Below are 72,089 nucleotides of genomic sequence, written 5' to 3' on the forward strand. Positions count from 1 at the left end.
AATTATATTACTAGCACTTAGGCTTGCACAAATGGTCATAAGGACTCATAGTGAAGTTGGAGGTCTCGAGTTTGATCCTTGATACCGTAAAAGGTCCAAGGCATTCTCTTGAATCTAATTAGGGATCTGCAGTAGAAAGGGGTTTTACTCGGCATTGGGGTGATGCCTGGATTCTCTATGTCTGAGGTTTACTTGCTATTGCGAACCAATGTGCTCGTTCATAGTTGGGTTTCTTGTGAGAAGAAAGAGATTTATATTCAACTACATTAATCACACATTATTGCATAGTTCATACGATTGTACACTTATACATGTCCAGATTTTGCACCTTTAGGGTTATGCGGTTTTGTTTGGATCCAGGTTGTGGCGTATGCTTTGGTGGGGTAGGAGACTAGGAGTTGCATTTAGGTCTAGGGTAGTGGACGGCTTGGCTTGTTATGAATTGTTGCATATGTGTTAATCTTTTTGTTTCATTGTTAGTGGTTAGTTATGAGATTGTTCAATATATTTGCCAGGTGGTTCTATGTTTTAATATGTTGGTTTTTGGTGGTTCTATGTTTTAATATGTTGGTTTTTACGGAGATAAGATATTTGTTAGAACTCCATTCTTTGTTTAGTTCTACAAGCTAATGCAAATTCGTGGTTGTTGTTAAAAATGGATTTTAGGATCTTTTTATTTATGGATATATGTATTTTCAAAAAAAAAAAAAAATTGAAAATGAAAGTTATACATGTCGATGAACTTCTTATCCAAATTTACATGGTAAGGAATATTGAAAGTCTTCAAACCACAAAAGTCGTTATTCTTGACAAACACCTAATGAATAAAATGATATTGCATTATGTATGTCCACTAACTTTTTTCATATAATTTTAAGCAGGGCCGTCCCGTTAAAAATTTAATTGGACTTGCGTTGAATCACTAAATATAATATATGTTGGGTTTTTTTGGGCCCTTCGAATTATGGGCCATGTGCTATGGCACACTTAGCACATGATCAAATCCGCCCCTGATTTTAAGAAATCACACTAACTTCATTTTCCACTAATCAGAATTTTTTTCTCTCCAAGAATAACATCTTCTGATTGATTGAAATACAAGGTAAACACCTAATAAAACCGTTCAAAATACTAATGTTGACACTTGGGTGTGATAAACAATCAACAACCAATCAATTGCACAATTACGTAGACCCCTGATTGTATGGCTGTTTCCACGAAGCATCCTTTTGATTCTCATTCCTATTTTCCTGGAAGTTTCCTTGTGTTTGTCCTCCATCTATATTTGCTCACATGCTATTTCATCTGAAGGCTTTTCGGCTAGTATACTAGTAATAAAAATCAGTGACACTCAATACTCCGTATAATAATATTACTCATAATAGACTATAGACTATTTCATATAATTGTATTTTTGAGAATTTAATTGCACATAATCACTGTAATATTTTAGGTCTTATGCGAATCAGTGGAAAAATATCCGTCAATTTATCCAGATAAAATATTAAATTTGCCACTATAGTTAGATGCTTTTTATGGAACAGCTTGTTTGCCACGAAACAAGCGCTACCATAGCATGAATAGTCTACAATGGCACTTTTTTGGATAAACGAGTTGCTCGGTAAATTTTATAAAAGACCAAGAATGGATACAATAAATTTACGGACTCAAAAAAGCACAAGCGACCCAAAGAGCCCAAAAAACCATAACAGACCAAAGCCGAAAACCATTGTTGCAAAAGACCCCGTCTCAAGCCGTTGCCACGCCCGTTGCGACGGTTTGGTGACTAGATCTCGAAGAAAACCGTCTAATATGAAATTCAACGGTCAAAATTCGAGTCAAAGTTGAAAATAATAAGTTCAAAGTCTGTCAAAATTCGAAAAAGCCAGAAAGTCAGTAAAATCGGTCAATTTGTCGTATATTAGCTTGAATTTTCTGTATTAAATTAACGGTGATACCGATTATGGGCATAAATTAGTCAATTAAAGTTTTTAGCTTCAAAATATGTAGACATATATACATTTATAAACTTATATATTTAAAAGTCAACTCTGGTCAACGTCCGTCTCGATCCCGTCTCAAACGTCTCAACCTTTTTGAGACCCGACCGTCTCGACCCCGTCTCACGTCTTTTGCAACCTTGCCGAAAACAGAGGCATTTACAATGGCACTACAGAAATACGAAACTAACGGCATAACAGTATGCAGCACAACTACTAAAAATAACACAATAGTAGCCGCAATTTGTAGTTGCACTATAAAAAGTGCCACTAGAGTCTCAAACTCTATAGTCACCTCAAGAAAAAGTGCCATAAAGTTTCAGGTATATGTGCAGCGGCACAACCAAAAAGTGTCACTACATGTCATTAGTGGTCGTGCATCTGTTAACACTTATTTGGCTTTTATATGGCAAATTTTGTGTGCCACTAAATATCATTTTAATTTTAAGTGTACTAGATTATGTCCATTTGACTATATGTGTAGTAGTAACTGATATCTTAAATTTTAAAGATACAGATACAGAATATAGAGTTTACCCCTCATGTTATACGGAGTAAGATTTTTCGTGGTGTGTGTGTGTGTTTCGTTTTTTTTGTTTTAACGGAAAACTCATACACCACACGATTTACATTGCCTTCAATGTTTGGTTGAATTTCATCATGTGCACATACGATTGTACGATTTTAGATGATGTTAAATTAAACTTTAGTTCTACACTATACATAATTGACTTTGTGTCCTTGTAGATAGCACGGGCTGTGGGCTTGTGTGTATATTAGATGGACTTTGATAATGGGCTTTTTGTATGTTTGTGTAGGTAACTAATGTTGTCTAACTTGAAAATTTGGGGGGTCAAATCAGCATTAAGTTGAGAAACTTTAACAGTTAGGGCTGGGCCTGTCTAACATTACGCCACCCCTGTGATTGGTTTCTTGGCACTTCTTACTTAGCTCGAGTCCAATTAAAAACAGAATATATAATGGTATTAGTATTTACTTAGTATATTAGTATTTAGCATTATGTATCTAGTATATCCATATGTATAGTATTAACTAGAAAAAAATTCGCCCGCTCGTTGCTGCGGTTGTATTCAACGCGCGGTCGAATTTAGATATACGTTATTTGGTACCTAATATAACTAATAGGTTGAGTTGTTTGTTGTACGTATATGTATATGTATATGTATGAAATATAGCCCGAAATATTTAGTGTTTTTTAACGATGTCCGTTTCGCGCGTAGTTAGTCCCGTTGTGTTCGTTAGATTTTTTCGAGTTGAACGGTGATCTCGAAAAAATTTAACTCGCACCGAGCGAGAAGATAGGGCCCATTAAAAATTCGGGTGAAATTATTTTCTTTTATATTTTATTAAAATTATATATTTATACTTTCTACCCCAGAAATAGTATAAAGTTGAGGGGTCGTTGTGTAAATTGAGCCGAATTTGAGGGGTCGTTTGTAGTGTGAACGTAAAATGAAAACAACAATCCAAAGCAACTGAAACGACGAATTTCGGCACGTGTTTTAGTGTATAGGATAATATTAAATTATTATAAAGACCTAAACCAAAAACAAAACAATATTAATCAAGCATACACAATAAACACAAATCATCCATTTGCATTATGTGTACTTTATAATCATCTACCTAGACCACTCTAAATCACAAAGCTTCTTTCTAATTAATACACTGTCACATCAGCATCTCTTCTTTCAAAAAAATAAAAAAATAAAAAAAAATCAACACCTCCTCTACAATTCCTTCTATCATACACTCAAGCAAGGTTGCAAAATTCGCTATTCGGGGATTAATCGGTCGGGACTTTAAAATGATTAATCGGTAATTCGGGGATTAATCGGGGATTAATCGGATTGTACTTTATACATTTAAATATTAAATTTAAAAAATTATATGTGTAAGTATAGGAAAAAACCATAAATATAAAAATAAACTTTAACATAATTTTCTAAAATTATTCATTTTGCTCAAAAACTATAAAGTTCTAGTTTAAATTAATGTTAAAATGATAACCATTTTTTACTTTGACCGACTTTGATTAGCAAATTCGATTTTGACCCATCAATAGACGTTGACCGTTTAATTAAATGGATTGCTCTTAAAAATGATTAATCGGAGATTAATCGGCAAGTAATCGGGTTTTTTATAACACTGCACTCAAGACATTTCATTTTCAACTTTAACATACCCATTAATGGACCCGCCTATTTTTGTTTCTTAATATTAAACTTTTTATTATTATTATTATTATTATTATTATTATTATTATTATTATTATTATTATTATTATTATTATTATTTAAGATACATAAATTAATTATAAACTACAAAATAGAAACTATTTAAAATAAAATATTTCATTAATGAAAAACGGATTAGATAAACTACAACATAATTAAACACTAATACGTTAAAAAGACATTATTAAAAACTACAAATTAAAAAGGATAGAGTTATTCTTCGTCATCGGAGTCAAACGCATTCGCGTACTTCTTGTGAAACTTGTTTCGAGATTTCATGACCAATTCATATTGTTCGGGATGAATATCATGAGAAACCGGTTGAAATAGAAGTCTTAAACCTTCAATACCTATGCATCTTTGCTTCCTTTCTTAACTCCTCCTTAATAAGTTTTGTAGCAAGCGCAAAATAGACAACCAGATCTTGGATTTCTTCCGAAGAATATCGAGAAACCGCATCCGAAGTGGTAGAATTCCTTTGACTCTTGGCACGACCCGACGGACGACGGACTGGGTCACCCCGAAATAGAAACCCAAATTAGTTCGGGTCGGGGTTGGGGCTCAGGATGTCTTGTGTCGGGTTAGGTTTGTCATTCGTCAAATTGACCAGATCAGCTTGTCTTATTTTTGTGCCCACGACTGGTTCAAAGCGAAAAATTCCGGACAATCTTTCAAAACGCGCCTCGCGTCTTCGAGCATGAATACCCTCTCGGTTGTATCATGAAGTATTTTCCCGCGTACTTGAGAATATACGCGTCCGAAACTCCAATTTGTCAATGAGTAGAAAATTTGGTGTAACATCCAATGAATATCTTCACGTCTTTTTGAATCTTTGACCATTTCCCAATTATTTGATCTGCTCGGCGTTGCTCGACGTATCACTGTGATTTGTACAGTATTCGGATGGTTCCCCCAAAAGAGTCAATTGTATGATTGGTTCAAAGGTCCATTTCTTGAGAAACACAGGACTAACATTTGACCAAGATACATGTTTCTTCGTTGATCCACACAACTTTAGCTATTTTTGGATTATACCCTTTCGGGTAGAATGCCTTGGGTTCTGTAACAATCTGAATCCGGGTGTAGTGGTAATTGACTAATTTGCCCTTAAGTAACTTTATATTTAATTAAATGTGGATAATTAATTAATCGCTTACTTGGATTAGTTTTGAGACAATGGTCACATAACATATTTGTTTATCTGAAACAGGCCTCGTGTGAGCCGCTAAACGAGGTGCGTTGTGTTCTGAAACTTATAAATACCAGTGTGAAATGGGGAATAGGTTTCCTCACTTTGAAGAAACCTATTGTATGCATATATACTCTATACGCTCCATTTCTTTCTATTTTTTAGAAATTGAAAACCATAACCATACCTTGTTTCTTTAAATCTTGAAATTGAATCTGGAATTTTAAAGGCAACGAATTCGTGAATTTGTGTTTTTCAATATCAAAATAAGGTAACAACCTCTGATTTTGGTTGAATCAAATGAGTCTTTTGGGTTTGATAAAAAGTGATGGTTTATGGTTTGATTCTTGTATATATGTGTTTGTAATGTTTGTATGATGATTGTTAAAGTATGTATGCTTGTTGTGTGATATTCTTTTGCCTAGAAATTGACCAAAACTAGCAGTTAAGGGTTTTGGGTTGAAAACCCGTAAAGTAATTGTTGCTACTGTTCTTGGAGGTTTGCACGAACAACTTCCCATTCGTGCGGACGACCCTGTTGGTCCGTACATGTAACATCCCAGGTAACACGTTCCCCGTAGCATGATATTGTCCGCTTTGCCCGTAGGCGCACGGATTTTTCTTGGCGATCAAAGACGACGAACACTTTCCCAGGAGGTCACCCATCCTGGTAGTGCACTCATCCGAGCACGCTTAACTGCAGAGTTCTCATGGGATCTGCTGCGCTTGTGGTCCCAAAACGCGTCATGCTAGGAAAGGTCTCCACATCCTTATAAGGGATGCTTCGTTCCCCTCTCCAACCGATGTGGGACGGATGTAACACGGATGTTACAATCATCCCCCCTAATGGAACACAACGTCCTCGCTGTGCACGTTTGGTCCGGGGCCTGGCTCTGATACCAATCTTTCACACCCCCAGTTAGGGCCTGGGCGAAATGTGATTCAATATCATAATACATACCAACATATTATAAAATGAGAACAAATACTATATGAATAAAACCAAATTTGCAGCGGAAGGATTAATAATGTCGTTACAAGAATTATAAATGGTTCAAATGCAGAAAAGTAAATATGCGATAAGTCTTGATCCTAGCCAAGTAAGTCATCACATAAGCAGTAGATATAGAGGTCCTGATCATTCAGTACCTGAGACAAACATGCTAAAAGTGTCAACCAAAAAGGTTGAGTGAAATTCATAGGTTTAACAAATATGATTGACCGTTTGTTCTTAGACCACAAGATTTGTTATAAAAGTAGATCACACAGATCCAAAAGTAGTACTGATTCGTGATATTTTAGACTAAACGTTTGTTTTGTTGCCCCGATGATAAGTTGGCAGTACCTTATCACCATGTTTAAATCATTATTAAGTAATACAAAGACATCGCGGTCAAATGTATCGGGGACGTTACTCCCGATAGGCCTACCCCCAATAATTAAGAATGCCTTATCCTGAAAGCAGTTAAAAAATATCACTGTGGGGTTTTAGTAGCATAAGCTAGTCATAGTACAGTTTAGGTTCGTACTTGTGTCTAAGTTGTTTAAAGTATAAAAGCAGCATGTGTCTCACCCCAGTAAGTATAAAAAGTGTTATAGCAATAAGAGTGGGGCTATGAAAGTCACCTTAGTAATTCGGTGAGTGAAAGTATTCCTTAAAGAAAAAGTATGGATGATCGAAGCACAGAGAAGTCAACCTAAGAATAAGTTGAGAATAGTTTAGATGTTTTGCCCGTATTATGATAAGTGTAAGTATTTTCTTTTATAGTAAGTTTAAAGAAAGCTTATCGTTTTGGAAAGGCTTTTCATACTAGACAAGCTTCCAATCTAACACTTTCAATTTAAAATGGCCTTTTCAGGTCATAGGTTTCTGAGCCACAGGATCCTTTAACTCGGTAATCCAAACTCTCCGCCTAGACTTTCGAGCGTCCATCCACTCGAGAAAGATCAAGATCTATACCCATCTAATATACCGTTCCAATACGTTTTTAGGTGCGTATAGAAATACAACACTTTATATACTTTACTTATAAGTGTTTAATATATATATATTATATATATGTAAGGATATATATATATATATATATATATATATATATATATAGTTTAAATTATGTTTTAGATCAATATAAGCACCAATAATTATCTAATGATGCTAACAAGTGTTTTATTGATTTCATAACAGTAAGTAACTTGTATAAAACATAATAAAAATTTTCTATACATTAATATTAAGTTTTGTGTATTAAATATTACTTTTTATAATTGTTTTAATAGTTAAAATGCAAATAAATAGGTAAACAAGTTTAACACCACATCTTATATTTTTCTTAGGTTCTACTGATCAAAATAAACTTAGGAAAATTTTATAAATTTTTGTTATGGTGTAAAAGTATTTATTGCTAATTTATTTTTCGGTTTGCAATAAATCAAAGTTTATAAAGTAATAATTATTAAATCAACTAAATTAATTCAACCAATAATTTTCGTGAGCTTATATTAGTATATTAAGCTTAGAAAAATTATTTGTATAATTATATTAATAGTTTAACTATTTAATTCAACTTTTGTATTGTTATTAGTTTAAATTCGAAATTAACTAGAAATATATATTCATTAATTCAAAAAAATAATTTCTATAACTTTCTTAATAGTTCCAAAGTAGTTTCTATTAATTATTGTAGTCATAAAAATATTATACCATTTAGTTCTCTTTTTATTTAAAAAACACTGTTTTCGGCTACTGTAGCAAAACTAAAGAAAATACAAATTAATTATTTAAAATGACAATTAAATCAAACATTAATTTTTATAATTACTTGTATAACATATGTGATAAGTGAAAATTATAAAAACATATATATATAATCGTTTACTATTTATTTATTATATATCTATATATACCAAATATAAAAAAATCAGTTTTTGATTTTTAATAAATATAAATTCGAATGTATAATTCATAAAAATAATTTTTATAGTCATTAGGATACTTAATACTAATTATCATGTATTTACATTATTTATTATAATTAATTTCCTATTTATTTGGTATTTAACATAAAACTAGCACAAAAATATGATAAAAACTAAATAAAAACTATAAAAATAATATAGAGAACTTACAAAAATAATTTTTGCAGAGGTTTGAGAGAGAATTCTTCAAGTTTTTGGTGTACAAAATTTGTGAACTAGGCTATGGTATTTATAGTTACAATTTTTGGTAAAGAGAAAATAAAAAAATACAAAAGTTTATATAAAAAAATAACTAGTGTCTTGTAAAAAAATTAAAAGTATTTATGGCCAGTCATGCCACCATTTCAAAATATAAATAAATAAAAGTAAAGTTAAAAGTAGGAATAAAATAAATAAAAGTGGATCTAGATCTAGTTTATATATAAAAAAATACTACTTTTTAAATATATATATATATATATATATATATATATATATATATATATATATATATATATATATATATTTCATAGTTCTAAAAATGTTAACTAACTAAATTTCTATTTTTATTTAATTATTAAATACGAATTTTGATAAATATAAATATATATTCGGTATTTATAAAATTATAATTACTAAATGTGGTTTTTATTTAATTAAATTATTACTTTATAATTTTATTAGTTTTATATATGTTACTACATTTATATATACTTGTATTTATTAATTGTATAATATATTAACTAAATACAAAATTAATATAAGTATTTTATATGATTGTGAACTAAAGTATCATCCGGGAAAGGCAAATGTAGTTGCCGATGCTCTAAGTCGAAAGGACGAAGTTAGGCGTGTTCGTGCCTTGAATCTTAAGATCAAATCGAATCTCATCTCTCGAATCTGCGAAGTTCAAGTTGAAGCTATCAAACCTACACTTATCGAAGGAGAAGGACCTATAAATTTCGAAAACCAACTGCAAGTTAAGTGTGACGATCGCTCCAAATCCATATGGACGGACACGTCATTAATTGATTTCATTGCGAGGTATTTGACCTCTATATGATACGTTTTGTAAACATTGCATTCTTTTGAAAAGGCGCACCATAAATGAATATTTAAATCAAAGGTTTTTGACATATGATGATTTTTACATATAGACAATCACCATAAATAATAGTTTACAACAGTATTTCCGGTGACAATGCAGTCAAAATAAGATACATGGTGATGATTTGGTGAATGCAACGTTTCCTTGAAAATATGTCATGTAAGACTCCATGCACATAGCTTGTCTAACATCTAAGCAAACAGCGGAAGACTTCTAGAAACCTGAGAATAAACATGCTTCAAGTGTCAACACAAAGGTTGGTGAGTTCATAGTTTTAATATTACACATAATCCGTATATCAATGTGGATTACAAAAGTTCAGTTGTTTTATTCAAAACGTTTATCAATAGGTTTTACATAAAAGGTGGATCACAAGATTTCAGTTGTTTCATCTGAAACGTTTATCAATCGGTTCTACAAAATTGAGCACCCTGGTAACTAAACTTTAACGTTTATATAATTTGTACCCTTGGTATAATCATCTTAATAATACACGCAAACCAACGTGTACGCTTCTCAAATAGCATACGTCCGTTAAAAGGCTAGTGCTCTAGCTCGGACGGGGATATCAAGCCCTATGGATCCATATACTACTACTCGCGCCCACCAGTTCTTATAACTGGCAGTTACTAGTTACCAAAGCTAAGGGATTTTCGGTTCAAACTCAGTGTAGAATTTAGTATGTACTTGTATCCATTGTGTTTAAAATAAAGTGCATGTATTCTCAGCCCAAAAATATAGATTGCAAAAGCAATTAAAAAGGGAGCAAATGAAACTCACGCATATAAATATTGTATATCGGTTAATAAAGCATTTGCATGTATTCTCAGCCCAAAAATGTAGAGAGTAAAAGGGATCTTATGAAACTCACGCATATAAATCTAGTATTTTTAGTATTTATAAACAGTCGCATGTATTCTCAGCCCAAAAATATAATTTGAAAAAGGGATCATATGAAACTCACAGTTAAATATTGATATACAATATTGTAGGAAAGCACGTAGACGCATTGGAGATAATAAGTACGAGGTTTGATTCACAAAAATACCCCCGAATATTACCCATAACCTCCTTGGCAATAACCCATATTTTCCTTAGCTCTAGCTTTCTCGGAAACTCGTTTTGAAAAATTACTTGGACAGCACTCCGTCGTAATATTTTATGTACATTATTATTTTTGTATCGCAAAAATAATAACACTAATAATAAAAATAATAAGATTAATAATAATCTTATTATTAATAATAATAATAATAATAATAATAATAATAATAATAATAATAATAAAATAAATAAATACGGAGTAAAAATAATATATATGTGTGTGTGATTTATCTGGCCAAAACTCGAGAATTTATAGCACTTGGCCTGAAATTTGGAGTCATGCGACTCGCATGGAAATGGCCTTCTGGCCATGCGACTCGCATGAGGACCAGGGACAGCTCACATATGCTTTGTAATTTAGCTCGTCGACATAATTAAATATTAATATAATATATATAATTTAAATAATTAATTATATATTATATTAAATTCACGTGCATAGTTGACTTGTAATTTTTGTTCCGATAAGTCGTACGTCATCACTCGACTTATGTCCCGGTTCTGGTTTTTCGAATGTCCTTTCGTACGCTGAGAAAACTTGCATTTTACGTTTCGTGACACGTACCTTTGTCAAGATATAGCCTTAAGTTATCCATAAACTATACCACTCATAGTATATCTTAAACTTTCGAGTATTTTGGTCATTTACTTCTATAAATCATCGTCTCGTTATTTGCTAAAAATACATTTTAAAATAGTGTTTTACTGTAGCAAAGTTACTGTAGCAAAGTCAAATTTTACTGTAGCAATTCACTGTAGCAAAGTCAATTTCACTGTAGCAAATAGTGATTTTCGAAAACACTGTAGCATTTTGAGTAATGTGGCAATTTGAAAACACTGTGACAAATTAGTGTTTAACTGGTTCATCTTAAACGCTTTAGTTAACTTAACTAAATATCAATTGAATCAATAAACGAATGTTACTATCGTTTATTATATATATGTATATATCTTTTTAATATACATAAATCAGTTTTTAAATACACATTGGAAGTTATTTATAAATAAATTTTAATAATAAATATTTCAACTTATCATATACATTCGAATAGATATTTAAACCAATAAGTTTAATGTACGGTATCAAACAATTAATACATTGTTACCTTTTCATGTTATAGTATATATGTATCTATTTACATATAATTGTTCGCGAATCGTCGAAAACAACCGAAGGTATTTAAATATATAAAAGTAATTCAAAAATTTTGAGATTCAGTTTTACAGACTTTGCTTATCGTGTCGGAAATGTTTATCATACAAAGATTAAGTTTAAATTTAGTCGAAATTTCTGGGTCATCACAGTACCTACCCGTTAAAGAAATTTCGTCCCGAAATTTGAGTGAGGTCGTCATGGCTAACAATAAAAATGTTTTCATGACGAATATGAGTTGATAAATAGAATTTTATTACCGTTGAGTAATATGGATAAAACAATCCAATTACTCAGAGCTTATAAGAGAAGTTATCGTAATTGAGTGAAATGGAGAATAGAGATGCGTCTTATCTCTTGATGTAGTAACGATTGATTTCCGGAATTTAAGGAATAGAAAATCTTCATTATCTAAATAAGATTTGATTCTTCGAGAATTAAGGAAATTATGATTTCCTTTGATTAAATGCGTAATCTATCTCGATTGCTATGTCTGATATTTCGCTATAAATTGACCTCTTCCGTTTCATTATTTTCACTACTCCTACATCTTCTTCCTCATTTCATACTTTCAAAAGATTGTGAAATGCTTCATCCAGTTCTGATTCTTGATATTTTCCTGGCTATCGTATCCTTCATTCTTCTTTTTCATCTGCCACCAGAGGAAGTTATTTTCTTCTACTATTACCTTGGGGTTATAGTATTTTTCATTCTCCCGTGTCTCTATATTGCTATACGCATTGATATACACGGTTTGTAATTTCGGGGTTGTTATCGGGCTTTATATTCTCCATTATATTTCGGAGCTTCATACTTTTGTTTTCTCTTCCCGACCTTAAGTCAAACGGATAATGGTCCAGAATTCGTAGGTATGAAGTTTCAGATGAACATAAATAATGTTCTAAGAAAGAAATGGTAATAGTACAATCTGACTTGTCAAATTACCAGAATACCTCGAAAAAGACCGAATCATCAAGAAATATATTTTCTTGTTATATTTAGAGATTATATAGAATGAATGAGTTATGTAACATGGTTCATGATGAGGGTATGATCTGTGAACCTTTATCACGTTCCATTAGAAACTCAGCATGACTTACTGTAATATAATCACGTTGATCAAGTGTCATTATATTATACTAATTCATGCTTCAGTTCCCAACACTACTTCAAAACATTCAAATTTTAAGGTTTCAGAATTTAGAAACTAAAATAGTTTCTTTTATGATGTAATACAGATAGCGCGAAGAGATGAATGATTTCAGATAAGAATGCTTATGAAAATATCTTTAGAAATATCGAGGATATTTAAAAGATACGATGATATCTTAGAATTTCTAATATCGAAGAATGATGAAGAAGATTTGTTCGTAACGGATTTTGAGTTAGTAGCAAGGTATTCGTTAATGACTTCAGCAGATACTGAATCATTTGTATTCTTTGAAGGCAGGTTTAGTCTTTGTGATTTATCCACAGCCCTCCTTCATACTTTGCTCAATCCGTTTTCCAGTTTCAAACCTTCTTTTTTTTTTCTCAGCTTTACCATCATACTATTCTTTATCATCAAACTTTTGACATTTAAGGTCGTTTACAGTTTTTGCTGCTTCATCAACATTTTTCCAAAATTCGGAGAACTAGTTTCGTAGTTTGGGGTGTTTTTCAAAAACTTCACATTCGAAGTATGTAATTCGAGGAGGTAGACGTTATATGTACACATATAACTGTTGGCGTAGACGTGCTGCAAGATTTCAAAATACTGATTGCAAATTCCCGATTGTTGGAATGGCAACTATTGTTACAAGATGTGGATGAGTACATGATAGGGTTTCAATGTATATATAGTGATTTCCGGAGAGTTTCAAATAGCAGAGTGACGGAGTCGCTGGTACATTTACTGCTAATATGGTGGAACATAAAAGGTTCCCCAGTAACAAAAACGTATATGCCAAAGTTATAAGTCTGAAAGGTCGTCGTTGACTAGTTGAATGGGTGATAATACTGGATACTTTTAAAAAGGAATTGCAAGGTTACTTTCAGTAATAATAATGCTGAAGGATTTATCACAGATACGTGTTAAAGTTTTACTTAGGTTTCGAGAGCTTTCCAGATATATGATTATAAGTACAAATCTTTCTTCTCGTAGATATCGTGTAGTTGGTTTGTCTTCTCGTTTGTTCATTAGTTGAAGTGTTTCCAAGAATTTCGATGGGTTTGAACGCAAAATGTAATCATATGATGTTCTAGTACAGTTCTGAATTCAAAGCATGGGTTTCGAAGCATGGTTTTGAAAGATGTAGGAATCTAAGAGTGATGTTTTTCGTTTAATCTTGACTTGGATTCTGATCTATCGAAATTAGAATATGAAATTGAATGAAAATGGTTATTCTGCAATGAACAGATACGTATATCTATAGATTTGAGCAGTATAGTTAATGATTGCTGAATCAGAATTGAAGAATGTATAGTGTAACATATTAATGTGAAATTTATATATTTCTAGGGTATTACCTACCCATTAAAATATTCTCATCATTAACAGTTTGTACAAAAGGATTTTCAATTACAATCTTTATGAAAATATATGTATGTATATTTCCTTCAGATGTAATATAGATTTAATGAGTTATTAAACTCATTTGATTTTCGGTTGGAACTAGAAACGAATAATCTCTTCTATATTAAAGATTACATAATCGTCGCAGGATATTTCTCCAATGAAGTTATGAATTAATACTTCATCGTTTATGGTTATTAGTATTCTTCGGTGCCTACGGTGCGTATGAGGTTGATACTCGTGGGACAGATTGTGAGGTTAAGGTTTACGGTGCGGATGTTGTTGTTGGTGGTGCTGGTACTGTTATTGGTTGTGCTGCTGGTTCTGGTGGTGCTACCGGTGCTGCCTGTGATGCCTGCAAATTGTGCATCATATTCTCCAAAGCCACAACTCGAGCGCGAAGCTCGTTAACTTCTTCTATTATTCCGGGATGATTGGCGGTTGGTACGAGAGGATGAATAAAGTTTAAAATTCTAGTTATCATATAATCGTTGCGAAATATCCTGGAAATTAGGGTAAAGATAGTGTTTCGAACGGGTTCGCCGGTAAGTGCCTCAGGTTCCTCACCAAGAGGTGAATTCGGTTGGTGGAAAGGATCGCCTTCCTCTTGTCTCCATTGATTAAGTTGATTACGAACCCATCCCCAATTCATCCAGAATTGGTGATGACTGATTGGTTGATTCATTCCGGTTACACTGCTTTCGGAACTCAGGTGGAAATTCATATCGGAATCCGAAGAACTCGAATTACTTGCAGAATTCATCTTACACGGTTAGATAAATAATTTTCGATGTGAAATGATTTTCGGATATCGGATGATATTTTAATTACATAGAATACCTTTATATAGTACAAAGGTTCCGCAAATTACGGAGAAACTTTCGGAAACTGTCAAGTAAAGGTAACAGTAACAGATATGCTAAGATATTCATTTTGTCTATACACTAGTCATGCAATCCATACAATAAGGTGTGTCTAGACTACAAATGATAAGTAAGTAATTTTCCACACAAGGAATGATAAGCAGGTAATTTCTAACAAAAAAAATTATAAGCAACAACTTTTATCATGCAGACATGGTCGAAGTCCAGACTCACTAATGTATCCTAACAATAACCGGTTAGACACACTAATGCAAATTCTGGTTCGCTAAGACCAACGCTCTGATACCAACTGTGACGATCGCTCCAAATCCATATGGACGGACACGTCATTAATTGATTTCATTGCGAGGTATTTGACCTCTATATGATACGTTTTGTAAACATTGCATTCTTTTGAAAAGGCGCACCATAAATGAATATTTAAATCAAAGGTTTTTGACATATGATGATTTTTACATATAGACAATCACCATAAATAATAGTTTACAACAGTATTTCCGGTGACAATGCAGTCAAAATAAGATACATGGTGATGATTTGGTGAATGCAACGTTTCCTTGAAAATATGTCATGTAAGACTCCATGCACATAGCTTGTCTAACATCTAAGCAAACAGCGGAAGACTTCTAGAAACCTGAGAATAAACATGCTTCAAGTGTCAACACAAAGGTTGGTGAGTTCATAGTTTTAATATTACACATAATCCGTATATCAATGTGGATTACAAAAGTTCAGTTGTTTTATTCAAAACGTTTATCAATAGGTTTTACATAAAAGGTGGATCACAAGATTTCAGTTGTTTCATCTGAAACGTTTATCAATCGGTTCTACAAAATTGAGCACCCTGGTAACTAAACTTTAACGTTTATATAATTTGTACCCTTTGTATAATCATCTTAATAATACACGCAAACCAACGTGTACGCTTCTCAAATAGCATACGTCCGTTAAAAGGCTAGTGCTCTAGCTCGGACGGGGATATCAAGCCCTATGGATCCATATACTACTACTCGCGCCCACCAGTTCTTATAACTGGCAGTTACTAGTTACCAAAGCTAAGGGATTTTCGGTTCAAACTCAGTGTAGAATTTAGTATGTACTTGTATCCATTGTGTTTAAAATAAAGTGCATGTATTCTCAGCCCAAAAATATAGATTGCAAAAGCAATTAAAAAGGGAGCAAATGAAACTCACGCATATAAATATTGTATATCGGTTAATAAAGCATTTGCATGTATTCTCAGCCCAAAAATGTAGAGAGTAAAAGGGATCTTATGAAACTCACGCATATAAATCTAGTATTTTTAGTATTTATAAACAGTCGCATGTATTCTCAGCCCAAAAATATAATTTGAAAAAGGGATCATATGAAACTCACAGTTAAATATTGATATACAATATTGTAGGAAAGCACGTAGACGCATTGGAGATAATAAGTACGAGGTTTGATTCACAAAAATACCCCCGAATATTACCCATAACCTCCTTGGCAATAACCCATATTTTCCTTAGCTCTAGCTTTCTCGGAAACTCGTTTTGAAAAATTACTTGGACAGCACTCCGTCGTAATATTTTATGTACATTATTATTTTTGTATCGCAAAAATAATAACACTAATAATAAAAATAATAAGATTAATAATAATCTTATTATTAATAATAATAATAATAATAATAATAATAATAAAATAAATAAATACGGAGTAAAAATAATATATATGTGTGTGTGATTTATCTGGCCAAAACTCGAGAATTTATAGCACTTGGCCTGAAATTTGGAGTCATGCGACTCGCATGGAAATGGCCTTCTGGCCATGCGACTCGCATGAGGACCAGGGACAGCTCACATATGCTTTGTAATTTAGCTCGTCGACATAATTAAATATTAATATAATATATATAATTTAAATAATTAATTATATATTATATTAAATTCACGTGCATAGTTGACTTGTAATTTTTGTTCCGATAAGTCGTACGTCATCACTCGACTTATGTCCCGGTTCTGGTTTTTCGAATGTCCTTTCGTACGCTGAGAAAACTTGCATTTTACGTTTCGTGACACGTACCTTTGTCAAGATATAGCCTTAAGTTATCCATAAACTATACCACTCATAGTATATCTTAAACTTTCGAGTATTTTGGTCATTTACTTCTATAAATCATCGTCTCGTTATTTGCTAAAAATACATTTTAAAATAGTGTTTTACTGTAGCAAAGTTACTGTAGCAAAGTCAAATTTTACTGTAGCAATTCACTGTAGCAAAGTCAATTTCACTGTAGCAAATAGTGATTTTCGAAAACACTGTAGCATTTTGAGTAATGTGGCAATTTGAAAACACTGTGACAAATTAGTGTTTAACTGGTTCATCTTAAACGCTTTAGTTAACTTAACTAAATATCAATTGAATCAATAAACGAATGTTACTATCGTTTATTATATATATGTATATATCTTTTTAATATACATAAATCAGTTTTTAAATACACATTGGAAGTTATTTATAAATAAATTTTAATAATAAATATTTCAACTTATCATATACATTCGAATAGATATTTAAACCAATAAGTTTAATGTACGGTATCAAACAATTAATACATTGTTACCTTTTCATGTTATAGTATATATGTATCTATTTACATATAATTGTTCGCGAATCGTCGAAAACAACCGAAGGTATTTAAATATATAAAAGTAATTCAAAAATTTTGAGATTCAGTTTTACAGACTTTGCTTATCGTGTCGGAAATGTTTATCATACAAAGATTAAGTTTAAATTTAGTCGAAATTTCTGGGTCATCACATTAAGTCCAATGGTACAAGATACTTTGGTAATCGAATTTGGGTTCCTCGTTATGGTAATCTCCGTGAACTAGTCTTGGATGAAGCACATAAGACTAGGTATTCTATTCATCCCGGTTCTAGTAAAATGTATCAGGATGTGAAAGAGTTCTACTGGTGGCCCAACATGAAAGGCGACATTGCTACTTATGTGAGTAAGTGTCTTACTTGTTCGAAAGTCAAAGCCGAGCACCAAAAGCCTTCTGGTCTTCTAACTCAACCCGATATTCCACAGTGGAAGTGGGATGGTATAGCTATGGACTTTATCACAAAATTGCCTAAGACTGCAAATGGCAATGATACGATTTGGGTCATAGTTGATCGTCTCACTAAGTCTGCACATTTCATACCAATCAAAGAGACTGACAGAATGGAAAAGTTAGCTCAACTCTATGTTAAAGAGATTGTTACTCGTCATGGTGTCCCTACTTCTATTATCTCGGATCGCGATAGTCGATTTACTTCCAATTTCTGGAAATCCTTGCAAGCGTCTCTTGGAACTCGACTCGACATGAGTACAGCTTATCATCCGCAAACGGACGATCAAAGTGAACGAACTATCCAAACTTTGGAGGATATGCTACGAGCATGTGTTATCGATTTCGGTAAAGGGTGAGACAAACACCTACCTTTAGTCGAGTTTTCTTACAACATCAGCTATCACTCTAGTATTAAAGCTGCACCATTCGAAGCTTTATACGGTCGCAAATGTAGATCTCCGTTGTGTTGGGATGAACTCGAGGACAGACAATTAACTGGTCCTGAACTTATTCATGAAACTTCCGAAAACATCGTGCAAATCAAGAAGCGTTTAGAAACCGCTCGTAGTCGACAAAAGAGTTATGCCGACCCTCACCGAAAACCATTAGAATTCCAAGTTGGAGATAACGTTATGTTAAAAGTATCTCCTTGGAAAGGTGTTATCCGCTTCGGTAAACGAAGTAAACTCAGTCCGCGTTATGTTGGACCTTTCAAAGTTATTCAAAGAATCGGTCCCGTTGCATATCGATTAGAACTTCCAGCTGAACTAAGTCAAGTACATGATGTGTTTCATGTCTCAAATCTGAAAAAGTGTCTCGCCGAAGATACTCTTGTTATTCCTTTGGATGATATCCGCATTGATGAGCAAATGCACTTTGTCGAAGAACCTATAGAGATTATGAAAGAAGAGGTCAAAGAGACTCGTAAGAGCAACATACCTATTGTTAAAGTCCGTTGGAATTCGCGTAGAGGCCCCGAATATACCTGGGAACGCAAAGACCAAATGATACGAAAATACCCCCATCTCTTCCCAACTGTTGATGAAGCAGACGGGAACTCCACTTAAAACTTCGGGACGAAGTTTTCATTAACGGGGAGGTACTATAACGACCCTCATTTTTCCATCTATATAATGCCCGAACAAAAGATTTAAGTATAATGAATAAACTCTAAGTACTAATAAAAGTTCGTTATATACATACGAAATTAACGAACGTTAAACGAATAATAAATTTTATTCAACAACGTACGCGTAAGAATTTTTATAAAAAAAATTTATGTCATAACATGATTACATATAAAATACTTATATTAATTTTGTATTTAGTTAATATATTATACAATTAATAAATACAAGTATATATAAAGTAATAATTTAATTAAATAAAAACCACATTTAGTAATTATAATTTTATAAATACCGAATATATATTTATATTTATCAAAATTCGTATTTAATAATTAAATAAAAATAGAAATTTAGTTAGTTAACATTTTTAGAACTATGAAATATATATATATATATATATATATATATATATATATATATATATATATATATATATATATATATATATATATATATATATATATATTTAAAAAGTAGTATTTTTTTTATATATAAACTAGATCTAGATCCACTTTTATTTATTTTATTCCTACTTTTAACTTTACTTTTATTTATTTATATTTTGAAATGGTGACATGACTGAACATAAATACTTTTAATTTTTTTACAAGACACTAGTTATTTTTTTATATAAACTTTTATATTTTTTTATTTTCTCTTTACCAAAAATTGTAACTATAAATACCATAGTCTAGTTCACAAATTTTATACACCAAAAACTTGAAGAATTCTCTCTCAAACCTCTGCAAAAATTATTTTTGTAAGTTCTCTATATTATTTTTATAGTTTTTATTTAGTTTTTATCATATTTTTGTGCTAGTTTTATGTTAAATACAAAATAAATACGAAATTAATTATAATAAATAATATAAATACATGATAATTAGTATTAAGTATCCTAATGACTATAAAAATTATTTTTATGAATTATACATTCGAATTTATATTTATTAAAAATCAAAAACTGATTTTTTTATATTCGGTATATATAGATATATAATAAATAAATAGTAAACGATTATATATATATATGTTTTTATAATTTTCACTTATCACATATGTTATACAAGTAATTATAAAAATTAATGTTTGATTTAATTGTCATTTTAAATAATTAATTTGTATTTTCTTTATTTTTGCTACAGTAGCCGAAAACAGTGTTTTTAAAATAAAAAGAGAACTAAATGGTATAATATTTTTATGACTACAATAATTAATAGAAACTACTTTAGAACTATTAAGAAAGTTATAAAAATTATTTTTTTGAATTAATGAATATATATTTCTAGTTAATTTCGAATTTAAACTAATAACAATACAAAAGTTGAATTAAATAGTTAAACTATTAATATAATTATACAAATAATTTTTCTAAGCTTAATATACTAATATAAGCTCATGAAAATTATTGGTTGAATTAATTTAGTTGATTTAATAATTATTACTTTATAAACTTTGATTTATTGCAAACCGAAAAATAAATTAGCAATAAATACTTTTACACCATAAAAAAAATTTATAAAATTTTCCTAAGTTTATTTTGATCAGTAGAACCTAAGAAAAATATAAGATGTGGTGTTAAACTTGTTTACCTATTTATTTGCATTTTAACTATTAAAACAATTATAAAAAGTAATATTTAATACACAAAACTTAATATTAATGTATAGAAAATTTTTATTATGTTTTATACAAGTTACTTACTGTTATGAAATCAATAAAACACTTGTTAGCATCATTAGATAATTATTGGTGCTTATATTGATCTAAAACATAATTTAAACTATATATATATATATATATATATATATATATATATATATATATATATGTATCCTTACATATATATAATATATATATATATATATTAAACACTTATAAGTAAAGTATATAAAGTGTTGTATTTCTATACGCACCTAAAAACGTATTGGAACGGTATATTAGATGGGTATAGATCTTGATCTTTCTCGAGTGGATGGACGCTCGAAAGTCTAGGCGGAGAGTTTGGATTACCGAGTTAAAGGATCATGTGGCTCAGAAACCTATGACCTGAAAAGGCCATTTTAAATTGAAAGTGTTAGATTGGAAGCTTGTCTAGTATGAAAAGCCTTTCCAAAACGATAAACCTTCTTTAAACTTACTATAAAAGAAAATACTTACACTTATCATAATACGGGCAAAACATCTAAACTATTCTCAACTTATTCTTAGGTTGACTTCTCTGTGCTTCGATCATCCATACTTTCTCTTTAAGGAATACTTTCACTCACCGAATTACTAAGGTGACTTTCATAGCCCCACTCTTATTGCTATAGCACTTTTTATACTTACTGGGGTGAGACACATGCTGCTTTTATACTTTAAACAACTTAGACACAAGTACGAACCTAAACTGTACTATGACTAGCTTATGCTACTAAGACCCCACAGTGATATTTTTTAACTGCTTTCAGGATAAGGCATTCTTAATTATTGGGGGTAGGCCTATCGGGAGTAACGTCCCCGATACATTTGACCGCGATGTCTTTGTATTACTTAATAATGATTTAAACATGGTGATAAGGTACTGCCAACTTATCATCGGGGCAACAAAACAAACGTTTAGTCTAAAATATCACGAATCAGTACTACTTTTGGATCTGTGTGATCTACTTTTATAACAAATCTTGTGGTCTAAGAACAAACGGTCAATCATATTTGTTAAACCTATGAATTTCACTCAACCTTTTTGGTTGACACTTTTAGCATGTTTGTCTCAGGTACTGAATGATCAGGACCTCTATATCTACTGCTTATGTGATGACTTACTTGGCTAGGATCAAGACTTATCGCATATTTACTTTTCTGCATTTGAACAATTTATAATTCTTGTAACGACATTATTAATCCTTCCGCTGTAAATTTGGTTTTATTCATATAGTATTTGTTCTCATTTTATAATATGTTGGTATGTATTATGATATTGAATCACATTTTGCCCAGGCCCTAACTGGGGGTGTGAAAGTACAACCGAGTCTTGTCCGTACGGGGTGATCCGTGCTGATGAGTTCTTTGTGGTCAGTCTGTTGGTGTGGCGTCTTTGTACGAACCAGCTGTGATTTGTATGAACGACCACCTCATCCGTGCGGATGACTGGTGGCTCGTATGAATGACTATAACAGATAAGTTAGACTGGTTGTTCGTACAAAGGAGAAGTGGTTCGTATGAAGGAGAATGGGGTCGTGCGAATGAGAATGTAAGTTAAATGTTCAGTTCAACTTGTGGTTCGTACGGACGAGATGTCATCCGTACGAACGAGAAGTCATTCGTGTAGATGGCTTAGTTGTTGGGTCAGTTGTATTTTGCTGTTAAATTTTATAAGTGCTCGTTAGATGAGTATACTGATTGGATTTATTATTCTCAAAGACATGATAAAATAGTAATGCCATCCGTGCTTTATAACCTATAAATTCTTGAGTAAAACTATTCGTGCAAAGCATTCATACTCTATCAAAAGCTTCAGTAATTTACTGAAAGCTTTAATGTAACAAATTGTACATCCTTCAAAAAGACATAATAAAGGAAGAAAACAAAAGGATTGGTTATGAAAACCAACAGAAACATAGTGTAACGACCTGACTTTTTCGACTTTTAATTATATTTATTACTTTCACGAAACTGCGTATTTGTGCGTACTAATTTAGATTTTATTCTGGGATCATTAATTTTGTTAATTACTTTCGTTAATGCCTTACAACGTGTTTTTAAGTACTTAGTTACTTTACATGATCCTTGAATGCATTTACGGCCGTTAGTGTCACTTATTGTTTAAAACGAGCTACGTACTTGGTACACGTTAAACTTTTGTCATAATTGGAATATTATGACTGTGTAAACATAATTGTTATTTATTTATGACAATTACTTGGCTTTATGGTTCCTTAATCATGCTTAGTGCTTACTAATGCTTACTAGTTACCTTAATGGACTTAGCACCTTAATGGACTTCCATGGCCCAACCTACTCAACTTAGTGGACCACTTAATGGGTTAATTAGCCCATGTAATTATAATTAAGTCCATGTAAATAATGAGACAAGTATCATGCATGCTTATGTACTAAGGCTTGCATTATGTCTCAAACCACCCAACACGTCAACATCACCTAGTACCACCACCATGGACCACACCAAGCCACACTACATGAGGCCAAGATGGTCCCCCCACCCCTCCCCAAACCGTCGGCCTACAACCACCCACACCACCACTTCATTTTTTTAAATCTCACTTCATTCTCTCATTACATTTCATTCAAACACACACACACACACACACACACACACTTCTCTCTACTTTCTCACTCTAAAGTTTTCTCTCAATTACTTGAAGAACTTGTAAGTTCTTGATTTCTTTTTCTTTCTTTTCTTTCTTTTCTTACTTTAATTCATGAATCATCATCATCATGAACAAAGATTCAAGTTTTGTAACTTGAATCTTCATTACTCTTGTAAGATTCAACTTTGTTTTAAAGAATCTTCAAGAACATGAAGGATTCAAGTTTTTTAGCTTTGAATCTTCATAATCTTGTTAGATCTAAGTTACTAACTTAAGATTTCTAAAATTATGTTAAAAGATCAAAACTCATGTTTATGATCTTCATGTAACTTGTAGATCCAACACATTACTTTATGGATCTTCAAGAAAGTTTGAGATACAAGCTTACTAGCTTGATGTTTCTACAAAAAGTTAGTTAAAGATCCAAGTTTATTAACTTATGATCTTCTTTAATTTTTTGTACTTTAGTTTTGTGACTTGTGTTTTCTTAAAACAAAAGATACAATCTTACTCGCTTGAGATCTCATAAGTGTTGTTAAGAATTCAAGCTCTCTAGCTTAGGGTTTCATTTTTGTGTTTGATCTAAGTTGTGTAACTTATGGTCTTCTACTTTGTTTAAACAAGAGTTCATTAGCTTGTGTTCATGTTACTTTACAAGATCTAAGTTTCATAACTTATGGTTGTGTAAAAGTTGAAAGTCTAAGTGTTATGACTTAGGGTTTCACCAAGAACATGAGATCTAGACTTTGTAGTCTAAGGTCTTTAATATTTAGCTAAGATCTAAGTTCTATAGCTTAAGGTCTTGCTCATTTAGTTTGATTCAAAGTTTATAGCTTAATAGAAATTGTACTTGTGTTAAAACTAAGAAATTGATGTAACTTTGGTTCATCACCTTGCCCAAACTCTCACATGAGTTGTGTTTTATTTCTTAGTCTTAAATTTGTGTATTGATGGTTAAACCTTGGTTAAAGTGATGCTAAAACACCAAGAGTTGTACACTTGAAGCTTACACGCATCAAGGATGAGAACCGTGATGAGCATCAAACACCAAGGATCCCACCGGAGCACTTGTTTTCTGTTTTTCAAGGTCTTATCAGGCCCCTGGGCTTCTGGAAAAGTTTATTTTCAGATAGTTCGGTTCGAGTAGATGACTTTTCGTTTAAGACTCGTCTTAATCCAATATACGGTTTAGGATTTATAGCCTTCCGAAAGTCACTACGCCCTTGTAACGACGTGCTGAAAAATTCTGACCTACTCGCGCTTGAACCGTCGCCACGGCCAAACGACATCGAGTTCGGATCTGAAAATCGTACAGCGGTAAAAGGACTCACATACGGAGCCTTGGCCACTGACCGCACGTCATTTCAGTTTATATAGAGGTCGTAGCAGCTGAACGAAGTCAGCCTTTGTTTCGATCTATATTCTTGATTGAAAACTTACTTTACTTTTTACGTACGATGATGATGATACTTAAGACTTAATTTATTTACTTATAAACCTTTTGGGACGATTTACTGACTTAGTAACCTTTGACTTAGGTTGGCGACCTTTCAGACCGACTTGCTCGCTTAGTTATTCATACCGATTTTACTGCACTATCACTGTGAGTTATAGCTCCCTTTTTACTTCAACTATTTTTGGGACTGAGAATACATGCACTTTTTATATTTTACTTACTAGGCACGGGTACTTAAACTTTATATATGTGTGGGTTATATAACGGCATAAACTTTCCCCTTAGCTCGGTAACGTTTAGTCATTGGTTTTTGAACCGGTGAACGCGAATCTTAGATATGGATCCATAGGGTTTGACATCCCCGCTCGGGCTAGTCGCGCTAGCATTTAACGGGTGATTAATACTTCGTAAACATACGCACTCGCCAAGTGTACTTTTAGGGGGTGATATTTACGTTAAGTTAGTTACCAAGTGCCCACGGTTAAGCATATACTTTTCATACTGTTTTGAATACGAAATCTCGTGGCCTACATTACATTACTGTTACAATCAAACTATAGCTCACCAACATTCGTGTTGACTTTTTAAGCATGTTATTTCTCAGGTGCTTAGACTCTCGGTGTTAGACTTCCGCTGTATTAGACTCTCGGTGTTAGACTTCCGCTGCTATGCTTAGAGATGTCTCAATTAAGAAACTTTTACTATGCATTTATAACTTATGTTACATTTGAACAATGGCTTTGTAATGACCTTCGTGTCACGTACTTGTGTTAACGCTTTCTATTCGTAGAAGCATGATATCTTTTGTAAAACGCTATCTTTTATGAATGCAAACTTGTTTTAAAACAACATATATTGTTGTAACCTTGTGATGGACCTGTTGTTGATGATCCGTACACGTTAATTTTGTACTCGGCATCACACATAGGATACCTACCTTCTGTGGACATGGAGCTCGTGACTTCAGTCGAACAACATAACGAGTCTAAAGTTAAAGCTACAAACCCAAAATATATATTTGTATATATATTTTATATATACAACACATCAATGATATCTTTCTGACTTACAGAACATCCGTATACCCCCAAGTCGAAGTACTTGTACTTAAAGGCTTGAACAAGAATCAATAAACTTTTTACATTCTTACATAAAAACTTGACAATTCTGGTTCAGACTGTAACCTGAAAGTAGGACACAGGGAGTTGAATTTAGGCGTAGTGTATGACCCATCAAATAAGCTCTCAAAGATCAACTTATATGCCGATTCCGTTAAGTGCAATCCATCCCAATTAACATACGTATCGGGTTGATCACAATAAGTCGAATCAGGGTCAGCACATTCTACCGACGGGTTGTAGTTGAAAGGCCCTCCACCACCACAACATGCTTTTAGAGCACCATTTGTGAATCCTACCACATTTCAAAATCTTATGAGCCTTCAACATAAATGTAAGTAAAATATTCATTCCAACTATGCACATATCGTTACCAGTTATCCGAATTCTAAAGTTCAAAATGGACTTACTGTTCATTTTGGACAGTTTAGTCTTTTTACATTTTTTTTTTTTAATTTATTAAGGAACATTAGACTAGGCAGTATTAAAAAAAAATCCATTAAAAAATATATCATTTGTGATTGTACGTAAGATGTAAGATGTATTTTAAGCATAGGCAAATTGGAGTTAAAATGTAAGATAACATTATAATTGTGTAACATATTGAAATAAATATTCTATACTCCAATACTTTTAAACGCTTTTGCTCCACCTCCAAATAATAGGTTTAAGCTCTGTCCCTGATTTTAGGTCTAGAGTTGTAGTGCCATTGCTAAAACAATGACAGCATCAATAGTGGTATAATAAGTGATGTACCATATTTATTTGGAGACCGGAAAAATTGCATAGCAGCATTGTAGTAGTCGGCATATATGACATTAACTTCAGGATGAACTTCTCGGATATGATTTAATTCTTTTTGAAGAAGTTCGTTATGGTACTCAGCAAATTTGTTTAACCGCGTAATGCAGCCAGTTGTATTATCATATTCAACAATGTTAGTTCCATAGAAGATCGTTAGATAAGCGGCAGAGCATCCGATTGGTAGGTTTCCTGGTACCACAAGGGTCTTGGCACCTAGTTCAACAAGTTCCTGTAATTTTGGAAATAACATTGAATTTTTTTTTGAAAGGCAAGCCCCCCAAAGTGTAGCAAGTGAGGATTGAACTTGGGTCCCTTTGGAACTTTCCAAGCATCCTACCACCAAGCCAACCCCTTGGGGTTAGAAATAACATTGAATTAAATAGTTTTATAAAAATTATTTGAGTTTGTATGAATATATGTATATATACTTGGTTACTTACATTGACAGTTGAGATGATGGCCTTAATAACAGAGGGAATATATGCTTCAACATCATCTATTGATTTTCCAGCAGTAAATGCATGGTTATAATCGTTTCCTCCGATTTCACCCATGAGAATTAAAGAGTTTCCGATTAAGTTTTTGCAATCTGCAATATATTGTTATGTCATTAATCGTTTATAAACACTTTGGTCAAAATATATATTAACCAAGATATTATAGTATATTAGAAATTTGTTTTCACTTTTGAATATACAAAATTTATAGTATAATGTTACCAAATGGCTCTTGGCGTAGTAATACAAGAGAAACCTTAATCAAAGAGGTTCAATGTTCAAGTTTCATTAAATTTTAATATTCGTAGTGATTGTGGTTGTGTATAATATGCAAAATTCATTTATATCCAACATCTATTAAACCAAATAAAAAAAAAAGTAACTAGTGAAATAACCCGTGAAATCACGGTTTTGTTTAAACGAAACAGTTAGTTGTATATTTTAGGTATTAAGTGAATTTAAACGCTAAAGTCATTTAATTTAATGACCCGGCGGATTTCAACTAAGAAACTTTTGGTTGTTTTTACAAACACATTGATGTACTTAACTTGGTCGGAATAAATGAACTACATTTATTCTCTCACCATCATCTTCCAATTTTTATCACAATTACTATTTTCTTTGTCATAAAAGCCTACATTAAAACCTTTTATTGAGACGTTTATTTCGCATACATATGTAACGTAATTAATCTGGTAAAGAGAACACATATTTGAATTTGAATAATAATATATAATAATTAATAAAATTAATGAGAGTGAATTTTTATCCCGAAAAATATGAAATAAATAAATAAGTAGATTTAATTTAATTAGTCAATAATTAGATTAATGACATCACCTTAAGGGCTTAGATTTTTTTCTTTTTCTTTTTAATTTTTTCTTAACAAAGCAATTAGTTTAATAATGACATCATCAATATAAGATTTTAATAAAAATTATAGATAGATTATAGATTATAGATATGTATTAGTAATATTACGTTGTATTACCTAACTAGGTTTTGAGCCCGTGCGTTGCACGGCTACTCAAAATCCGTTTTAAATAAGTCATGTGTGTATGAACATAATACAATAATAGGACATGTGTGTATGAATAAATTTCTGTAGTTTTTCTGATGATCGTAGTAGTATAGAGGAGTAGGGATCAAATAGGAATTAAAATGTGTAAAATCGGGTTTAGTGAAGTTTTAAAATTAAATGGACACATATAATAGTTTTAGTATTTAATTTGGGTATATATGATCTTATATGATTTACTTGAGTATATATGTGATTTTAAAAGTTGATAAGGGTATATATGAATAATTGTGACATGTGGAAATTACACTTGGCTTAATATACAATATTTAAGGAGCTAATGACATGTAACCTAATCAAATCTCTCTTTTAGATTTGAGCTTGTGCGTTACACGGTTGCTCAAAAACCATTTCAAATAGCGTTAACCTGCAATATTCTAGTTCAACCGATTTATCAATTTCTATATACATTGTTGAATTTGAACATTGCAAACTGAAATGAGAATCACACCTATCTAAAAACATATAACTAATAATCAATTACTAATGATTATACATTATGATGATCAACATACAAAGTAGTATAGTATTCTAAGTGCCAATATAAACTTGGCAATCTAGAAGTTAAATTTCTGGATTTCTTATAAGTGACAGTAGGTTATTGAGGGTATAAAAAATTCAACGTAAGCTTTGTGTACTAATGCATAATGTATAATTATTCCTAAAAAAATGCATATCAGTTGTTTATTGGGGATTTTAAATACCATTGATAATGATTTGACTAATTCGTTCCTAAATGTACTAATTAACTAATTTTAATATTTTTAATAGGATTTATTTTATTGAAATCAGAAATTGTTAGAACTTAACATGTGTAAATTCCACATGGCGTAATATTCTATTAATAAGGTGGTAATGACATGTAGGCTATTTTAATCTCTTATATATATAAGTATATAGATATATAGATAGATATAGATAGAAGCTCATCAAAATTAACCAATAAATATATAAATAAATGTCAAAGCACTTTTCGGATGTGTTTGGACTTTTTCTTTCTTGGTTTGACTACTAAATTGTATCTTTGCATTAAAATGATAATGTATAACATTAAAAATTGGGGAGTGATATGTACACAACTCTTTTTATTATATACACAACTAACATGCTTTACAGTGTTGTACTGTACAATACTGTAAAACATGTTGGTTGTGTACATAACAAAAAGAGATTGTGTACATATCATCACCCTTAAAAATTATTCTCCGAAACGATGAAAATTTTGCGAGAAAACTACTCCGGAGTCACTTTCGATGATGATGACATGACTGATGTAAAATTATAATCTTAAATTAATTTTTTTTTTTGTTGATAAACTACTGTTTAAAAAATTTATACAAAAACTTAAGATAAAACTGTACTTCGTTATATGCTAACTATAAGCTCGGTCGTTGTCATATATATAATATACCATTTATTTTGTTACATTTTTAGTATTTAGATTTTCTTTATATGGCTTTACCTCAATTTTCGGCTCATTTAATTTGGTAATTAATTAATTGCTCCAAGGGACTTAAAAGATTCATGTGTGGATTTCAGGTGAAAAAGAAGCATTCGCATTTGAGAGAAGTTGTTGGGTAGGCCCATCTCACATCTCATTGGTGAAAACACCATCAAATTTTGTCCAAATACAACTAAATGTACTTTTTTTTTGAGGATTTTTATTTTTATATTTACAAGAGATAATTAAAGTTATTTAGGTGAATATGAATATACTAGACCCGTGAATTCACGGGTTTGTTTAAAAGAAACAATTTAGTGACATGTTTTAAGTATTAACAGAATGTAAATGCTAAAATCATTTATTTCAATGACCTGTTCGACTAAAAAACTCGTCATTGTTTTTACAAATATATAGAGTTTAATTATTTTCGCATACATATGTTCGACTAAAAAACTCGTCATTTTCGCATACATATGTAACGTAATTAATCTCGTAAAGATAATTCATATTTGAATATTAATAATATAATATTTATAATTACAATTACTATAATAAAAATAAATAATAATAATAAAGTTTGCTCAAAGTTGAGTATTTATATTTTTAATAATGATTATTAGTAATAATAAATGGCTTTTAATTTTTTTTAGAAATTAAAAATACAATTACTATATAAAGATTGTACAATATGCTTTAAAATTTGTAAAAATGTTGGTATTTTGTTGAAGATTATTATTTCCTTTTATAAAAGATTTCGTATTATTTTTTTAATTAAATTTAATATAAATAATGACATCATCAAAGATGTTTTAATTTTTTTTTATTTTAAATTATTTTTATCCTTAAAAAATATTTATTTATGACATCTTTATTTTAGAGATTTAATATTAAGTATACATTAGGAAACGAACATATTTTAATTAACATTGTATTGTTTAATCCAACAATGGAGTTGATGTGTCATATAAAGCAACTTTTGAGCCTATCATTATCTTAGGCGAGTAAAAACAAAATTGTAAAGTTAAATGGATAAGGTTGAGATTAAAATTTGTTGTTTAATAGTAAAACTATAAACAACACCAAAGAGGGAGGATCGGAAATATATTAAAATATACTCTCTCCGTCCCATTATAAGTGCTCACTTACTTTTTGCACACAGTTTTAGAAAATCTCACTAACTTCATTCTCCACTAATCAGAAATTTTCTCTCTCCAGAATAATTTCTTCTCATTGGTTGAAATTACAATATGGACACTTGTAATGGGACATCCCAAAATGAAATTGTGGACACTTGCGGTGGGACGGAGGGAGTACAATTTAATTTTTATTGACAACTAAATAAGATTAGACACACTTACCGCCTAAAAATATTGCGTTGGATATGTTGGTACATCTTATCTTATTCTTATTGATTAGAGTGTGGTAATCAAATTGATTAGGACAATTCACCACTAAAGATGCATCACCCTCATTTTCTTAACATGATCAGCAAATTTACAAGAAAATTCTTAACAAGTTTTATTTAAAACACCAAGTATTATGAAACATCATGAAAAGTGTGATATGATAACGTGTATTCAATGTTTTAAAAAACAGTTTGACCAAGCCAGTTCGATTAACAAACTCTGAATTGAGGGATTACCGGTTTACTTGGTACATATTTCCCCCCCCCCCCCCCCCCCCCCCCCCCCCCCCCCTCAAACGGTGATATCCGCATCACCCAGAGATGAGTTAACCACCATCCCGATCATATGCCACTCATACATACGTTAGGAGAAAACCCAATTCACGACGATATTCACGATCTGTGAGTGAACCACAAACAATTATGCATTTACGTTCAAAAATAAGTATATTAACATGTATTTAAAATTATGTATTCGGATAAACGAGTACACCGTTGGAGTTGCTCAAACGGATATCACGAACTTACAGACAGATTTTACCCATTGTGGGTATGATATATCCAAGACTTGTCAATGGAAATTTTACCATACACGTACTCATGGTTGAAGTTTTTGAATTTATTTGCTCATTACGAGTATAAGGACTCGCGAGTGACAACATTTTTTCGCCATTACCATCCTATTCGGTTCAAATACTCCTACGGGTTGAACCAGAACCACACCTGATCACTTTTAACACTGATTTTTAATACACTGTGTCTCTCGTTTCGTTTTTTTGGGCGAAAATACGAGAAACATTTTATAAATAAAATGAAGTTAATCAAAAAGATGAATCCTCCTAAAACATATAAACAAACTACCGAACTAAACTTAACAAGAAACCTGACTTAAGCCATAATACAACAAAAGCAAGATCAAAGTCAACAATACAAACACCTTAAACAAACTAAACCGAAAAAGAGGAGATGCCAACCAATCAAAACGAAGATCGAAAGATTAAAAATCATCAATAGCAGGAGATGAAGAAGCAGTAACAAACACGAAATCAAGCATCCTTAATAAATTCTGTGAAGGATTCCATTTCCGCTTCCTGAACCGACCTCTTCTTACTTTAGAAGTGTCTTTTTTTACGTATTCAATATTTAATTCAATTACTTGTACTATTGACCTATTGACCTATTACTACAGCTATTGAATTACTCCATTAATTATTCATTTAGTAAACGGTGACGTGATATAATTATTAACGCGTCTTTGACAAACAATATATAATAGGGAGAAAGAATTTTTAACCTTAAACGTTAGAATTATCGTTAATAATGATACCGCAGCCCGCATGCGCATGTAACATACACACGGACATGCGCTATGGTGCGCATGCGGGGTGCTCTCATGCGTCATGCGGCATGCGGATCCGTATCTGGTCCCTTTACGGCGGTTGAGCAAATATCTTTTCCATAATTATATCCGTGATTCGGGGGAGATGGTTATGGAAACGATTATCACTATCCTATGACGATTCTAGAATTAGGGTTTGCCTATAAATACAAACCCTAATCGTCGTTAGCAACACACCACGTTACGTAGCCATCTTCTACCACACATCCTACGTAACTTACATCCTCTATCATCTTCTAAAGGTTAACAGGTGAGTTCTTTATTAACTGGTACCTACAACCTTGCTTGGGGCCTTCTGATCGACGGACGTCATCGAAGGTGGACTTAATCACTTGGCCACCCCGCCGACATCATCATGTCGGCCAGGGTTATTCACGGTAGCCGGACCGGAGAGCCACGTTCTAAGATCCTTAAACCCCTCATTTACGTTGAGCAAGCATGTTAAGACCCCTCGGTTAAAATATGCTTGATCAAGTGGTGCTTTCATTGAGAAAAAAAAAAAAAAAAAATCTTACCGAATACTTCGTATATAAATAAGTACTTCGTAATCATATTAATAATTAATAATTAATAACTTAACTAATAACTAATTGGTATGTACATCTTTATCTATGTTTGACGATAACCTTAAATGACACTTTTAAGGAAATCTGTAGAAAAAAAAATCTACATACTCCATTGACACAAATTTTATGTTAAAAAGAATATATCTATGATAGTTCCTCAAATACACTCTAAATAATTACGGAGTACTTGTAGCACCGCTATCTTCTCATATAAACTATAATAAAACCAAAAAATAATTTAGATACTACGAGTAATATTTTGGATAAATGACATATACCCGGTGAATTTTATTAATAAAATAGAAGCACAAATAGCTAATCCGTATAAGAGTGCTCCCAATGATGACAGAGTTTCTTCCAGGACTAACCAATCATTCAGCGCCACATCAGCACCTCCATCCCACTTCCTTCCCAGGACTAAACCGAGGACTAAACACTCTCAACAGTGACACTCCTTCCTCACCCACCATATTAATTAATTAAACAATTGTACAAGACCACTAGCAAAAAGTACCACAAAATTCAGCACACTTCCGTCCTGAAATGTGATTAAAATAGACGAACATAGAGATGAGGGAGCTGGGCGAAGGGCTGGGCGGGGGCGGGGTGGTGGGCGGATTCATGCCATCAACTTCTTGCTGGGCGGACTCCTGGGCTGGCTCCTGGACGAGCTGTTGGGAGCAGCCTAAGACATGCCTTAAAGCTAGACAACAAAACACAAATGGACACGCAAGAAGCACAAGAACACAACTCGAGCCCACAAGCACCAACACAAGGACTTGACCTCATATAATATAAGATATTACAGGTTATGAAATAGCAACAACTTTAACGATATTACAAGTTGCACAATATATATTCATGGAAGAGTTCGCGTAGCGGTCTAAGAGTTGCAGTTTAAAAATTAAAAATTGAATAACACATTTATTTCTTAACGGTTTTTCGACGCCATCCAGAAAGGATTGAACCACCTTAGGGATCATTACCACACACGCACGCTGCAGAGAAAACTCACCCGGAAATCGGGAAGTGAAAACCCTAAGGAGATTTAAACCCGGAAATATCCACAAAGTTTGGCTCTCCTAGGATTCGAACCCGGGACAAAGTCCTCAAAGTATAAATATTAAGAGTAATAAGTTATTGAAATGAATAAATATGAATAAATCTGAGAGTTTATTAATAACAATAAACTAGTTATTTGTTGTAGTATAAAAAAAGTTTCGACGGAAAAAGTAATTTCAAAAAGCATTGAAAAAGACATGCTTTTTTACAAAAGAATATACTAATTCTGGTATTCTGGTACATTAGGTAAATACTAAATACACATACGGAGTAGTAAATATAAAATTGTAAAGTTAGTGTTTTAAAATACTCAATAAATAATAATCTTCAAACATAACTTTACATAGTTCGGCGTAAAAGAAATCAAATAAATGTAACCACTTCGGTTTCAACATTTAATCACCCTAAAATTACAGCTTAGCTCGCTCAATTGATTTTTTTTTTTCTTTTTCTTTTTGGTATGAGCTCTGTTTTAATATTATAAAATGAAAACAAAAATGCACTTAAAATTCAAGAAAATGGTTTTCCTCAAAAATTGTATATACTCCGTAAGTTATAATTAACGTTTTGATTTATGCCTGATCAATTTATCATTTCATTTATATTTATATGATACTAAAAGAAAGAAAAGAGAAATATTTAATCATTTTTCATTAGGTATGACTTATAATTACCTGAAACAGAGGAGCAAATAGAAGGCAAGGATTGTTTAAACCACCCCAACTGAACTCCCAAAGACGCATTCGTCATAGTATTAACAACTCCTCTCGCTTCATGAAACGACGAATCTAACGCCGTCGCACCTGCCACCGCGTAATTCACACCTTGTCCTAACCCCGTCACAATGTTGCTGCCTTGTGACGGTGGTATCAACGGCAGCCCAAGACTCTCAGCTTCAACAATAAACAAGAAAAAACATTTAATCTAAAGGAAAAAAACATGTAACAAAATAATGAACATAGCTTTAACTTAACTTATATGCATTATGCATACCTAAAAAATCGATAACTAAACGGCCGTTAGAGCAACGTCCGGTCGGTTTATGAAAAAACGTTTCGCCATAAGGTGGAAACAAAAAATGTGGTGTTGGGCCGTTTGATTTAGTTGAGAGTAGTTTTAAGTTTCCAGTGTCAGCTAACGAGTCGCCAAAGCTTATAATTGAAGTATAACATCCATTAACATTAATAATGTTAATATTTAATAAAATTGTTACAATGAGAATAAAGGTTAAAAAATTGGCCATTGAGAATGGAAAAGGGTTTGGACAGAAAAATGTGGTAAACCAAGTTGATCAAAAGCTTGGTTGGTGATCTATCTATCTTACACATCTTTATATAGGAAGGGAGAGTTTTCTTGCAATAAAATTATTATTATTATTATTATATATCTTTCTTTTTAAATTAAATAAATATATAAAAAGGGATAATTGGAATGTGACATGGGTCTTGCAATGATAGTATTTAAAAATTTGGTTAATTGCCGTTGTATGTAGTTGTGAATTCCATATGCGTAGTGGAAGGTGGTAGGTGATCTGGTCCAATTTAGGTTCAAAAAATTTCTTCAAAAGGTTACCCATTTAATTCACACAGATTAAGATTATTAAAGATTTATCGAAATACTAGTTCGCCGGTTTCATTTAATGTTATATACTGTATTAATTAAATTATATTTCATTAAAACTATAAATTGTTAAAAATTGAGGTAGGTTAATCTTTTGTTTATGCAATAAAGCTTAATTAATGACAACTTTTACGTATACTTCATTAAAGAATATGTTTTTTTTCTTTCTATTCTTACTCTCTATTCGAGCATACCAATCTTAAAACGACAATTTATTTTGCAAACTGTCTGAAGTCGTTCAAAGTGAACTTGTGTGACCATAAAGCAGGTTTTTTTTTAATATTCTATGAATTCGAACTCCTAAATTCTCTTTCTACTTTAATGAAAAACCTAAATTTACACTCTAACTACCCACTTATAATTCCATCTTATGATTCATTACATAATTGAAGATGTTGATAAATGAGCAATAATCATTTAATAAAACATGAGACATTTATAATAAGTTTTTTTTTTTTTTTGGCAAAAAACTATAACTTTATAAAACTCGAGTTTCATACAAAAAATGAAAATCCGCAACAAGGATACAAACAGAGGCAACGAGGCCCTCACCAGAATAAACAACCACTACAAGAAACCTAACATGCTAGTAACAAAGAATTAAGAAACTAAAAAACTAAATCAAACAACCTAACTGAAAATCGAAACAGATACTTGATAAACCATCAACGTTAACCTTTAATAACCTTAAACCCCTTCCTCACTATTTGTTTCGTAAGCGCCTTCGAATTAAGCAGTTTACCTTCCACCCTTATACATCCTTCAAGATCTTTCGCCACCTCATCAAAAAAACTAGTAGCAATACCCGATGTCTTACCTTCATCTAGGTCCATCAAACCAGGCACAGTCCCATCAAGACTCCCAAACCCACACCTGCCTCTCGACCCATCTCCAGTCCCTGTCTTTTTTGACCCAAATCGACCTGAGGACAACCATCATCCTCCACCACCAGGTTGCAACCGGATGAACAGCATAAACACCATTCACTTCCAGAAAATCAGGAACACGATCCGAACCACAAACCCCATTATCCATTTTGTAATTTTCCAAAACCACATCATCATCCCCTAAACTTAAACAACGAGCCCTTTTGCGACTGCGAAAACCATGAGAATCTAAAGCCGCTTGAACCTTGTCTACAGAAAACGTAACCGAGGAAGACCGATCTAAGCCCAAGCCTGCACATTTAGTATATATACACCCAATGCTTTTTGATATGACCGAAATAGACGGTTTTATTTATGCAGTGTCGTTAGGCCGCAAGGCGTCAGAATCAGCTATCGAGAGGGAGAGTAATAGTTTTAAATTTATATTTAGCGGGGTCAAAATTGTACTACTCCTTATTATGGTGAGTAAGGGAAGTATGACCTACGGTCGAATTTTTAAGATATCAGTAGAATCGAACCTAATATTATAATTTAAGATAATCCTAAAGTGAAGGAGTAGTTGTGTATTACCTAATTTTGGGTTTTCTAGCTTAAAAGATAAAATAAAGTAAATGCGATAAAATTTGTAATTAAGATAAGTTTATAGCAAGTGCATACTATGATTTCGTTAGTTACTTTGCTGAGATTATGGAATGCTGGCTCAAGAATAGGTAGTGACCTTGTATTCACTTCACTGGTCCTACCGCCCTTGTCATAAGAAATGTCACTGGGTAATGCGTTAGGCTTGAAGATTCTGAATAGTCAGCAACGTCCTTTACCCCCGACGCCTGTGCAGTCTGACTACAGGCATACACGTTCAAACGGCTCATCCAATTGAGCGACTCGGTTGGGTGACGTATTAACATTCCACACAGATCTAAACTTTCTTAAGCACAATGAGTACAATGTATGCCATATCAGAGAGACGTGATGTGTTTCAATGCCTTCGTTAATGATTGGGTTTAAAAAGATAGTTAGGCCCTTAGACAGAGTTCAACCATAAAGAACACCATGGCCAAGTCGGTTTGACTTCCATGAACACGTTCGGTTATCCTAACGGTCCATCCTTTATGTGTTTAAACAAACAATTCCTTAATTAACTAAGAATCCCTCAAGCGGGGTGCAATGCTTGAGACCGCGTTATGGTGAAGTGTACTAATCAGCACTGACCGGGTTCCAAGGCCTTACTTAGCAGAGGTACATCTTACTACAACAGTTGTGCTTCAGCATTCACGTACGAATTTTATATGCTTGGTGACAACACTAGCATGGTCTAGGACCTACAATGTAATATGGGTCTAGTTTGATGTTTCACTACGAAAGAGTCCTCAGTCGGAATCCAAGGCTCGGTGGACTTACTACAAATGGTGTGCCTCAGTCAAACTTACGTTGTGTCCGATAGACTTCTATTACCAAGGGGTGACACAGATAGTGTACTCTAAATCGGGGTTCGCGACTTCCCAATAACAGAGAGCCGATAACTACGTTCTATTAGCTGGAAAAGCGATTGAGTTTAAAGCATAATCGGAAAGCATTTCAACAACATACACAAAACATAACACTATTTCGGCATCAAAACTAACAACATCATAGCCTATACTAAAGATAACTACTCACTAATCATGGTAACAATATCACAAAGCATAATAATGAAAGACATTATATAAAGATAAATGATAGAAGTACCAGTAGATTAAACGAGTTCCGAATACAAAAGTGACAACTTCTAACTCCAGACTGCTCCTAATACAATCTTCGGTGTTCTTCTCCGGGTACTAGGTTTCCTGCACGGAGTCGAAGACCTTGAAAGTATGACTAATATTGTAGAAAGAGGGAGAGAGAGAGAGAGAGAGAGAGAGAGAGAGAGAGAAGTGAATTGAAGTGTGTATAAATGGATGACAAATTCCCTTTAAATAGACTTGAATTTTGGCTGCATACGGCTGGCAGGCCATATGGCCTGGCCATTTGACCAGGCAAGCCGTTTGCTTGGGTCGTATGCATGGCAGGTCGTATGGAAGTTCTTATGGCAAGCTGTATGGTGCCCCTGGTTTGCTGTTTTTCTTGGATCGTCTTGCTTGTTCTCGGGATCGTAACTTGGTTTTCAGAGTCGTAACTTGTCTTTCACCGTTTTCGCTCTAGAATCTTCGTTTTAGCTCTGATTCTCTTGATTCTTTTTGCACCGACTTCGTAATTGCTTGATCTTCACTTTTAACCAATAAAGTGAGTATTTTGGCAATAAAGCTTGGAACTTTATTGTTTTTGGGCCTCAATACTGGGATGAAAATGTGACTTTTTAGTCGATATCACTTTTGCCACCCGTATGAGGACCCGTATTCACCCGTATGAGGACCCGCATTCGGACCCGCATTCACCCGTATAATATACTTATTACCCCTTACATACTAAATGGCATGGGGATTTGTGTCGTTTTGGCACCTCCATGCCTTCCAAACGACAATGTCAAAGAAAAAAATATCTTCCCCCATAATTTAACCATTGTACAATTCCATCCCCCAAAACAAGGGTGTAAAACGTAAAATCATTATTTTAAGTAAAAAACATAAACAACATCCACCTAAAATTTTAACGGGCCGTTACTTCTCGCTCGCCGCGCATTGAATTTTTTCGACATCACCGTTCAACTCGAAATAATTTTACGAACACAAAGCAATTAACTATACACGAAACGGACGTTTTCCAAAAAACGCTAAATATTTCGGGCTATAATACATATACATATGCGTATAAGAAACAACCCAAACTAACTACATCATATTGATGGTTCCGTTTCCCATTATTACGCAATCTTCCTTACGTTAAAAATGCGCAGACCATTAGGTATATTAGGTACTAACCACGTGTATCCAAACACACACCTTAGTAAAGGGTTTTAAATTATAAATATATAACATTACGCTAATATGAATATGCAACCCGAAAGACCCGCAACATCGTGCGGTCCACTTTTACTAATTTATGATAATTATATCATCCATAGTGTACGAACAATAAATGTTGCTTACATCATGATGATGTCAGCATGACGTCAGCTACGTTGTCTCAATTTTTTTCTTTTTTTGAAATAAGTTTCGAACCAATTTTTAGGCCCAACGGAATGAAGCGGCCCACCATCTAGTTGAAAATATTACTTCTAATGCTATGTAGATGCTTATTTTAGGCCTTAGCCTATCTACGCCAGAAGGCACCGTCACCGTCTGCCAGAAGTCGCCAGCGTGTGAAGATGGTGGATGATAGGCAGGAAACCGCCAGGCAATCCGTCCGTTGGGCCTGCAACGGTTGCCTAACGAGTTCAGGTGGGTCCCACGAGCCATTTTCCTGTCTTTTTATTCACTAAATATTTGATTTAAATAATTATAATATAATAAAATTGAAAAAGTTAATATAGCCATTATGTTTTTTTTAAATCAATTAATTTTACACTATAAATACTCATACCTCATAACCATTTTACTCACTCAAACTATTACTTTCTCATATTTCACTGTTATAAACACAATAATGAGTAATTCTCAAAATTCCAATAGCGATATCGAAAGCCAACAGTCGGATTCCGATCTAGACTTGATTGAAGGCGGTTACAATGCGCTCAATGTACTCAACTCGCTCGATATGTTGGATGATGATAATGATTCTTAAAGAATTATTAGAAGACGTCACTTGAATAGAGATCGAATTTCTATTAGAAATCGTTTAATCAACGACCACTTTTCCGACGACCTAACTTTTCCAGGAGATTATCTCTGGACACGCTACCAAATGAGAAGGTTCTTATTTCTCCGTATTTCTTATGCTATTATTAATTACTCTACTAAACCATTACCTAGGTATTTTAAATTCTTTGAACAATGTTATGATTGTACCAACCGACTTGATTTTAATATTTATCAAAAATGTACATCGGCCATACGTCAATTGGCATACGAAATTTCACCCAATGCACATAGGCGGATCTTTGGGAGGGCATGGGTAGGCCATGACCCTCCCAAAATCTTTGTTTAATAACTTTGTAGAATCACACACAAATATCCATTTTGTCCGATGGCTTTTATTAAGATGCAAGATCAAAATATGGACTTTAAGATTTGGTCCAAGTTCAAATCTTGTACTCGATACTTTATTTATATTTCTGTTGTTTTTTTTTTAATTACTACTATATTAGTAATAAATGTATGATTATTCAACAATAATATATACATAAAATCTAAAAATTATTTCAAATTAAATATTTGTTCTATATGATATCTAATAAGCTACTTGATTTATATAAATATTCATCATATATTATGCTCAAGATTAATTTCAGAAAATTATGTTCAAAATCGGCCCCCTCAACAATCGTGTTCAAGATCCGCCACTGCCGATGCATTTGATAGCATACAGAATTGCACCTGATGCATTTGATGAATATTTACATATGGGCCGGCAAACTTTATCTGATTGTTTAGAGAACTTTTGTAAATGCATTGTGTATCTGTTTGCGGGTAAGTATTTAAGGAGACCTCCTGAAGATGACATTCGCCGATTGTGTGCTAAACACTCCGAAATGCAAGGTTTGCCGGGCATGTTAGGTAGTATTGATTACATGCATTGGCCTTGAAAAAATTGTTCGGTTGTGTGGAAAGTTCATTAAATGAGGGGGGATCACGAAGGACCAACAATATTGCTCGAGGCGATTGCATTGTACGATATGTGGATTTGGCACACTTTTTTGGTATAGCATGAAAGGACCCGTTCATATACATTATAAACGATTCACAATAGTTGATTACATTGCGAGGTATTTGACCTCTATATGATACATTTTACAAACATTGCATTCGTTTTTAAAAGACAATCTTTCTTTACATCAAAAATTGACAGGCATGCATACCATTTCATAATATCCACTATCCAACTATAAATTGATTTAATAATAATCTTTGATGAACTCAATGACTCGAATGCAACGTTCTTCGAAATATGCTATGAAAGACTCCAAGTAATATCTTTAAAATGAGCAAATGCACAGCGGAAGATTTCTTTAACACCTGAGAATAAACATGTTTTAAAGTGTCAACCAAAAGGTTGGTGAGTTCATTAGTTTATCATAATCATTTATTTCCATCATTTTAATAGACTACAAGAATTTCATTTCCAGTTCTCATAAATATACGTCCCATGCATAGAGACAAAAAAATAATCATTCATATGTTGAACACCTGGTAACCGACATTAACTAGATACATATAAGAATATCCCCTATCATTCCGGGATCCTCCTTCGGACATGATATAATTTCGAAGTACTAAAGCATCCGGTACTTTGGATGGGGTTTGTTAGGCCCAATAGATCTATCTTTAGGATTCGCGTCAATTAGGGTGTCTGTTCCCAAATTCTTAGATTACCAGACTTTAATAAAAAGGGGCATATTCGATTTCGATAATTCAACCATAGAATGTAGTTTCAATTACTTGAAATGAATGCGACATATTTTGGTCAAACGTCACGTTAAAGACTTATGACCACGTAACGGGACCTAAGTAGTCGGCGCCGTCAAACATGATTTGGTCAGGTCGCTACATTAGAATACATGTATAATACAAGAAAAGTTATCTAGGATAAGGTTAATATAGATTTTAATGAATTAATCCCGTAATCAAATTATCCATTTCTAACCAATATTGTTTTGCCCATAATTTCTTCGTTATAAATCCGTTTTGAGTGAATCAAATTGCTATGGTTTCATAACGAACTGTAATTTGTGAAACTAAACTGAAAAAGTGGTGGTTTATAGTCGGAGTTACAAGTTATAATTCATATTTGAAAGAGGTAGTCATTTCCGTCGAAAGAACGACATCTTGATGACCATTTTGAAAAACATACTTCAATTTTGAGTTTAACCATGATTTTTGGATATATTATCATGTTCATATGAAATATCATTTTCCCAAAAGAATAACTTTTAAATCAAGGATTATGATAGTTTTTAATTATCCAACCCAAAACAGCCCCCGGTTTTACTACGACGGCGTATGTCCGGTTTTACGGTGTTCTTCGTGTTTCCAAGTTTTAACTCATTAAGTTAGTATATCATATAGATATAAAACATGTGTTAAGTTGTTTTTAAAAGTCAAGTTGGAAGGATTAACTTTGTTTGCGAACAAGTTTAGAATTAACTAAACTATGTTCTAGTTTATAAACTCATATATAGATAGTTATAAACATATGAATTGAACAAGAGTTGAAGTAGAGTTTTTACCTCAAATTTAGAATGTAAAGTTGCTGGAAAGAAGTAGTAGAACAAAACTTGAGAGAGTTCTTGCAAGTGTGTGTGAAAAATTGGAAGTAAAATTTGGAAAATGAATGTGTAAAAATGAGTTAGAAATGGTGCTTATTTATAGGCTTGAAAATTTAGTTTTTAGTGAAAATATCTAAGATAAGTTAAAATGTATTAATTCATGGATGACATATTAAATTGATTAGGTCATGGATGACATATTACACAAATAATTGCAGATTTCTAAATACTTCTAGAAGCTGTGTATAATACGGGTAAAAATACCGTATGAATGCGAGTAGAATTCTTGAGGAAATTGAACGAAAATACGAGTATAGCTATCCTTTATATGTATTGGTATATTATAAAGTGTATTTAATACTTGTAAGGATGTATTTACACTCGTAATACTTTATATGTAAATACATTTTAACATAAGTTAATTACGTCGTTTAAATAGTAACATATATATTGTTCAAAAACTCTTTAAATTAGTAGTATGAAAATATATATATAATACTTTGTTAATATACTTAATGAGATATTTAATTATCATATTTTCAAGTTAAATCTATATATATAGACACACACACACACACACACACACACACATATAATTAATACAAGTTATGACGTTCGTGAATCGTAAGAATAAAAGGGTAGTCAACTGCTTATGTAAAATTCTTTCCGGAGGTTCAAGACTTATTAAAATTCATTGCTTATTAAGTCTAAATTATTAAATCATGTAAATAGTATAATCAAGTAGTCGAAAAAATCCAGGTCATCACAGTACCTACCCGTTAAAGAAATTTCGTCCCGAAATTTGAAGTAGTACCTATTCAATGGGCGGTGTTTGTAAACAGATGTGGATACTTCTATTTCATCTGGTCCTCTCTTTCCCAAGTGAACTCGGGACCTCTTCGAGCATTCCAACGAACCCTAACTATAGGTATGTTGCTTTGCTTGGGCTGTTCGACTTCACGGTCCATGATTTCGACAGGTTCTTCTATAAAATGCAGTTTCTCGTCGATTTGGATTTCTTCAAGAGGAACAGTGAGGTCTTCTTTTGCAAGGCATTTCCTTAGGTTCGATATGTGAAAGGTATTGTGTACTCCAGCAAGTTGTTGTGGTAGCTTAAGTCGATAAGCCACCGGTCCAATACGTTCGATGATCTTGAATGGTCCTACGTATCTTGGGTTCAATTTACCCCTCTTACCAAAGCGTATCACACCTTTCCAAGGTGAAACCTTTAACATAACCATGTCATCAACCTGAAATTCTAACGGCTTCCTTCGAACATCAGCATAGCTCTTTTGACGACTTTGGGCAGTCTTCAATCTCTCTTTGATTTGCACAATCTTTTCAGTAGTCTCCTGTATGATCTCGGGACCAGTCAGTTATCTGTCACCTACTTCATTCCAACAGATATGGGATCTACACTTTCTTCCATAAAGTGCTTCGAATGGTGCAGTATTAATACTCGTATGATAACTGTTGTTATACGAGAATTCTGTCAATGGTAAATATTTAACCCATCCGTTTCCGAAATCGATTACACATGCTCTAAGCATGTCTTTAAGAGTCTGAATGGTCCTTTCACTTTGCCCATCGGTTTAAGGATTATATGCAGTGCTCATAACCAGATGAGTCCCTAGTGCTTCATGTAGTGATTGCCAAAACCTTGACGTAAACCTACTGTCGCGATGGGATATAATGGAGATAGGTACTCCATGTCTTGAAACAATTTCCTTCATGTATAATCGTACCAATTTCTCCATCTTATCCATTTCCTTCATAGGTAGGAAATGTACAGATTTGGTGAGACGATCGACAATTACCCAAATGGTGTCATAACCCCATGCAGTCTTTGGTAGCTTAGTGATGAAATCCATGGTAATACATTCCCATTTCCATTCTGGGATTTCTAGTTGTTGAAGCAGACCTGACGATTTCTGATGTTCCGCCTTGACTTTGGAGCAAGTCAAACATTCTCCGATGTACGTTGCAATATCAGCTTTCAAATTTGGCCACCAGAAGTGTGCCTTAAGATCTTGATACATCTTTCCAGATCCGAGATGTATCGAGTATCTCGTCTTATGTGCCTCATCCAAAACCAATTTTCTTAACCCTTTAAACTTCAGTACCCAAATGTGTCCATTAAAATACCGGGTTTCGTCTTCTCGTATCTGAAGTTGCTTGTCTAAACCCTTGAGCATCTCATTTCCAAAGTTTTCTTCAGTAAGAGCTCCTCGTTGAGCCTCCTTTATTTGTGTAGTGAGGTTTGTACGAATCTTTATATTCATTGCTCATACTCGAATCGGCCCTCTTTCCTTCCTGCTTAAAGCATCTTCTACTACATTTGCTTTCCCAGGATGATAGCAAATTTCACAATCATAGTCATTTATCAGCTCGACCCACCTACGTTGCCTCATGTTCAGTTGTTTTTGGTTGAAGATATCTTGAAGGCTTTTATGGTCGGTATACACAGTACATTTAACCCCGTACAAGTGATGTCTCCAAATATTTAATGCAAACACCACTGCTCCCAATTCTAGATCATGAGTCGTATAATTTTGTTCATGAACCTTCAGTTATCGGGATGCATATGCAATAACCTTCTTTCGTTGCATGAGGACACAACCAAAACCTTGTCGCGAAGCGTCACAATAAATTACAAAATCATCGTTTCCTTCAGGTAATGATAGAATAGGCGATGTAGTCAACTTTTTCTTCAATAATTGAATTGTGGCTTCCTGCTCAGAAGTCCATTCGTACTTCTTCCCTTTGTGTGTTAATTCCGTCAATGGTTTGGCTATCCGGGAAAAATCTTGAATAAACCTTCTGTAATAGCCAGCAAGACCTAAAATTAGCGTATTTGCGTTGGAGTCTTTGAGGTCTCCCACTTTTTAATGGCTTCAATCTTGACTGGATCAACCTGAATTCCTTCACTGCTGACAATGTGACCAAGGAACTGTACTTCCTTCAGCCAAAAGGCGAACTTGGAAAACTTTGCGTATAGTTGTTCTTTCTTTAACAGTTCTAGCACCAACCTTAAATGTTGTTCATGTTCTTGTTCATTTTTGGAATAAATAAGAATATCATCAATAAAGACGATAAAAAACTTATCCAAATACGGACTGCATACCCAATTCATGAGATCCATGAATACAGCTGGTGTGTTTGTCAGCCCGAACGGCATGACTAAAAATTCATAATGACCGTAGCGTGTCCAAAATTCGGTTTTCAGAATATCTTTTTCTTTGACACGCAACTGATAATAACCCGATCTTAGATCGATTTTGGAGTAAACACGTGATCCTTGCAGCTGATCAAACAAGTCATCAATTCTCGGTAATGGGTACCGATTCTTGATAGTTAACTTGTTTAATTCGCGGTAATCTATACACATTCAGAAGGATCCATCTTTCTTCTTGACGAATAAAATTGGAGCTCCCCACGGTGAAGTACTCGGTCGAATAAATCCACGATCTAGCAATTCTTGCAACTGGCTTTGTAGTTCTTTCATTTCCAACGGTGTGAGTCTATACGGAGCACGAGCCACCGGTGCAGCTCCCAGTACCAGATCTATTTGAAATTCTACAGATCTATGCGGAGGTAATCCCGGTAATTCTTCTGAAAACACTTCGGGGAATTCTCTTACCACAGGAACATCGTTGATGCTTTTCTCTTTCTCCTTAGTTTCGACTTTATTAACATGTGCTAAGATAGCATAGCATCCTTTCTTCAAGCACTTTTGGGTTTTCAAGCAGCTAATGAGTTTTAGCTTTGAGTTACCCTTCTCTCCGTAAATCATTACTGACGTTTTATCCTTACAAGGAATGTGAATTGCCTTCTTGGCGCACACAACTTCAGCTCCTATTTTGGACATCCAGTCCATGCCGACTATTACATCAAAACTTACTAACTCTACGGGTATTAAATCAATTTTAAATGTTTCTCCGGATAACTTTATTTTACAATCACGGCAAATTTTATCGGCTTTAATTAGTTTACCATTAGGTAACTCAATCATGTACTTAGCATCTAGAGGTAATGATGAACAATTCAATTTAGCGTAAAAGTCTCTACACATGTAACTTATATCGGTACCAATATCAAATATAATAGATGCCGATAAGTCATTAATGGCAAACGTACCCGTAACAAGCTTCGGGTCTTCACACGCCTCTCTAGTATTAATATTAAACGCTCTTCCACGTGCAGGTCCGTTGTTCTTCTCTGGATTCGGGCACTGGCTCTTAATGTGACCCTATTTCCTACACCCATAACAAGTAACAGTAGCCAAGGTAGTTCTATTTGCATTGGTGGCAGGAGTCTTGGTGCCATTTGTATTTGTAACGGAAACCCAACAATCTTCAGCAAGATGACCCCTTCAATTACATTTGCTGCACACCACATTGCAAAAACCAGTGTGATGTTTTTGGCATCTGTTATATAAGGTATTTCGTCCTTTGTAACCTGAGCTTGAACCACTACCCGCATCTTGCATGGTTTCATGTTTCTTAATAGATTGTTGTTGGTGACCTCGATCACGATTTCAATCCCATTTTCTTTTGTTATCCGATACCTTGGCATCGGTATTTGATGCGTTCTTATCCAGGATGATCTGATCCATTAGCTCATTTTCCATGGTGATGGCTTCATGAATTGTCTTGGGTTTGGATGCTGTAACATTGGCCTTGATGTTCTTTGGCAGACCATCTTTGTACAATTCAATTTTTCGCTCTTCCGTTGGTACCAATTCAGGACATAACAAGGCTGATAAGGCTAAAAAGGAACATATATTTCATAGCATTATCCCCCAAGAAAGACAGGATTTTAGTTGTAATTGTTCCATATTCAAGTAATATTCGTTTATATTTAATAAGTGCGAAGACAAAAGGCGAAAACGAAAAATTGAAGACGGAAAGGTCCAAAATGCTCAAATGTACAAGATACAATTAAAGTGGTTCAAATTATTGATGAAGAACGTCTAAAAATGACAAGAGTACAAGTTGCGGAACGCAAAGTACACGATATAAAATAATACGCGAAGACGTCCGAAAATCCGGAACGGGGACCCGAGCCAAGAAGAAACGCCCGACGCAATGTACCAAAAATATCTAGTCTACTATGCATATAAATATAATATAATATATAAATAATTATTAAAATTATTTATATTTTATATATATTTAATAAATATGTCGACGAACAAGAGGACAAAAGATATGTGAGCTGTCCAGCGTGGCCATGCGACTCGCATGGCAAATAGGCATGATCCCATGCGAGTCGCATGAGGATCAGAATCAGCTCACATTCTATAAATTGCCAGTTTTTCGTTCGTTTTTAACACCACACACACAAATACATAATAATACTCTGTAAGAATAATGTAATAAATAAATATATAATATATATATTTATATAGATTAGATGTATATTAGATTAGATTGGGTAATGTAAAAATCAGTTTTATGGAATTCTAAGTTAAAATTCTGTCCGTGTAACACTCCTTTGATTAATCCCACTGTAAGTTATGTACTTCCTTTTTATTTTAATGTCTAGTAGCTAAGTTATTATTATGCCTATTTAAAACGAAGTAATCATGATGTTGGGCTAATTACTAAAATTGGGTAATTGGGCTTTGTACCATAATTGGGGTTTGGACAAAAGAACGACACTTGTGGAAATTAGACTATGGGCTATTAATGAGCTTTATATTTGTTTAACTAAATGATAGTTTGTTAATGTTAATATAAAGATTTACAATTGGGCGTCCCTATAAATTACCATATACACTCGATCGGACACGATGGGCGGGGTATTTATATGTACGAATAATCGTTCATTTAACCGGACACGGGAATGGATTAATAGCCACTAGAATAATTAAAACAGGGGTGAAATTACATTCAAGGGTAATTGGTGTAATTGTTAACAAAGTAGTAAAACCTTGGAATACACGCAGTCGTTAACCTGGTGTATTCATTAAACAAAGAATTAAGACCTTGTTACAGTTTGAATCCCCAATTAGTTGGAATTATTTGACTTCGGGTATGAGAGTAATTTGCCGAGCATTTTATAATTATAACCGATGAACTATTTTGGTCAAAAGCCGGATAGCTTTCAAATAATTCCAGGCCAAAGGACAATTAACCCATTGAACTAAATTAAAATCGATACGCCAATATCATGATTATGGAAGTTTAAATAAGCATAATAATTATTTTATTTTATTTATTTTACGCACTTTAATTATCGTCATTTAAATTTTGTATTAGATTTTAATTGTGACTTAAAATATAAAATCGACAAACCGGTCATTAAACGGTAAAACCCCACTTTTATATATTATTATATATTGTTGTACAAAAATATTTATATAAAAATAAGTGTTTCATAAGCCCGTCTCCCTGTGGAACGAACCGGACTTACTAAAAACTATACTACTCCGCGACTAGGTACACTGCCTATAGTGTTGTAGCAAGGTTTTGGTATATCCCACTCGATAAATAAATAATTAAAACTTGTCATAATTTGTAGCATTCCGCATTAAAAATATATAACTATTTCGTACACCACGCTACACCACATCAAGTTTTTGGCGCCGCTGCCGGGGAGTCGGCAAAATATTTATTTACATTTTTAGAAAAACAATATAAAATCCTAAAAATTAAAAAATTTAAAAATCTAAAAATTTAAAAAATTAAAACCGAAAAGAAAAAAATATATATATTTTTATATAATTTTAAGATTTTTATTTATAAAATTATCAAATATTTCTATTTTTAGTTTTATAAAAATATTAAGTTTTTATTTAAATTATATATATATTTTATTTAATATTTAAAACAGAAAATATAAATAAATATAAATAATACGGTTGAGCCTGTCATTTGACCCCCCTCATTTGAACCGGCTCTGGAGGTCATGCGACTCGCATGACCCTTAGCCTGAACCCCATGCGAGTCGCATGAGGGGTCTGACAGGGCCACATACAACCCTACTTTCGCATTAAATACGGTATTTTATTTATTATTATTAATATAAACCCTAATTAGTTTATTAATTTAATATTAATTAGTTTTAATTCTTAATTAATTTGTATTTTACTTTTAATTAGTTTTATTAATATATAAATTAATATCTTTAATAAATAATAATATAAAAATAATATTTTTTTTTTTATAAAAATTATTCTTTTTCTCAACTTTTTATATATTTTTATATTTTGTATCTTTTAGTCGTTTAGCGTAATATTTGTATTTTGTCGTTCGTACTTAGTTTTAAATATAGATTTTGCCGTAGTTTATTTTTATATTTCTAGATTTTTAGGTTTGCCGTAAAATCCCTTAAGTACTTATTCCTTAGACTAAGATTTAGGTGCTTTAGAATTTTGCGACGCCATTTTTCGTACGACTTTCTTACTTTTATTTTTCGACGTCTATTTTTCTACTTTTTTATTTTTTGACACTTTTCGACGCGCAATCTATTTCTTTCTATTTTCTCGACACTCTAGTTTTTAGGACCTAGAATTTTCTCTATTTCTTATCTAATATCTCAAACAGAAAGAAAAATTATTTAAGCGGTTAAATTAATGGACGTTGACATTTTTCTGGTTCGTAGTAATAGTTGGATTTGTTAGTGGCTAGTTGTGGGCTTCCGATTTAAAGGGTCCTGGCTACCTGCTGCATCTTTTGGCTATTCGAAACGTGGGCAAAATCAGAAAAGTCTATTAATTGGACAACTTATATAAGTTTTTCTATTTTTATAACTAATAGGATAATTCGTGAATGCACCACATTGTAGCTAAAATTTGGCCGTCGCAATAAAATGGAAAATTTTGAAAACAAGGCCTTGGAAACTCTTTTTGAACTCCAAAATCAATTAAATCAATACTCTCAACCGAGTGTTGATGACAATTCGTTCAGTCAATCTTGGATCACAAATGACGAAACAATAACTGGTTGTGAAATCTGTGGAGATTATCACTCAACATGGGAATGTTACTATTACGTTCCTACTGAAAATTACGCACCCACAGAACCTGAATGGAACGATTATGAAGAACACAATTCTAATTGGGATTATTCCCAAGAAGATATTCAAACTCAACAACCAGAAGAACTTGAAGATTCTTTAGATTATATGAGAATCAAACTCGAAGAACTTGATGCTCAAAAGGAACAAATGAGAGAGTTTGTAAATAGGCAAGCTGAAACTCTATCAGATTACACACCTGTTGATCTGAGGAGTATTGTGCAAGAAAATCTCAAATCATCGAATTTTGATGAATTCGGGAGCTCCGAAATCACCAACTATCCCGATGATACTTTTTATTCAGTCTTACCAAATTCACAACATATCGACACATTAGCCTCTACCGACGAAATAATCAATCCATCAATGGAGGATGAAGAAGAAGAAAGGGTGACAAATTGGAACTCTTGGGAAAACGATAACGTTGAAAATTTTACCCCCGAGGCCAAACCGAACTTTACCATCCCACAACTTTCCAACCCAATATTCTCAATAGACGAGTCATCTACTGAAGATGAACTACGAGCTGTAATAGATAATGACACCTCGGATTTCACCCAATTGGGTAATAGAGGTGAAAACTTTAATCCCGAGAATAAACGGAAGGACACTTTTGGAATTGACCACCCTATAGATATAAGTATGTCGGTGTATATCGATCCATTTGACCAAGAACCAGAAAAGAGACATATCCATTTACTAAAAGCTACACTTAAAAAAGAATTAAGTAGTGACGATCGGGTGAGTCTAAACTTTAAACCCATTGATATATTATACACCACCCGAGATGCAAATAACTGGCTCACTATTTTAATTCGTGGAACTTATTCCACCGATTTCACATGTCGTCAGCTAAGTGTGGGGAAGTCTAACCCCACTTAATGTTAAATTAGGGGTTCGGGTTAGTGCATAACTCGTTAATAAACATGCATAATAAATTAGGGTAAAAGATACATTTTCAAAGATTAGCAAACAGTTCAGAAAAGCAACCATTTTTGAAGAAAAACATGTGTGATAATACAAGAAGGAATGAACGATGAGGCGCGCCATCTATCATTCGTCGAGCTTTGTAAGTATAAACTAGGTATTCTTAATCACTTTTCTACACTAATCACCCTCATGAATTTATAATTAGAGTCTGATTTCATGCAAATGAGGGCATTGCATGATCTCAAGTGTGGGGAAGGGTTATAAATTCTCTCGGGTTTACACTTGGTTTATTTGCCAAATTTTGTGAAAATTTGAAAAAAATTTCAACTAAATGAATTTAAAATCATGTTTATACATATTTATGAACGATGAAAACTAGGTGTTAATACCGAAATTATCGTTACCTCGGAAAGGACATAAATTAAGAAACACCCCAAAACGCTTGAATTCATTTAAAAAGGAATAAAGAAGAATAAAAAGGCAAAGAAAGAAACTAAGTGTGGGGAGAATGTACCAAGTTATTCAATTAAAAACTATCTATCACATGTTTCTGTAAAGTTATTGCAGGTACTTTTGTTTTGGACTTAATTAACAGTTTTACCCGGTTTATTGTAATATATTTGAAAGAAAAGATGGATCTACACGATGAATCAATTCCATCATTAAAAGGAAGTAAAGTCTTCCGAAAAAGACACGCGCTTCTTGATTTAGGTCATGAAGTTGTCGTCCAGACCAGCTGTAGGTTGACGAAAAATCTAGAAAAGTCATCTCTAAAATCAGCTGGAAATCCACGGACCTCAGCATCAAACAGGGTCGCCATGTGGTCAGATTTATCCTAACCATGAGAAGGATTTATCTCGTACAATGGGGGGCACCGTGCAAATTAGCTTGATAAGACTAATGAATCAGATCCCCAGAAAGGATAATCTCCTTAAAGATTAAAAATCAGCTTTTAAGACTGATATTACTCAATCCTTGAGATTGACCTTAAAGATTGAGAATTCAAACTCATGGAATTCAATGATATCTAAACTCGAGCTTGAACGAGAAAATATTTTGATCAAAAATACAAACCGATTTGTTTTCTGAAAATCCATTTTCAATGCGTTCATTACCATTGAACGTTAAATCCTAGGAATTCACCTGGAATTCATTAGGTCACCTGAACCAAATCGGGTGTCAACCGTAAGAACGGTGGTTGCATAGCATGGTCGGAGACAGGACCTTGTGCCAGACCGAAAAATCATAGGATGATCTTTACTATTGCTCCTACCAAGGATAGTACTAGCATCCGACACGTAATTAGACCATGAACAAATGCATGTCACGGGACATTGCCTTAACAGTTTCTTGTTCATCGCTTTCCTTTACAACCGGACGGTAGTTTACCGAAAGGTAATATACGGAACAAGTAAACTGGATGTGTGCTTTCCGATACCGGGATAGCAGTGGATTACACGAACCTAAAAGTTTTTAGCCAAAATATTGATCCACAAATATATTTTGCAACACCGATGGTGGGTCAAATCAGAAAACTTGTCTAGGGTAAAAGCTAGAATGAATTTTCAAAAGATCAAATGTTTTCATAAAGATCCAATTTCCTTAAGGATCTAAATTTTTATAGTCATGTGGGACTGTAAACCGCCTTTCAAATGTGCACTTTGCTTTGGAAACCGAAAGTAAATCGGCTATTTGATTGCCAGTGTCGTTGACCTAAACCCGAGGCAACCATAAAAAGACACACCCACCTTTAACCATGGTTCTATCATTACTATCATTGTTTATACCGCTCTATCAAAATCACTGATGTACAAAGTGTGAAGAATAAAGAAGTGATTCGTGTGATGTATTATATTATTTCAAGACTGTATTGCTTGAGGACAAGCAACGTTCAAGTGTGGGGATATTGATAAGGCTAAAAAGGAACATATATTTCATAGCATTATCCCCCAAGAAAGACAGGATTTTAGTTGTAATTGTTCCATATTCAAGTAATATTCGTTTATATTTAATAAGTGCGAAGACAAAAGGCAAAAACGAAGAATTGAAGACGGAAAGGTCCAAAATGCTCAAATGTACAAGATACAATTAAAGTGGTTCAAATTATTGATGAAGAACGTCTAAAAATGACAAGAGTACAAGTTGCGGAACGCAAAGTACACGATATAAAATAATACGCGAAGACGTCTGAAAATCCGGAACGGGGACCCGAGCCAAGAAGAAACGCCCGACGCAATGTACCAAAAATATCTAGTCTACTATGCATATAAATATAATATAATATATAAATAATTATTAAAATTATTTATATTTTATATATATTTAATAAATATGTCGACGAACAAGAGGACAAAAGATATGTGAGCTGTCCAGCGTGGCCATGCGACTCGCATGGCAAATAGGCATGATCCCATGCGAGTCGCATGAGGATCAGAATCAGCTCACATTCTATAAATTGCCAGTTTTTCATTCGTTTTTAACACCACACACACAAATACATAATAATACTCTGTAAGAATAATGTAATAAATAAATATATAATATATATATTTATATAGATTAGATGTATATTAGATTAGATTGGGTAATGTAAAAATCAGTTTTATGGAATTCTAAGTTAAAATTCTGTCCGTGTAACACTCCTTTGATTAATCCCACTGTAAGTTATGTACTTCCTTTTTATTTTAATGTCTAGTAGCTAAGTTATTATTATGCCTATTTAAAACGAAGTAATCATGATGTTGGGCTAATTACTAAAATTGGGTAATTGGGCTTTGTACCATAATTGGGGTTTGGACAAAAGAACGACACTTGTGGAAATTAGACTATGGGCTATTAATGAGCTTTATATTTGTTTAACTAAATGATAGTTTGTTAATGTTAATATAAAGATTTACAATTGGGCGTCCCTATAAATTACCATATACACTCGATCAGACACGATGGGCGGGGTATTTATATGTACGAATAATCGTTCATTTAACCGGACACGGGAATGGATTAATAGCCACTAGAATAATTAAAACAGGGGTGAAATTACATTCAAGGGTAATTGGTGTAATTGTTAACAAAGTAGTAAAACCTTGGAATACACGCAGTCGTTAACCTGGTGTATTCATTAAACAAAGAATTAAGACCTTGTTACAGTTTGAATCCCCAATTAGTTGGAATTATTTGACTTCGGGTATGAGAGTAATTTGCCGAGCATTTTATAATTATAACCGATGAACTATTTTGGTCAAAAGCCGGATAGCTTTCAAATAATTCCAGGCCAAAGGACAATTAACCCATTGAACTAAATTAAAATCGATACGCCAATATCATGATTATGGAAGTTTAAATAAGCATAATAATTATTTTATTTTATTTATTTTACGCACTTTAATTATCGTCATTTAAATTTTGTATTAGATTTTAATTGTGACTTAAAATATAAAATCGACAAACCGGTCATTAAACGGTAAAACCCCACTTTTATATATTATTATATATTGTTGTACAAAAATATTTATATAAAAATAAGTGTTTCATAAGCCCGTCTCCCTGTGGAACGAACCGGACTTACTAAAAACTATACTACTCCGCGACTAGGTACACTGCCTATAGTGTTGTAGCAAGGTTTTGGTATATCCCACTCGATAAATAAATAATTAAAACTTGTCATAATTTGTAGCATTCCGCATTAAAAATATATAACTATTTCGTACACCACGCTACACCACATCAAAGGCTAATTCCATGAATCACCTATTGTAGTTAGTAAGTTCCGTGCCAACAACTTTCAGATTTCATAGCTCAGTTTCCATCTTCCTGACCTCATTTATTGGGCAGTATTCAGTGATCAGCATATGTTTCAACTCCTCCTAAGGAGTATCATATGCTTCATCACCCCCTACAGCTTTTACATAGTTTGTCCGCCATGTAAGTGCACCATCCTGCAATGTGCATGAAGCATATTCGTCCTATCCCCTTCCGCACAACCACTAATTTTAAATACGGACTCCAGCTTTTCGAACCATCGGGTTAAACTGACTGGTCCCTCTGTTCCGCTGAATGATGAAGGTTTGCAACCTTGAAATGCTTTATATGAGCATCCAACACGAGGGTTTATGCTGTTTGCTGCTGCTCTTGCCGCTTCGACCCAAAGCATACGGTCATTTACGCGTTGGTTGATAAGCTTCTCAATTTCTTGTTCCGTCATTCGATTTAATCGAGCCATGTTTCTTCAATAAACATATAAGATAATTAATTACATAGAATATTATAGATGTAGTGAATAATTAATGGTACATCGTGGCATATTAATAATATGAATCAATTATTATAAAAGCCTTTTGAAGAGACCCGTCCCAATCCATAAGGACGAATACGATAACATATGATTACATCGCGAGGCATTTGACCTCTATATGATACATTTTACAAACATTGCATTCGTTTTTAAAAGACAAACTTTCATTTCGTTGAAAGTTGACAGACATGCATACCCTTTCATAATATATCCAAACTATAAATGGCTTAATATTAATCTTGATGAATTCAACGACTCGAATGCAATGTCTTTTGAAATATGCCATGAATGACTCCAAGTAATATCTTTAAAATGAGCAAATGCACAGTAGAAGATTTCTTTAATACCTAAGAATAAACATGATTTCAAGTGTCAACCAAAAGGTTGGTGAGTTCATTAGTTTATCATAAACAATCATTTCCATAATTTTAATAGACCACAAGATTTCATTCAATAATCATACACTCGCAAGTGTTTAAAAATTCATTCATATGGATTGAACACCTGGTAACCGACATTAACAAAATGCATCTAGAATATCCCCATAAATAAACATCGAAGTACTAAAGCAGTTCAAATTCTCTGACTGGGGCGTGTCAAAGCCCATAGATCTATCTTTAGGATTCGCGTCAATTGGTGGCAATTATAATAAACACCAATTCTTAGGCTACCAAGTTCAACACGGGCGATATCCGGTATAACAATTCAACCATAGAATGTAGTTTCGATTACTTGTGTCTATTTCGTAAAACATTTATAAAAGCGCATGTATTCTCAGTCCCAAAAATATATATTGCAAAAGCATTTAAAAAGGGAGCAAATGAAACTCACAATACAATATTTTGTAGTAAAAATATTCATACGACGAAACTGGACAATGCAGGATTGGCTTCAGATTCACGAACCTATATCAAATATATATATTAATACCAAATAGTAATAGATCAAGTTTATATATATTATTATTAATAATATACTTGTTATTATATGTTATATAGATAAATTTATATTTAACCTATATATCTTATATAACTAATACTTATCATATTAAATTTTAGTATAGTAATTACTCATTAAAATATTATTTAATATAATATGTAATATTGATATTAATGTAGTTATGTTTTATGTCATAAATATATTTTTATATAGAAAATCTTTATCTGATATATTAATAATACTAATAATAATAATGATAAAAATAATACTAGTTATGATAAAAATAATCATGATAATTCTAATAAAAATAATAATGATAATTTTAATAAAAAAATAATTTTTAATAAAAATGTAAATTTCAATAAAAATACTAATTTTAACAAAAATGATAAATTTTAAAAATAATGATACTTTTAGTAATATTTATAATAAAAAGATATCACTGATAATAATAATAACTATAATAATAATCATAATAATAATGACAATAATAATATTACTAATAATAATATTCATAATAATAATGATAATAATAAATATATTTATAATAATAATAATAATAATAATAATAATAATAATAACAATAATAATAATTATTATAATAATAATAATTATTATAATTATAATAATTATACCTCATATATATAGAAATATGCATTTTATTGGCTGCTCCCAAAACAGATCGAAGTAAAAAAAAATCAAGTGCAGAGGAAAAAGTATCATCATCGAATAATCGATCCACAATCATTCTCATCATCAAAAGATTAATAGAATGGCAATCATCACAGAATAGCAGATCAATCGGTTCATCATCATCCTCGTTCAACACAATCACCAATCTTCATCATCATTAGTGATCATCAACCATTATCCATCATCAATCGATCAGGTAGTCGGTTCCTTAATTGGTGAAATAGGTATTAAATTCTCTTAGTTTCTTCATCTCTATTTATTTACTCTGTACATGAATAGTAATAATTGGTGTTCTTGGTGGATTTTGATTTGGGTATTTCATGGTAATCGAAAAATAATGAAATTGTTCGACTTATTCGAATATGTTTGGGTCTGATCGAAATATCATAAGAATGCAGCAGTAGTCATGGATTCTAGGTTTGAATGATTATCGAAAAAAATATATACCTAGTTTTAATAGTTCTTGGTGTGAGGATTATGGTGAAGATGATTTTTCAGGTTTTGGTTGATGTCTTACACGTCGAACAAAAACAAATTGGTAGCAGTAGCAGTTTTTCAGGTGGTTTTTGGTGTTTTGAATTGGTTCGATCAAGATGGGTGTTGTGGTGGAGGTAGCTGTTGTGCAGGTAGCGGATGGAAGTGGAAGAGGGTGTCGTGAAGGTTTGATGAATTACAGTGACGGTAGCAGCAGCAGAAGTTAACTATAAATGGGTAAGTTTTTGTGTGGTTTAAGACTATAAGCACAGCAGGTATGTAAACAAGAAAATACAGTTGCAGGTGTGTTCTAGGGTGGTGATTCGAATGGCAAAACAGCAGCTGTAGCCTTTGTTCAAGACAGAAACATAGCAGCAGCAGTATTATCTTTAATGGTGTCTCGCTAATGGTGGTTGTCTATGGTGGTGCTCCGGTGGTGGATTGAATAGAAACAGAAACAATGTCCGGTGCTAGCAGCTGCAATAGCGTGGTGGTGGTTTATAAGAGTGGTGAGGTTGGTGACATCATGGGTGGTGTAGAAGCTCACGGTTTAATTTATTTATTTTGTTTTTGAATAGATAATTGTGATTGGTTAAGTTAAGAATTAATTGAAGTTTTGTGTTTTGAATGATAACAAGAATGAATTGGAATGATATCAAATGTAGTTGATTTATGGGTTGGTGGTGAGTGATTGGAGTAGACAAGAATTCACGAGTAGGAAGAATAAAATACAGATATTGACATTTAGCTATTTGTGCACCTTTATCTAATTTTTATGTTTATATTATATTTAATATTAATAATTTATAAATAGATATATTAATAATAATAATACTATTAATATTATATAAAAATACTAATAATAAATGAATTAATACTAATATTAATCATAATAACTAACATTATAACTTTACTACTAGTTATAATAATGATGATATTAACAATAATAACAATAATAAATCAAATGTATCAAATTTCAATATTATAATTTTAATATTGTTAATAATACTAATATTAATATTAATAATAATCATGAATGTAATAATAATGTAATAACTATAATTAAACTTGTAATTACATTTAATATATTAGTATTATAATTTATTAATTATGTAATATTTAATAATTATACCATATGTTACATGATAACATTTATTGAATGTTTAATTACAATATAATTATTGATAGCAATCATATATATATATATATATATATATATATATATATATATATATATATATATATATATATATATATCCTATTTAATAGTAACTTAATTATTCTATTTATTATTTTACATTTTTAATTCTAATTGACTAAAGGTATTTTATTAATTCAAAATATTATATATATACTTATATTTATATTTATATATATATTTACATATTTGTTATACACAATTGTTCGTGAATCGTCGGGAGTAGTCAAAGGTTAATTGAATCCATGCAAACAGTTCAAAAATTTTGAGACTCGATTTAACAGACTTTGCTTATTATTTTGAAATCATATAAAGATTGAGTTTAAATTTTGATCGAAAATTTCCGGGTCGTCACAGTACCTACCCGTTAAAGAAATTTCGTCCCGAAATTTGATCGAGGTTGTCATGGGTAACAATAAAAATTGTTTTCATGACGAATATGAGTTGATAAATAGAGTTTTATCATTCTTGAGTAATATGAATGAAACAATTCGATTACTCGAAACGTACGAGTGAAGCTATCACAAAAGATTGAGATTGAGATTAAAATTTTCATGTAGTCACGGTTGATTTTCGGATTAAAGAAAATCTTTGTAATCTATATAGAATTTGATTCTTCGACAATTAAGGAAATTATGATCCTTTTCAATTTAATGCGATAATCCATCTCGATTTCTCTGTCGGATATTTTCCTATAAATCCACCTCCTTCGTTTCCTTACAAATCACACCTTCTATTCTTTCTCCCTCAACTCATATTTTAAAGCATTCGTCAATATGCTCCATCCAGTTCTGCTTCTTGATATACTCCTAATTTTCATATCTGTCATTCTTCTTTTTCATTTACCACCGGAGGATTTTATCTACTTTTACTGTTACCTAGGAATTGTAGTAGTTTTAATTCTCCCGTGCCTTTATGTTGCAATACGTATTGATATGCACGGTTTGTAATTTATGTATTGTTGTTGTCGAGCTTCATATTTTCTTTTATATTTAAAAGTTCCATACTTTTGTCTCCTCTTCCCGACTTCAAATCAAGCGAATAATGGTCTAGAATTCGTAGGTATGGATTTCGAAATGAACATAGTTACTGTTCTAAGAATGAAATTGTAATGGCGCGATCTTGATTTGTCAAATTACCAGAATACCTCGGAAAAGACCGAGTCATCAAGAAAAATATTTTCTTGATATGTTTAGAGGTTAAATAAAATACAAGAGTCGTGTAACATGGCACATGATGACGTTATGATCTGTGAATCATCACATTCCATTTAGAAACTCAGCATGGCTTACTGTAATATAATCACGTTGATCAAGTGTCGTTATATTATATTAACTCATGCTTCAGTTCCCAACACTACTTCAATAGCAATCATATTTTAAATTCGAATTTTTTAGAATTTAGAAACTAAAATAGTTTCTTTTATGATGTAACACATATAGCGCGAAGAGATAAATGATTTCTAATAACAATAGTTATGAAGATATCTTTAGAAACATCGAAGATATTTATAATGAAAGATTTGATGATATCTTAGAATATCTAAGATCAGAGGATGATGAAGAATATTGTCTGCAAGGGTTTAGAGTCAGGAGCAAGGTATTCGTTGATCACTTCAGTAGTTACTAAATCATTTGGATTCTTTAAAGGTAGATTTCGTCCTTGTGATTTGTCCGCAGCCCCCTTCATGGTTTGCTCAATCCGTTTTTCAGTACCAAATCTTCTCTTTTTCTGAGCTTTGCCAACACACTATTCTTTATCATCAAACTTTTTACTGTTAAGGTCGTTTACAGTTTTTGCTGCTTCGTCAGCATTTCAAGAATTAGTTCGTAGTTCGGGGTTTTTTTTCAGAAACTTCACATTCGAAGTATGTAAGTCTGTTATATGTACGCATATAACTGTTGGCGTAGACATGCTGCGAGATTTCAAAATACTGATTGCTAATTCCCGATGATTCGTATGGCAATTCTCGTTACAAGATGCAGATGAATAAATGATGGAGTTTTGATAAATATAATAATTTTTCGAAAATATCAAAGATCAAGGGAGTTGTTGGTAAGTTTATTGCTAATGTGGTGGAACATAAACGGTTCCCCGGTAACGATGGCGAAAGGGCAACGTATATATCGAGGTTATAATAAGATGTTTCAACTGAAAAGTCGAAGTTGACTTGCTGGAGCTGTGACAAAACTGCTACTTTGAAAAGGAATCGCAAAGTTATTTTCGCTAATAAATGCCAAAGAATCTGACGTGGATACGTGTTTAAACTTTTACTTTGGTTTCAAGAGTTTTTTTTTTAGGTACATAACTGTGGGTAACATGTGGTTGGATCATCATCTCGATTGTTCATTATTTGAAGTGTCTTCAGGAATTTCGAAGGGTTTGAACACAGATTGTAATCATTAATATACATATAATGTTCTAGGATTTTGAATGATACAAATATTTTCTGGGTTCTATGAATAGAAATGATGTTTTAGCATAGTTTTGAAGTCAAAGTATAGCTTTGAAATATGTAAGAATCTAAGAGTGATGTCTTCTTTTAAATCTTGACCTGCATTTTGATTCGTCAAAATCAGAATATGTAATCAAATTTTGATGAGAATGGTTGTTTTGATTTTTATAAAAGAATGTATATTGTTGTGAGAGTAGTGAGTATAGTTGGTGATTGCTGAATCGGATTCGAAGAATGTAACATATTAATTGTGAATTTATATATATCTCTCGGGTATTACCTACCCGTTAAAAAACAATTTCACAGTTAATATTTTGTAAAAATTTTATTACAGTCTTTATGAAAATATATAAGTGTATATTTTCTTCAGATGTAACATAGATTTAATGAGTTAATATTAAATTAAACTCATTTGATTTACGGTTGAAATTAGAATTGAATAATCCCTAAAGCTTTAGAAATTACATAACTTTTACGAAGTATTTCTTCAATGAAATTGAAATTATGAATCAATACTTCGTTGTTGATTCGTAATGATGTCTACGGTAATTCTTGAACTGGCGAAGCTTGTGATATTATAGATGCTGTTGGTACCGACGGTGCTGGTGATGTTGACGATACTATTGATGTTGTTGGTAAAACGAGTCTAGCTTGTAAATCGTGCACCATTCCGGTCAGGGTTTCTACTCTACTGTCTCTGTTCCCTCATCTGATTTGTAATCAGAGTCAGAATAATCTCTAAGATTTTGGAGATTACATAATCGCGGCAAAATCTTTCTTCAATGAAGTTATGAATCAATACTTCATCGTTGATTCTTATTAGTACTCCTTGGTATCTATGGTACGTACGACATTAATGTTCGTGGGACAGATTGTGAAGTTGAGGTTTGCGGTGCGGATGTGGTTGTTGATGGTACTGTTGGTGCCGATGATGGTGGTCCTGTTGCTGCCGGTGCTGCTGCTGGTGCTTGCAACCTTTGCACCATATCCTCCAAAGTCATTACCCGAGCGCGAAGCTCGTTGATTTCTTCTATTACACCGGGATGATTGGCGGTTCGGACGAGCAGATGAATAAGATCTAGAATTTGGTATAGTATATAATCGTGATGAGATACTCTGGAAATGAGAGAGAAAATGGTGTTTCAGATAGGTTCGCCGGTAAGTGCTTCAGGTTCTTCGCCAAGAGGGCAATCTGGTGGATGGAAGGGATCACCTTCTTCTTGTCTCTAATGATTGAGGAGGCTACGAACCCATCCCCAATTCATCCAGAATAGATGGTGGCTGATTGGTTGATCCATTCCGGTCACACTGCTTTCGGAGTTTGTGTGGGATTCCATTTCGGAATCCGAGGGACTTGAACTAATGACGAATTCCATTTCGTACGATTGAATTAAGGATTTTTCGATATGAATTGATTTTTCGGCTATCGGATGGTATTCTAATTACATAGAATACCTATACATAGTACAGAAGATCCCGTAAATTACAGAGGGAATTAAGGAAACGTGTCAGATAAAGTCTACAGCAACAGATACGCTAAGATATAAATTAGCAGATACGCTAAGATATGAATTTTTGTCTATACACTATTCATGCAATCAATGCAGTAAGATGTGTCTAGACTAAGAATGATAAGCCAGTGATTCCCTAAGAATGATAAGCAGGTAATTTTCGACACAAAATGATAAGCAAAACTTTTGACATGCAGACACGGTCGAAGTCCAGACCCACTAATGCATCTAAACAACTATCAGTTAGACACACTAACGCAAGACCTGGTTCGCTAAGACCACCGCTCTGATACCACATAAAGCGACTCGTCCCAATCCATAAGGACGAATACGATAACATATGATTACATCGCGAGGTATTTGACCTCTATATGATACATTTAACAAACATTGTATTCGTTTTTAAAAGACAAACTTTCATTTCGTCGAAAGTTGACGGGCATGCATACCCTTTCATAATATATCTAAACTATAAATGACTTAATATTAATCTTGATGAATTCAACGACTCGAATGCAACGTCTTTTGAAATATGCCATGAATGACTCCAAGTAATATCTTTAAAATGAGCAAATGCATGGCGGAAGATTTCTTTAATACCTGAGAATAAACATGCTTTCAAGTGTCAACCAAAAGGTTGGTAGTTCATTAGTTTATCATAAACAATCATTTCCATAATTTTAATAGACCACAAGATTTCATTCAATAATCATACACTCGCAAATGTTTAAAAATTCATTCATATGGATTGAACACCTGATAACTGACATTAACAAAATGCATCTAGAATATCCCCATATATAAACATCGAAGTACTAAAGCAGTTCAAATTCTCTGACTGGGACGTATCAAAGCCCATAGATCTATCTTTAGGATTCGCGTCAATTGGTGGCAATTATAATAAACACCAATTCTTAGGCTACCAAGTTCAACAAGGGCGATATCCGGTATAACAATTCGACCATAGAATGTAGTTTCGATTACTTGTGTCTATTTTGTAAAACATTTATAAAAGCGCATGTATTCTCAGTCCCAAAAATATATATTGCAAAAGCATTTAAAAAGGGAGCAAATGAAACTCACAATACAATATTTTGTAGTAAAAATATTCATACGACGAAACTGAACAATGCAGGATTGGCTTCGGATTCACGAACCTATGTCAAGTATATATATTAACACCAAATAGTAATCGATCAAGTTTATATATATTATTATTAATAATATACTTGTTATTATATGTTATATAGATAAATTTATATTTAATCTATATATCTTATATAACTAATACTTATCATATTAAATTTTAGTATAGTAATTACTCATTAAAATATTATTTAATATAATATGTAATATTGATATTAATGTAGTTATGTTTTATGTCATAAATATATTTTTATATAGAAAATATTTATCTGATATATTAATAATACTAATAATAATGATAAAAATAATACTAGTTATGATAAAAAAATCATGATAATTCTAATAAAAATAATAATGATAATTTTAATAAAAAATAATTTTTAATAAAAATGTAAATTTTAATAAAAATACTAATTTTAACAAAAATGATAAATTTTAAAAATAATGATACTTTTAGTAATATTTATAATAAAAAAATATCACTGATAATAATAATAACTATAATAATAATCATAATAATAATGACGATAATAATATTACTAATAATAATATTCATAATAATAATGATAATAATAAAGATATTTATAATAATAATAATAATAATAACAATAATAATAATAATAATAATAATAATAATAATAATTATAATTATAATTATAATAATTATACCTCATATAAATAGAAATACGCGTTTTATTGGCTGCTCCCAAAACAGATCGAAGTAAAAAAAATCAAGTGCAGAGGAAAAAGTATCATCATCGAATAATCGATCCACAATCATTCTCATCATCAACAGTTTAATCGAATGGCAATCATCACGGAATAGCAGATCAATCAGTTTGTCATCATCCTCGTTCAACACTATCACCAGTCTTCATCATCATCAGTGATCATCAACCATTATCCATCATCAATCGATCAGGTAGTCGGTTCCTTAATTGGTGAAATAGGTATTAAATTCTCTTAGTTTCTTCATCTCTATTTATTTACTCTGTACATGAATAGTAATAATTGGTGTTCTTGGTGGATTTTGATTTGGGTATTTCATGGTAATCGAAAAATAATGAAATTGTTCGACTTATTCGAATATGTTTGGGTCTGATCCAAATATCATAAGAATGCAGCAGTAGGCATGGATTCCAGGTTTGAATGATTATCGAAAAAAATATATACCTAGATTTAATAGTTCTTGGTATGTGGATTATGGTGAAGATGATTTTTCAGGTTTTGGTTGATGTCTTACACGTCGAACAAAAACAAATTGGTAGCAGCAGCAGTTTTTCAGGTGGTTTTTGGTGTTTTGAATTGGGTCGATCAAGATGGGTGTTGTGGTGGAGGTGGCTGTTGTGCAGGTAGCAGATGGAAGTGGAAGAGGGTGTCGTGAAGGTTTGATGAATTACAGCGACGGTAGCAGCAGCAGAAGTTAACTATAAATGGGTAAGTTTTTGTGTGGTTTAAGACTGTAAACACAGCAGGTATGTAAACAAGAAAATACAGTTGCAGGTGTGTTCTAGAGTGGTGATTCGAATGGCAAAACAGCAGCTGCAGCCTTTGTTCAAGACAAAAACATAGCAGCAGCAGTATTATCTTTAATGGTGTTTCGCTAATGGTGGTTGTCTATGGTGGTACTCCGGTGGTGGATTGAATAGAAACAGAAACAATGTTCGGTGCTAGCAGCTGCAGTAGCGTGGTGGTGGTTTACAAGAGTGGTGAGGTTGGTGACATCATGGGTGGTGTAGAAGCTCACGGTTTAATTTATTTATTTTGTTTTTGAATAGATAATTGTGATTGGTTAAGTTAAGAATTAATTGAAGTTTTGTGTTTTGAATGATAACAAGAATGAATTGGAATGATCTCAGATGTAGTTGATTTATGGGTTGGTGGTGAGTGATTGGAGTAGAAAAGAATTCACGAGTAGGAAGAATAAAATACAGATATTGACATTTAGCTATTTGTGCACCTTTATCTGATTTTTATGTTTATATTATATTTAAAATTAATAATTTTTAAATAAATATATTAATAATAATAATACTATTAATATTATATAAAAATATTAATAATAAATGAAATAATACTAATATTAATCATAATAACTAACATTATAACTTTACTACTAGTTATAATAATGATGATATTAACAATAATAACAATAATAAATCAAATGTATCAAATTTCAATATTATAATTTTAATAATGTTAATAATACTAATATTAATGTTAATAATAATCATGAATGTAATAATAATGTAATAACTATAATTAAACTTGTAATTACATTTAATATATTAGTATTATAATTTATTAATTATGTAATATTTAATAATTATATCATATGTTACATGATAACATTTATTGAATGTTTAATTACAATATAATTATTGATAGCAATCATATATATATATATATAATAATATCATATATATATATATATATATATATATATATATATATATATATATATATATATATATATATATTTATATATATCCTATTTAATAGTAACTTAATTATTCTATTTATTATTTTACATTTTTAATTCTAATTGACTAAAGGTATTTTATTAATTCAAAATATTATATATATATATATATATATATATATATATATATATATATATATATATATATATATATATATATATATACTTATATTTATATTTATATATATATATTTACATATTTGTTATACACAATTGTTCGTGAATCATCGGGAGTAGTCAAAGGTTAATTGAATCCATTCAAACAGTTCAAAAATTTTGAGACTCGGTTTAACAGACTTTGCTTATTGTTTTGAAATCGTATAAAGATTGAGTTTAAATTTTGATCGAAAATTTTCGGGTCGTCACACCTTTTCTTCTTATTAGCGTTTTATAATTGTAGCTCGGGTAGTACCTACCTGTTAAAGTTCATACTTAATAGCTAGTACACAAATTAACTACTACAATCATGATAATATTCTATCATGAAAAACTTAATGCATTAATACTTCACGCTTATTCTTTTGGTACAATATTTTACAATAATTCAATACCACTATTTTACATAAAACATATGTAAGATGAAATATAGCACACGATATATTATTATATAAGGCGTGAAGTCGAATAGCTGTAAAAACAGATTAGAAACGACGAGGCTTTCTTGGGAATTCAAAGAAATCTGGGAAATCATAGAATTTTTGCTTCCCTACTGTCAGAGTGCGTATTTCAGCGGTAAGTCTAGGTTTTGGTTGGGGTTCAGTAGATGACATTTCTGTTGTATTGGTAAGACATGGTTGACTAGGTGTGGTAGTATTGGGAGCACTTGGTACAATTATTGTTTTATTAGTTTCTGCTTTTGGAATTTCTAGGTTGACAATTATAGGTTTCTTTCCCTTATTAAATTCTGCCTCGGTAATTTCTTTTACTTCGTTCTCCTCAGGTTCCTATTCTGGTTCCTCTGGGAATTGCGAGTCTTCCAAAAATGCATCTGACTCCAGGTCATCATCGTCATCAGTTATATAGATGATCGATACACCTTCCTTCGGGTCATCGTCGTTGTTAGATAAGTCGATGATTGGTACTTTTGCTGGAGATTCAACTTCGGAGTCGCTGAATGTGATAATGAGATTGGTACTAGAAGTAGACATCTATCACACATTAACTACCAAATTAGTAATATACCACATAATATTTACATGTTATAATATTTAATTTCCGACCAAAAATGATAATTAATGGTTTTCAAAAACAAGTTCGGTCAAAGTCCAGACTCACTAATGCATCCTAACAAATACTGGTCAGACACACTAATGCAATTTCTGGTTCGCTAAGACCTCTGCTCTGATACCAACTGAAACGACTCATCCATATTAATATAAACGTGGTACGTTATTCATTGGTCCCATAACGAGGTATTTGACCTCTATATGATACATTTTAGAAAATATTGCATTCGTTTCATAAAAAGCACACTATTATTATACATAATGCAAGTTTTAAATAAGTGGGCGATTATTTAAGAAATAATCCCCATAATACATCGTTTCCAAATATTACACACGTGACATAACAGTCGAATATAATACATGACAAAAGTTTTATTGAATGCAACATTTTATTTAAACAAAAGCATGAGACTCCATGCACAGCTTGCTCAGATAATGCAACAGCGGAAGACTTTCTTAAGGACCTGAGAATAAACATGCTTAAACAGTCAACATAAAGATTGGTGAGATATATAGGTTTAAAGCTAGCATCGATATAAATATAGACCACAAAATTTCATAGTTATAAATATTTCAATAAAGATATTCTATAAGTTGTTGAGCGTTTCGGTAACCATACTTAACCATAAATGTAGCATATTCCCTTTATTATGAAATCTCCCTACACTGTACCAAGTGTAGTAAAAATGAAGTACTATGCACCAGTTTACGATACTAGAGCGACTAGCCCGGTTGGGGTTGTCAAACTCGATAGATCTATCAATAGGATTCGCGCTTACATGTTCTTACAACATGTAAATATTAGTTACCAAGCTATTAGGGAAGATATGCAAGGTGGTACAACTCAACGTAGAATATATTTCAAGTACTTGTGTCCATGGCGTAAAACATAAAATGCAAGTATTCTCATCCCAAAATATTTTTAGAGTTTAAAAATGGGACTATATACTCACGGTAGTAAAAGTATATTAATAATAAGTTTTCAACTTATTAAAAATATGGCCGTCATCCTTGGATTCACGAACCTGTAACAAATATATATGTATATCAAAATGTAATACAACTATTATTCATATCATATCTTCAATCGCATGTGATTGTTTAAGTTCATATTTTCAATCACGTGTGATTGTTTAAGTTTATATTTTCAATCACGTGTGATTGTTTAAGTTGTCAAGTTAGCAGTCCAACGTTAGTAGTCCACAGTTAGTAGTCCACAGTTAGTAGTCCACAATTAGTAGTACATAGTATACACGTGTTGTATAAGACTCAATCATGACCCACAATACCGCTATTGTAGTTACACATTGTGTATGTGGTGTCTTTTGATTTATCTGACGTATTGTGTAACCATGACATGTTAGAATACATGTATAATACAAGAAAAGTTAGCTAGGATATGGTTAGTATAGATTTTAATGAATTAATCTCGTAATCAAATTATCCATTTCTAACCAATATTGTTTTGCCCATAATTTCTTCGTTATAAATCCGTTTTGAGTGAATCAAATTGCCATGGTTTCATAACGAACAGTAATTTGTGAAACTAAACTAAAAAAAGGGTGGTTTATAGTCGGAGTTACAAGTTATAATCCATATTTGAAAGAGGTAGTCATTTCCGTCGAATGATTTCCTTCTTGACAACATCTTGCATATGAGGATTTAGTCTCCTTTGACGTTGCACTACTGGTTTGGAATTTTCTTCCATCAAGATCTTGTGTGTGCAATAAGAAGGACTAATTCCTTTTATATCATGGATTTTCCATGCAATGGCCGGTTTGTGGGCCTGTAACAAGGATACAAGACGTTCTTTTTCATGTTTAGAAAGAAGTGAGGAAATAATTACCGGAAGCTTCGAATCTTCCTGAAGGAAAGCGTACTCAAGATGATCAGGGAGCGGCTTAAGCTCCAAAATTGGAGGTTCCTCAATTGAGGGTTTACTCCAGTACTCGCTATCCTTGTTCAGTTGTTCTATCTCCTCCACAGTTGGTTCATACCCATTTGCCATCAAAGTGGCCATCACATCCATTTCTTCAACGAAAAATTCTTCATCTCCACTCGCCAAATCGTATACACCTGTTTCATCTGATTCGGGAAATTCCTGCAAGAACTCATAATGCGAATCTATGCTTTGCATAAAATAACAAGTATCATCTGAAGATTCAGGATATTTTAATGACTTGTCAATTGCAAAAGTCGCACTAGCTTCACCAATTCTAAGGGTCAACTGCTGGTCATAAACATCAATGACACATCTAGCAGTATTCAAAAATGGTCGACCCAAAATAATTGGTATTCTTTCATCAACTTCCATGTCTAAAACCACAAAGTCTGCCGGAAAAATCAGATTCCCGGTCTTAACTAACAAATTCTCTATTATTCCTCGAGGGAATTTTATAGAGCGATCAGCTAGTTGAATAGCCATTCGTGTGGTCTTGAGTTCCCCAGGGGCTAATTTAAGTTAAATCGAATAGGGCATTAAATTGATACTAGCCCCCAAATCGGTCAATGCCCTCATACAGTCGAGGTCACCCATTAAACATGGAATAGTAAAACAACCTGGATCCCGAAGCTTTTCAGGAAGTGTGTTGGACACCAGCGCTGAACATCTAGCATTTAAAGTGACTGATGAAACGCTTTCCATCTTCTTGCAGTTAGAAACTAAGTCTTTTAAGAACTTAGCATACTTGGGCATACCTGAAATCACATCAATAAAAGGCATATTTATGTTAATTTGTTTAAACATATCTAGAAATTTTAACCTTTCGGCTTCGACTTTCTTGTTGTTGCTTTCTTGGGTATGGGAGCGGTGGTTGATATGGCTTCACTACGGGTTTCTCCCGTTCTTCCTTCTCAACCACTTGTTCCGGCTCCTTAACCGGTTCGTCATTTTTGTTCAACGGAACACTAAAATCAGAATCTTTGGGCATTTTTGGAGCTTCGTATGCTAGACCACTCCGTGTGGTGATAACATTGGCGTGTTCATTTCGGGGGTTCTTATTAGTATCGCCTGGTAAACTCCCTGGTTTTCTTTCACTAAGTAAACTAGCTAAATCACTCATTTGCTTCTCCAGATTTTGAATTGCAGCTTGTTGGTTTTTAAATTGGTGTTCGTTCTTCTCGTTTGTTTGGCTTATATTGGTGACAAGCTGGGTCTGAGATGCAATTAACTTCTCCAACAAACTCTCCATATTTGACTTTTTCTCTTCTTGTTGGGGTTTTTGATAAAAACTCGGATTTTGTTGTTGGAACCCACTACTTGACCCTTGTTGGTAATTGGAATTTTGACCTTGAGGGT

At 32.7% G+C, this 72,089-nt stretch overlaps 1 protein-coding gene across 1 annotated transcript; it reads right to left on the reverse strand.

Moving 5' to 3' along the window:
- Positions 1-26,189: 26,189 nt before the first annotated feature.
- LOC139862074 (GDSL esterase/lipase At1g28580-like) lies at positions 26,190-35,867 on the reverse strand. The gene is made up of 5 exons (XM_071850624.1): positions 35,574-35,867; positions 35,255-35,473; positions 27,570-27,718; positions 27,082-27,358; positions 26,190-26,620 (listed from the first exon to the last, which is right to left on the reverse strand). The coding sequence occupies exons 1-5, from the start codon at positions 35,821-35,823 to the stop codon at positions 26,346-26,348; spliced, it is 1,170 nt and encodes a 389-aa protein (XP_071706725.1). The 5' UTR covers positions 35,824-35,867; the 3' UTR covers positions 26,190-26,345.
- Between the last annotated feature and the right edge of the window lie 36,222 nt (positions 35,868-72,089).

Source organism: Rutidosis leptorrhynchoides, chromosome 8 (assembly GCF_046630445.1).
Source record: "Rutidosis leptorrhynchoides isolate AG116_Rl617_1_P2 chromosome 8, CSIRO_AGI_Rlap_v1, whole genome shotgun sequence".
NCBI lineage: Eukaryota > Viridiplantae > Streptophyta > Magnoliopsida > Asterales > Asteraceae > Rutidosis > Rutidosis leptorrhynchoides.

Excerpts from the sequence above, each read along its gene's own strand:
- LOC139862074 (XM_071850624.1), bottom strand. The coding sequence starts at position 35,823 with ATGGCCAATTTTTTAACCTTTATTCTCATTGTAACAATTTTATTAAAT. Across the intron at positions 27,359-27,569 it reads CCATCATCTCAACTGTCAAT|GAACTTGTTGAACTAGGTGC; the intron begins GTAAGTAACCAA and ends CCAAAATTACAG. Across the intron at positions 26,621-27,081 it reads CCGGTCTCCAAATAAATATG|GATTCACAAATGGTGCTCTA; the intron begins GTACATCACTTA and ends GAAATGTGGTAG.